This window comes from Lygodium microphyllum, chromosome 19 (genome assembly GCF_053477565.2).
Source record: "Lygodium microphyllum isolate KBCC chromosome 19, Lygodium_microphyllum_v1.1.10, whole genome shotgun sequence".
Lineage (NCBI taxonomy): Eukaryota > Viridiplantae > Streptophyta > Polypodiopsida > Schizaeales > Lygodiaceae > Lygodium > Lygodium microphyllum.
In genome coordinates this window covers 49368978-49441066 of record NC_141153.1, presented here as the reverse complement: position 1 = coordinate 49441066, position 72089 = coordinate 49368978, and the positions used below count along the sequence as shown (strand labels likewise).

The 72089-nt window shown below is 40.4% G+C and overlaps 1 protein-coding gene and 1 non-coding gene across 2 annotated transcripts; one reads left to right on the top strand and one right to left on the bottom strand.

Moving 5' to 3' along the window:
* Positions 1 to 46037: 46037 nt before the first annotated feature.
* Positions 46038 to 49077, top strand: RAD51 (RAS associated with diabetes protein 51). Its single transcript, XM_087700838.1, has 9 exons — positions 46038 to 46284; positions 46752 to 46896; positions 47004 to 47114; positions 47197 to 47288; positions 47393 to 47487; positions 47564 to 47677; positions 47757 to 47886; positions 48093 to 48214; positions 48464 to 49077. The coding sequence occupies exons 1-9, from the start codon at positions 46201 to 46203 to the stop codon at positions 48585 to 48587; spliced, it is 1017 nt and encodes a 338-aa protein (XP_087556964.1). The 5' UTR covers positions 46038 to 46200; the 3' UTR covers positions 48588 to 49077.
* A 2041-nt stretch (positions 49078 to 51118) lies between these two features.
* Positions 51119 to 51190, bottom strand: TRNAT-UGU (transfer RNA threonine (anticodon UGU)). Its single transcript has one exon. It is a non-coding gene; the product is annotated as a tRNA-Thr (tRNA).
* Positions 51191 to 72089: the final 20899 nt, after the last annotated feature.

The window sequence follows — 72089 nt, the reverse complement described above, 5'->3', positions numbered from 1 at the left end:
TGGATTCATCTTGCGGAGTTCTGTTACAATAATACTCATCACATGAGTATTGGTATGTCACCATTTGAGGCATTGTATGGATATAAAGTCCAAGTACCTTCAGCATTGTTTCATGGTGAAGTGAATCCTCTTGCTTGAGAAGAGTTGGAAAAGATGGAAACCTTAATGAAGCAATGCAAAGAAAACATCAAGAAGGCACAAGAGACAATGAAATTATATACGGATGATAAAAGAAGGCATGTGGATTTTGAAGAAGGAGAATGGGTATTTTTGAAAGTACCTAAGTCTCGTTATGCTTCTCTTAAGGGTGGACATAATAAGCTTGCTCATCATTATTATGGTCCATAATAAGCTTGCTCATCACTATTATAGTCCATATCAAATCACAAAGAAAGTTGGAGATCTTGCTTACCAACTTGATTTGCCTTCTTCTCATTCAAAAAAGAATCGGCCAAATACATCATAGATATTTCCCAACTTAAAGACAAAGTAGCTCAATTCTGTTCTAATGATCCAACCTTGTTTAAAGAAAAATATGCCTGGTTTTCTATTACACTCCCTATGAAGAATGATGTTGTTCCTACTAAAGTATCCCATCCAGGTATGAAGGCTAAAGACCTAGCATTATGCCAACAAGAAAGCCAAGAGCTACTACACAAAGATCTTATTGAACCTATGTCCCCTCCTTGGGCTTGTCATGCTTTCTATGTTAATAAGCATAGTGAACAAAAACAGGGCAAAAAGTAGCTTATCATCGATTACAAGCCCCTTAACAAGTATCTAGTTGGACATGACCATCCAATGCCCCTAAAAGACATCCTTTTTAAGAGACTTGGAGGTGCCCAAGTTTTTAGCGAGTTTAACCTAAAACCAAGCCTCTGGCAATGGCCAATAACCCCATAGGACCATTACAAGATTGCCTTTAGTGTTTCATATGGTCATTATCAATAGACATTCTTATCATTTGGAATCAAAATTGTCCCTATCAAGTTCCAGGAATGGATTGGTTCTACTTTTGCTGACTTACCTTTCGTCCTTGTGTACACTGATGACTTATTAGTCTTTTCTGACACCATGGAGCAATACATCAAGCACCTTCAACTCTTTCTTTCCAAAATTGAAGAAGCATGCATGGTTCTCTCCCCTTCCAAATTCACCCTCTTCACCCTTACCATTGATTTTTTAGACTTGCAAATTATTAATGGAAAAATTATGCCACAAGATCATGTTCTGAAAGCCTCAAAAGCATTTCCAAACACTGTCTTCTATAACTCAACTCAAACAATTCCTTGGTTGTTTAAATTGGATCAATGGATATGTGCCTTTACATGATTCAATATACTTTTCTTCTTTATCCTCTACTCTAGAAGGACAAATTCGACTGGGATGAACCTCAAAGCCTTGCTATGCAAGGGCTTAAACACCTTATCCAAGATCTACCTCCACTCTAACTACCTATTGACAAACCCTTAATTATCTATATGGATGCCAGTGATCTTGGATTGGCAAGTGCCCTTTGTGAACAACAAGATGATGATCATAAGAAACTTTTCCGATTTGCAAGTGGCACTTTTTCTAGCATTGAACATAATTATCTTTCATTCCATCGAGAAATTCTAGCGATCAAAAATTCCATCTAAAGCTTCCATGCTTCTGTTGAATTTGTATCCTTCACTATTAAAAGTGGCCTGAACCATGTTGCTAGCTATTTAAAAGTAAGTCCCTTCATCTGTCTCTTTGTAAATCCTATTCCAACAATCTATTTTGGTTATACTACGTCTTAATATAAACTTCATCTAGAGCATGTAGACTCATCAATTTATAGCTATCTGCTTCTTCTCTGTAACACATACTATCATAATTGAGTATTTAGGCATCATTTTGAGTTCTTCTATCAAGCATTGTATTAAGATTATTTAGTTATCTCTCCTTTTGAACAAGTATGCTAATCATTATCCATTTCTCTTTTACCAATCATAGCACTACTTCACTTGCTATCTACAATATTGATGCTTCTAATTTAGGACTATGCTTCATTACTGAACGTACTAATGATCTGTATTATAGCATGTTTATATTGTCCTTCCTTCATCATATATTTTGAGTAATCCATATGTCTAAGTTCGATCAAGTCTACCATCCAAGTTTGCTCAAGTCTACACACCTTGATATTAGTATTCGTAAGTCCGCTCAAGTCTACAGACCTTGATATTAGTGCATACTTCAGTGAATCTAATCAACTTGCTCCCTGAGTTGGTGAAGGGAGAGATGCATCCAATTTAGGACCTGCTACTCTGCAGTCCAGTCACACCATTGAGTGGGCAAAGGAATGGGGTAGCTTTTTAGTGAGAGTCACTATCAGAGAACTCTTGAGGCTAGAAATCTTGAACATTGACAATTCTAGTACTACCACTTGTGGGAGCGATGCCACATACTCATGAGAACATGTAGGCCTCAGAAAATTATGCTAGATAGGCAAAGTTGATTGTACCTGGAAGGCTTTCCGCTCCTTTCAAATGGATTTAGTTGTGGAAGGGGTGCCAATAACATATTTACCTTTTGCAATGTGGGAGTAGATTTAAATATATTGAGGTTGTTTTAGTTCCCACACCTATAAGGAAGATATATTCATTTGCCATTCCTGGGGAAGGTCAACATTTGCTAAGTTGATTATGGCAAGGAGATATCTCTAGATCTCATCGTCACTTTTCATAACAATTGTCTAGTCGTGGTCCTTCTCAGAGTTGTTCCCTTCAATTACTCGAGGAATGGCCATTGAGACTCGAACCAATGGACAACAATATGTGCAATCGATCGCTTCATATCTAGAATAGCGGTCTAATCATTGAGGGTTGGAATACCTAAAAGATAAGGATCATTCACAAAAATAAGAAAGTTTGAGCAAAACTCAAAGAAAATGGGACCATTGGAAATAGGAGACATAGCAACCCCAATAATCATATATTAGAGTTCTTTGTGTCTCGTATACAGAACTACTATAATACAAGACACAGGAAGGCCTTGGTGGAAAAGCAGGACAATGCCAATTGCAAGATATCCCAAATGGATGTAAGGAAAATCCTTTTTGGATTTTTAGATTTTATCATAAGGGAGACTAAGGAGAGAGATGAACTTGTCATCTTGGGAAGAGTCACTAATGGAGATATAACCATGGTCTTCAATAAAGACGATAGAAGCTCGAAATTTAAAAAGAGAGTGTTCCCCATAAGATATGTGTGTGTGTGTGTTTGTGTGTGTGTGTGTGTGTGTGTGTGTGTGTGTGTGTGTGTGTGTGTGTGTGTGTGTGTGTGTGTGTGTGTGTGTGTGTGTGTGTGTGTGTGTGTGTGTGTGTGTGTGTGTGTGTGTGTGTGTGTGTGTGTGTGTGTGTGTGTGTGTGTGTGTGTGTGTGTGTGTGTGTGTGTGTGTGTGTGTGTGTGTGTGTGTGTGTGTGTGTGTGTGTGTGTGTGTGTTATGGTTGCAGTCCTAGACACCCGCCATCATGTGTGTGTGTGTGTGTGTGTGTGTGTGTGTGTGTGTGTGTGTGTGTGTGTGTGTGTGTGTGTGTGTGTGTGTGTGTGTGTGTGTGTGTGTGTGTGTGTGTGTGTGTGTGTGTGTGTGTGTGTGTGTGTGTGTGTGTGTGTGTGTGTGTGTGTGTGTGTGTGTGTGTGTGTGTGTGTGTGTGTGTGTGTGTGTGTGTGTGTGTGTGTGTGTGTGTGTGTGTGTGTGTGTGTGTGTGTGTGTGTGTGTGTGTGTGTGTGTGTGTGTGTGTGTGTGTGTGTGTGTGTGTGTGCGCGCGCGTGTGTGTGTGTGTTATATGGTTGCAGTCCTAGACACCCGCCATCATGAACTTATGGATATGATTGTAGGTGATGATGTCTTGCCTCTCTCTAATGGCCCGATCTTTTTTAAATTATGCCCTAATTATGTAGTTTCTGTGGAAGATCCCTTAGACCTTCACACCTACTGCTTAGTTGACTTGATTTCATCTGTCCGGTTGCACTTGCCACTCACCACTGTCAGTCGATCTATCAGATGGACATCAAAAGTGTCTTTCTGAATAGTTATTTGGAGGTCTATGTGTGTATGAAGTAGCCTCCTAGCTTTTCTTCCGTAATCAAGGATTTGAAGGAAAGGCCTTGATTATGAAGGCTTGTACTTTCATTCAAGGATTCCAAAGAGAAGCTCTCACTCTGGACATGGGGGTGACTCGAAAGGACCGAAAGGCATGACTGGCTCCATCTTTCATAGCATCATCAAAGCTCTGAACATCACCATTGTTCTAGAAGGCTGTTTCACATGTGTCAAGGGGCTTTTCATCCTGTAAGATAAAGGAAAGATAAAAACTTGTCTAAATTACTTATGTTTTATATTTGCACTTCTAGCCTCCATATGAAAACCTACTCACCTCATCTAGCTATCCGATACACAATGGTTTTCCATTGTATGTCCCTTGCTATTCCTAGGGTTTCAGAAGGTGCCAATACTAATAAAGACAAAGGTCAGATGATCATCATGAAGGCTAATGAGAGTACTTGGTGATTCCTTCCTAAGTGCATCCATTTGTCCAACATCACTCTTCCACAAGAGTGGTAGTTAGACATCCAATCTCTACAGAAGAAAGAGCTTGTGCCACCCAAACGGATAAGAATTCATAATATCAAAGGGAAAACCTTGATGTTACCCCAAGATCTGCTGACTTTCTCTATTAAATATCGTACCTCCTGTGATGCAACGTCAACAATCACAATTGAAGGTTTCTCCTTCCAAGAGAGAAAATTCATTAAAGTTTATCTCTCAAGCTTATCCTCACTCTCAAGTATCTAATGGTATCTATCTTTACTGTAAGAAATTGATAGAAAAAACCTGTGTTAATATTTTCAACGTTGTAATTGAATTTGAATATGAAGGTCATGTCTATAAGGTTGGTCCTTACTTGCGTCCCACATGATAATGCTACTTGGTTTGCCCCGAGTTGCAAACTATGGATTGGACCCATTTGGCATTAACTAGCTTAATTGAAAAAATAGAAAAGTTGTATCAATTGTGTGAAGATTTATAGCATTTAATGTAGAAGCTAGAGAGGAAGCTTCCTGCCCAATAGTAAACTAATGTAGCTTCCCTAGCTACTAGTAATTTAGTTACTACTACAATAGTTGCTGCTATTGCTAACTTATGCAACCTCCTATTATTGATTGGACAACATTCTCTGAAAAGAGGTTACATAAAGGATGGTCACCAATGTTTAGTTTCCCTTCTAGAGGAACTCTTAATGTGCATATAGTTGTCCCACTTGATGCAAAAGGCAAAGCCCCGATTCAAGATTTAGATGAAATCAGTGAAGATGGTTTGGATTCTAGACTATTGGATATCCAAAGAATCTATGTGCCTCACATGTTTTCCCCTACAAATGATACTGATGAAACTATTGTCTATAAACCTAAGTCTACTAATGGTGCAAGTCCTTCTACTTCATTGCCTCCAGATTGCATTGGCAAAGCTACTCGAGTGCCTTTAGTGGATCCCTATGTTAGACCTACAAAACAAGAATTGGAAGAGTACATGGATATGATGTTTCTAGATTGGGAACCAACAGAATATCAAAATGCTTTTGATCATATTGATTATTTAGCACTCTGCATGGCCCAACAGAAAGAAGACACCCTGCTTCAAGCAATGCCCTTGAAGGTTGCTCCTAAACACTTTGACAAATATGATATCGGTGGGTATATGCAGAACAAGTATGATTCCCAAATGATGGGTGAATCTTTGGAATACACTGCCACATCTAATATCCCTGCTTGGTACATCTTAGATGCTAAGACCTATATCATCTCGTCTTTTGATGAGGATGGTGATAGTGTAATTGATTTGGTGGATGATCGGTTCATCCTTGTTAATCCTAATCATCATATTGATTTGACCCATGAATTCCTTAATGCTCATTCCTCTTAGGATACAAAATCATCCAAAAAACCTAACAAATTAGGTGTCCCTGAAAAAGTGGAAAGTTTTTCCATCTAGTCCATTGTTGGAAAGAATCCTAATGAAATAAAATTACTTATCTACATGACATATGCTAATGTTGGGGGACAAAAATTGCTAGAAAAGCCTACTACTAACCGTTTAGATGTTTTGAATGCACATGGCTTTGTTGGTGGCTTATGACAATGGTGGACTTCCATTCATCCTCAGATTAAGTTGGCCATTTCAACCTAACCCCATTAACTTGTTCTGTGAATTATTGCTAGGTGAATTAGTTGGTAATTAATTGGATGATATTGTCAAAGCAAGAGATGCATTTTTCAAAGTAAAGTTATATGATCCAAGATAGTACAAGGAGTATCTCATATACATAAAAGATCTATCATATGCATCTATGAAATAGCGTTTGGTATGTTGTTTTCATTAGCCAATCCCATTCTTCTACAAGTAGAATATGGGCAAAAAATGCAACAAGAGAAAAGAGACTTTAATAACAGTGTGGATTAAATTATCTAGACCATTGAGCAAACTATCAAGGAAGTATGCCATCAACAAAAATTGATCTCCCTATAATAAAGATTCCCTAGTGAAGTCTACAAAGGTGCTAGAAAATATTATAAAAATTTTGGATGTGACAAATGTAGCTATTCTCCTTGGAATTCTTCTAGGTCTCACTACGGCTAGTGGAAATCTAAAGCTTCTTCCCATTGTCATGGGCATCATCGGTCTCACGCAAATTTTCCTCTCACCAAGGTCACTACCAAAGACATAGGAATGACCACTATGGTTCCAATGGCAACCAACACAAATCCAAGTATGCCCAAAGGTCCTCTCACAAAAAATAGTTGAAATGCTATATTTGTGGTAGCTTCAATCATTTAGCCAACAAATGTCCCCAAAAGGGCAAGGACCAAGCTAAAAAAGATGACAAACCTAAGATGGTGAACCTTCATCATTACCTCTTTAAGGCATCCTCATTAGATTCTGCCTATTCTTCAGAGCCCTTTACCTCTGACTCCTATGACTTTGATGCAGCATTAGAGTATTCTTCATCCTTGGACAACTATTCTATTAATTCTCAAGCTACCACTACTGATTCTACAAGACAACACACTCTACAAATATCCATAGTTCTTGGGATGAAGAAGCTTCCACTGATGATGCATTCACAAATTATGCCAAAGATGAAGAAGAAGAATCCTTAACCCAGGTACGGTCTTTGAATGCCCATGCAATTCCTCCTAGTTTTTCCTAAAAAGGAAAAGAGAAATATTTTCCCTCTTAGTCATACACACATAAATCACATCATAAAGGAAACGAGAAAAGTAAACAAGAATATTCTAAAACAGAATCATCAAAGATTGAGTCCTCTCTGATGATTCGAAGACTATTTCTTTGAAACAAAAGAATAAAATCAAAGAGGAACTCTTCTCTAATCCTCATGGTTTTCCTCAACATGGTACTTTGAGTACATATACTCTAAAAAAGGTGAATATCTTCATACTTCACAAATTGGAACAAATGCAGAATCCAAGAATTATACAACAATTTGTGGATGATGTTTCAAAGACTACTACTAAAACATTTGATGAATTGAATGATATGGTCAAAGCCTTCCAAACTATGCAAATGGAGTTACATTCTCTCTACAGATGTTTTAAGAGATCCATCAGGTCCCAAAAGTATATTGCACAAGCCTCGCCGAAATTCTCGGAGATCTGTCTATATCTCTGTCGTTCCCTCCACTACTTGACTCTATTCCAAAACCAGTTAATCAAATTCGTGCTACTTCTTCTTAGCATAAACTCAACATTCTTGAAGGAGATGACCCTAAATTTCCCACCATTTGTGTCAAACTTAGATCTTCTTGTAAATTTCCTTTATTTTTAGATGCCTTGCTAGATATAGGTTCTAATCTCACTATTGCTTCTTATGAGTTGTTTGCCCCAAACTATATACAGGATAGTAATCCTATTATAGTAGAACTTTCTAGCAATAAAAGAATAACTCTCACCAAAATTGTAAAAGCCTTTCTATATCTAGGAGAAATCAAGCATCCTATTGAGATCCAAATCATGTGCCAGATGCACTATGATCTACTAATAGGTCTGATATTCTTCATCATCTCACTCCATATACTTTTTGGGATGATCATGTGGTATTTTCCTATCACAGACAGAAGACACATATCCCCCTACTGGAAAAGGTTGGCAGAAGTATCTACTCAATCTCCCACTTACCCATTCCAAAAAAGACGCAACAGACAGAACAATGGTTGCAATAGGAATTGTAGAACCACCAAGGAGACATAAATCAAATGGAATCTAAGCTTAAAGCTTATATGCAAGAGGATCCTCTCATATGTTCCAAGAAAAAAGACAGAAATTTGCTATTGCCTTGCCATTAAAGGAAAATGCCGTTTCCAACTAGTGTGGTGCATAAAAAGGGTATGAAAGAAAAATAATTAGTCTTATGTAAAGCAAAAATTTCTGAGCTTGTACATCAAAATCTTATTGAACCTACTACATCTTATTGGTCTTGCCAAGCTTTCTATGTCAATAAACACTCGGAGCAAAATCATGGCAAAAAGAGGTTGATGATCAACTATAAACCTCTCAATAAGTATCTCATTGGACATGGACATCATATTCCACTAAAAGATGTGTTAATTAAAAGCATCAGAAAGAAAGGAAAAGATCTTGGCAAATTTGACTTAAAATTTGGATTTTGGCAAGTACCCATTAAGGTTGAAGACGGACATAAAACACATTATGTGTGCCCCAAGGGCACTACCGATTGAATGTTCCTCTTTTGGGATAAAAAATGCCCCTACTTACTTCCAAGGATGGACTAACTTAGTGTTCTCTAAGTTTCTGTTTTGCTTAGTCTATATTGATGATATTTGGTCTTCTCTGAAATTATCCAAGAACACTTAAATCACTTGACACAATTAATGCTAGCAATCGAAGAAGCTGGGATGGTGTTATCCCTAACTAAATTTGTTTTGTTTGTCACACAAGTGGATTTTCTGGGTTTAAGACTTTATAATGATATGGTGGAATCACAAGATCGTGTGTTAAAAACTATTTAAAATTTTCCAACAAAATTACCAAATGTAAATATGTTGCAACAATTATTAGGGTGCGTAAATTGGATCAACTCTTCTACCCCGAATCTTGCTTTGTATACACAAGATCTATATCCTCTCCTTTAGAAAAATAGTTATTATGCTCAAGGTAACTCCTGGCTGCTCAAGGTGGATTCTCTGCTGTGTTTAAGAGCTTGTTTGAGTGGTACAAGTCATTGTGCAATTCGATCATTGTAATGGATGAAGAAAATCCAAGTGCTAAGTGGATTCTACCTCAAATCGGCACAGCCAATAGTTACACTGAAAATAACATCTTCATATTTAGAGCTTTAATACTCTTACTGAGGACCAAGGTTTTCTCGCTATTGGTGATACTCTTGCTCAAGACCAATATGTAAATTTACTTTCTTTGGTTATGCATAAAATAAAAAAGCAAAAAACTCAACAAAAATACCCATATCTCCATCTAGGCTATATTGCTATAGGCACCAACCCCCTCTTTTGTTGTGGTCTCAATGTAAGCTATATGACTACTATCCTAGACACCTAGCATCATGAACTTACGGGTATGATTATAGGTGTTATTGTCTCACCTCTCTCTAATGACCCGATTTTTTTGAATTATGCCCTAATTATGTAATTTCTATTAAAGATCCCTACTTGTAGTGGGAGCTCACACTCAACTGCCAAGACCCATGGACCGCTTATTGCTTCAAGCATTTCAAGCAAGCACAAATGGCTATCTCTCACCTAGCTGACACACCTTCAATCCTACAGGGGTGTAGTGAACTTATCTTCATGCTTGAATGAGTAGCCTCCTCCCACAAGCAAACCGGTAGCTCCACGATTCGAGATGTGAGCTCAAGCAAGCTCAAGCCTCCACCTCCAAGCTCCATCCTCCATAACCGTGCATAAGACAAGACAAGACAAGACAAGACAAGAAGAAGAAGAGAGGAGATGATGGAGAGCTTCTTCTCCAAGATCCTTCACCCTCACACACTCACTCCCTCACACTCCCTCTCTCAAGCACACACAAGCAAGCAAGAAGGAAAGAAGAAGAAGAGACCACGTTTGCCACACACCAAAGAATGAGCTCCTCATTCACTTTTTAGGTTTATATATAAGCCCTAAATCCCTTGGGCACCCATCCCCTTTTTTACATGATCAAGCATATTGCCAAGGTCCTCTTTTTCTATTCCCTTCTAGTTGCCTTATCCCTGCACGTATGTCCATTTAGACTTTACAACTTGCACATGGCACTCTTATAAAATGAATTACATTGCCCCCTGCGCTTTCCTTGCGAGAGCCCTCGGAGGCTCTCCTTCATCCTTGAGAGAGTACCTTGCTAGAATGTTCGATGCTTTCCTTCATCCTTGAGCACCTTGCTAGAATATTCAGTGCTTTCTTTCATCCTTGAAAGCACCTTGCTAGAATATTCGATGCTTTCCCACATTTTTTTCTGAGGCTGCCTTCTCCTCCACTTTTCTTGCCTGAGCAGAATGAGATTCTCCATTCACTTTTTGACTTGGGCTTCCTTGGTCTTCCTCTGCTTCTTTTTAGCTGCATGGTCCGTGTCCATGACATGTCTTGTAACATTATCCCCCTCCTAGACGAGTGTCAGTCCCATGGAACTTGCAGGTTTTTGAGCTGATAAAGATTCAGTGACTTGAAAGGCAATCGTGTGAGTCGATGATGATGGGGCTACCTGTAAAGAAAAGAAGGTGCATTGCCTAGTGGTCTATCTACCTTACTGTGTGATGCATTGTGCTCATGCTAGTGGAACTGGGAATCGGATCACATGTAGGCCTAGGTGTTATCCCACACTTGAGGACCTAGTTCTTGCCTAAGGGGTGTGTGATGAGTGTGGCTTAGGGAGACATGTCTAACCATAGGCGAAGGTGACCTCCCTAGGTATGTCCCACCCTTGATGTACCCTAAGCATGATGTGGGGAATCAAAATGCGCTAGGGGGTTAGGGACGGAGCTGGCCGACCAAAGCCACCGAACGTTCCTAACTTGAGGACCCCTAGGTGCAATGACTGTGGCCTACATGTAACAAGATCATTTGGTTGCTTCCCATATTATTTCCTTCCAGTGATCTCTTATTCTTTCTCTTTCCTTTTTTCTTTTCTTTGTCTTTTCTCTTCTTTTCTTTTCTTTCTCTTCTTCTCCTTCTTCTTCATTTTAAATGATGAAAATCTAGCATTCATCATCAGAGTAATGAGAGGGAGGGCACATGGATAGTCTTGCAGTAAGTCCTGTGGCTGACAGTCCTCATTGACTTGTTATTATTGTGGGAAAGCATGACCTATTTGACTATAGTGCCATAAACTATGTGAAGTCAAGCACAAGGAAAAGGGCAAGGGTTTGTCAGATCGATTCTAATGATGATTTCATACTTGCAGCTTTTTCTCTTGATCCTTCACATCTAACTAATGCTTTGTCAAGATATACTTAATGTCATTTGATAGATTTAGGAGCTTTCTTCCAAGTGACCCCTCACAGAGAGTGGTTTCACTCCTATCGTAGTATGACCAAATCTATATGTGTGGGTAATGACTTGGCATCAGAGATAGTTGGTATTAGTGATATCTAGCTGTAGTTTAGTTTAGGTTGCATGTTTACTCTTCTTGATGTACGTCATGTACAGATCGTGCTGCATCTCGATAAAGAGTAGGCCACCACAGTTGAGACTACAACACCTTGCAAGCCATTGTGTCTCCACTGAAGTGCCCTCCTATAATTCCGACATATGCTTCTGCAAGTGTATCATGCATCTCATGTTTGCACATGCATCTATGCATCAAGCCATCATGCCCTAACCTATAGAGTTGTCCTGTTATCAACTAATAGAGTTGTATTTTAAGGATGAGTCGCCTAAGTTGGGCCTTCTCAATGGGTCTTTCAAGTAGTCCGTGCTAAAGCACTCGGACTATGTCGTGTACCTAGTATGGCATCAAGTCAACTCTAAACAAGTCCCTTTCGCTAGACAAGTTAAATAGGTATGCATGTGGTAAGTTGTTTGTGATGCCCTATCCAGCGACTTCTCCTATGGGTATGTGAGACGTAAGGTCGGCCATGTAGTGTTGCTTCCCTTTGCATACAACCATAGAGAAGTCGAACTCTAGAAGCAGTAGTAACCATCGAGCAATGCATTCCGTAGTGTAGGGTTTGTTAACAAGATAAAGCAAGGCTTGATGGTCAACAAAGAAGACAAAAGGTATGGCCAAAAGGTAATGCTGAAATTTTCTTATAGCAAACACCATGGCTAACCCCTCCTCTCCATGGTGGAGTAGTTCATCTCAGTATTCGTGAGTTGTTTGCTAGCAAAGCTCACTGGATAGTCCAATTTGTGTTCACCCAGCTGGCACAACATAGCTCCCATGGTAGACTTCGAGGTGTCCATGTGAATGTGGAAGGTTATGGTCCAGTCAGGGGCTCGTAGGATTGGTGCCATGGTTAGTGCCTTCTTTAACTCTTCGTATATATGTTGCCATTCCTCAATCATTCAAATATCACCAGCAATTTGTATAGAGGCCTAGCCATTAATGCATAGTTTAACACAATTTGTCGATAGTATCCTATATGGCTAAGGAAACACTGAACTCCCTTGTAATCGATTGGTGGTGGAAGATCGAAGATAACCCTAACTTTTGAGAAGTCGATAGCAATGCCATTCTTTGACACCACGTGCCCTAGGATGCATCGGTGCTTTACCCATAACTGGCACTTCAAGGGGTTTAATGAGAGATGATACATCTTTCAAAGACTGCTCGAATCTGGCCTAGGTGTGCCTTCCAATTAGAGTAGACACATAAATCATCAACAAATACCTCTAACACTCACCTCAGCATATCTTTGAAAATGGCACACATGAGCCTTTGAAATGTGGCTTGTGCATTTGTCAAACCCAAAGGGCATGACTACATAGGCAAAGATACCCCACTCGGTAGCAAATGCAGTCTTATGCCTATCATCCGGATGCACTTGCACTTGATTGTATCCGGAGAAGTCATCCAGGAAACTATAGGCCTCTTTACCAGCCACCCTCTCGAGCATATGCTCAGTGTATGGCAGTGGATAATTGTCTCTCTTCGTGGCAATGTTGACTTTCTTGTAATTGACGCACACTCTGATTTTTCCATTCTTATTCATTACAATTACTATGGGTGATATCCCCTCTGTGTGCTCGATTTCATAAATGAATTTTACTCTCAATAGCTTATCAATTTCCTCCTTGACAGTGTGAGCGTGTTTAGGATTCATTGGATACGGTCGCTGCTTGACATCGGGTGTCATCAGGATGTTATAAGCCACTACACTTGGATCTACCCCCTTTAGCTCATCAAGGGACTAAGTGAATACATCTATGTACTCTTGTAAGAGAGCACAAGAGTTGCCTCCTCTTCCTTGGTTAAGTTGCCGGTCATAAAAACAAGTTGGGGTGTCTCCTCTTCCTCAACTAGATTGACCTCCTTAACTTTGGCGGGTCCTTCTATAGGCTCGCTCGCTTGCCCTCGTCTTTTGCCTCCTAGCAAGTCTACTACCCTCTTGCCTTTCTTAAATCTCATGAATCGTTTCAGCAGGTCTTGCAGCATCCTCATCTCCTCAGCTTGCCGCTCCCTAGGTTGTTTTCTCTTTTCCTCCTTCAACCTTCAGTGCCTTAGGTGGACTGGTAGGTCTTCTCTGGTGTGTTTGGTCTTAGGTGGTTAGGGTATCTCAGGATCACTATCCGAGCTTGATTTTGACTCAGAATCAAACTCTCTGTCTTTGCTAAAAGAGGGAGTCTCTCCTAAAGGTTGTAGCTTTGATGGCAATTCCGTTCTGTGAGTACTAGTGCGGCACTTGGTTGGGCAAGACCTGCTCCTTCATAATCAATCACTCCTATGTGCTCCAACCAGGTGCGATCACAACCCATTTGCGTGACTCCTTTCTCAATTCTGAAGATGCTCCTTTTCTACAATTTGGAGTCTGCCCATATTTGTTCAATCTCATGCCCCAAAGTGTCATACTCTATTGTGTCAATCTCTTCTTCACTCTTGTCATTGGAGGAACAATAGTCTTCATACTCATCATCAAAATTGTCTTCATCCAACTGCTTGTCATCTCCTAAGTGCAGCTCCTTGTCATCGGTGGCTAAGGCCTAATTGTACATCAAGTTTAGGTCGTGCACCTTGATCCATTGCCACTTGGGTTCATCCAAGAGATCCTTGAGCAATTTAAGATTTTTGGGGCTAGGTTACCAGCTAATTTGTCCATAACGTGCTCTAAGATCTCGTGGAGGATTCATTTGTTGTTCGAGACATGGAATGTGACTAAGGTGGGTCACCCATGCGAGCTCCTAGCCATCATGCAGATGGATACTGAGGGCATGTCTATGGGCTTACTGACTACCTTAGCAACTTGCTCGTATTCCTCGTTATCCAAGAATGGAAGATTGATTGTGGCTAGCACATGCATCCAATCTCACTCATCCTCGGGGCAAGGGATATACCTTAGTCAGTGGCCCATAAGATTTCCTGATCTAAGAATTGCCCTTGAGCATAGTTGAGATGGTGTCTAGGTCGACTCGTGTAATCTTCCAAGTATCCATCTCCACTCTTACTCCTTCTGTTCGATTGCCTAAGAAGATCAGACCGTTACCCCAGTCTTCTATGACTCATGCGTTGCACATCCAAGGTCAGCCTAGCAGGATATCGTAGTCCACTCCTTTCATGACTCTAAAGTCAATAGAGAACCGGACTCCTTTGATCTTCAATGTCCAGTTTTTCAGCACTTTGGATGGCTTCATTTTCGTTCCGTTAGCCAGCGTGTGCCATTGAACCTAGCGTCCTCGACGACAGGAGGGTTACCCCAAGCCTGGAGTGTTGCGTAGCTCAGTACACTTACTCCAGCCCCTGTGTCTACAATCCCTTTTCTCATGGTATCACCTAGAGCTAGGACCGACAAGACTGTGTGCATCTCTATACCCTCCCAAAAAGCATTAACGTACAAAGACTTGGGTACTGAGTGCAGCATCAAGCTCGGTATTTGCATTACTACATCTTGGTTTTCCAAGTCAGCGACGGGCAGCTTGCTCCATCAATTCCTCCAGCCATTGCTTTAGCTCCTGCCATAGCATCGGATGATACCTAAGCTCCTAGGCTCAGAATTATAGGGGTGGTCACTAGCATTGTGAGAAGATTGCTAGCCACTTGCTTGTCTCCTAATTCTACACTCCTTAGACAATGGCATTGACTAGTTTGTTGGCCCGTGGCATTCAAGCTCTGTCATGGCGCGGCACAATTTGAGGTGCAGACACATCTCTCAGTCGTGTGGGAGAGACTAGTGTGCTTACGCTAGAGAGAACGTCGATCTCATCCTCCAAGATGAGCTCAACATCGTTTAGGTGTTCCTGGGCTTCTCTCACCCACTTCTTTACCTTTTCTATGGCTTTGAGTTGGTGCTTCGGGTTGGGGTACTCCCCTACCTTAGCACTCCCTTTCTCAACAATTTTTGGAGAGATGTTTATTTCTCATCATCCATGACTTTCTTTCCAACAAGCAGTGTCATTGCACTTTTGGTTTTCAATGTGACCTTTGCTTCACTTTTCTTTTTGATTGAGGCTATAGCCAAGTCACTAGGCCCTAGCAATGATATGCCAGTCTACTTCATCTGCGCACAGGTCATAACATGCAATAGGATGGGCGTGGCCTTCCTCTCGAGTGTCTCATGTTAGAAATCAAGCTCACCGTCAGTGTGTCGTTATCTATGACCGACATCTATGACAGCTAGTGTGTACAGCTGTCTACATGTGACTACATTAAATAAGTCGGGTTAGTAGTCAGTTAGTGACCTGACTAGAGTTAGTCTGTCTAGTCTACATTTACACTAGGTCACTTTATCTTTGTAAGAGTGTGTGCTTTTCAATTTAGTGGGTGGAAAATGAAGGAATGAGCTTGAGAGCCTGAAGGCTCATGGATATGGTGTTTTTCTCTATCTCTCTCTCCTCTTTGAACATGGTATCAGAGCATTGCCAGGTTGAGCTCTCTAGAGCAGGAGGGAGTCAAGAAGACTTGAAGAAGCTGAAGAACAAGGTCTTTTGAAAACAAGAACAGGCTGCCATTACTCTGTCAAGGTATGCATTTGCTCATCTTGGACTCCATGCTTTATCACAGTGGATGAGGCCTTTATGGGAGCCTTGGTGGGCATTCTTGAGCATCTGCAAGTGGTCATTGAGCCTCATGATGAGGAGGACCAGCTGACAACAAGGCCTGGAATTCTGCGTGATCTGCGCCTGTTGATCTGGGTAGACAGCAGCCTGTCAATCTTCAGTGGGGCACCTGGACAAGATTCATAGAGCATGCATGCTCACTATTGAAGGTATCTGAAGTATACAAGAAGTAAATGCTTGTGTGGGAGCTCTGTTATGAGCTGGAGTAACAGACACAGACCTGTAATCAGTTCTGAACTACTATAAACATGAATGGACAGCATGCATTCAGTCATTACTGACATACAAGAGCCTTGTATTACACTCAGAAGGCATCTTTGGAGCACAAGAATGTGTCAAAGCATGTATACATTGGATCAAATGTCTTGGAGCTGAGATTTCTTGCTCAGAATACTCAGATCTAAAAATGACAGGCTGAAAATTGTCATACACAGCCAATGACAAGCATTCTGTATTACTGAAGCAATACAGGTCATCTTGGGGGTTCCATCATCTATATGAACTGACCTATATATGCTGAATGTATGGAGGATTGAAGCAAGCAATGAGCATCATTGAAAACTGAATTTTGAAGCTGAAGTAAATGCAGTTACACTGTCTTGGTCAATTACAAACAGCCCATGAAGTTTATGCCATTGGTCAATGAAGACAGGTTGTCTATGCCTACTCAGATGCTCATGTATTGAACTTGCCACTACAAAGTAAATGTATGACATGGTTGGAAGACATTTTGGAGCTGCTTGGAGCTCGGTATGCTGAATTTTGGTTGACTGCAACCTGCAACTAAATTTGTTGACACTTGTATGTGCTGGTTATGCACTGTTCTGTGCCTCTATGCTCATGTCTTGACTGCCAAATGTACTAGCAGCTACCTGGGAGATTTTGGAACATGTATGACATGATTACCACTTAGTTTTGGATTTGAAATTGCCACTGGTTACTCATAGTTTATAGTTTTCAGATTGCATGTATGTACCTTGGCAATGAGGTTATAAAAGCTTAAGCTGAAGCAAACACATAGCTTATGGTATTGACAGTTATATCTACAGTTGAGACCACTTGTTGGTGGGTTGCTTTGGGGTGTCAGTGGGCTGAAATACCCTGGTCTTTTTTCTGCAATTTAGTGCAGAAAACTGTCATAAACTGTTACGGACTGAACTTAGTCAGTCATACTTATTGGTCTGCAGGGAGTCAGGCACTTGATAGACAGTCTATTGCATCATGGCTAATGCACATGGGACTAACAATATCACTCAGATAGTTGGAGAGAAGTTGGATAATAAGAACTTTGCATTATGGAAATTCAGAATGAAAAACTTTCTGGTTGGCAGAGGTTATTGAAATCTATGTATAGGAGATGAAGTTGCTCCTGAGTTCCCTGCACACAATCTAACAAATGAACAGAAAAGAGCCTACAGGCTATGGAATGAAAGAGCATGCAAGGTGCTGCATTGGTTTTCTTTATGTATATCTGATGCTATGGTAATACAAATCACTGGATGTGAGACTCCGAAGGATGCTTGGGACATACTGATGAAAATTTATGGAACCATGACACATGCAAGGAAGATCCATTTGAAACAGCAGCTCAACAACATGTCTAGGAATGGCTAGAGCATCCAGGCGTATACCACGGAGATTAAGACCATAGTTGATCAACTTGCTACTATTGGTTCAAGTGTATCAGAAGATGATATGATTGCTGTTGCTTTGAATGGCTTAGGCAAAGAGTACAAAGCTTTTAACACTTCCATTTCTGTCAGAGAAGAGCCCCCTATCTGGGAAGAGCTAGTTGCCTTGTTGCTGCATGAGGAAGTCAAACTTGGTTTGAATACAGGTTCCAGTGCATCTCAGAGTAGAGACACTGTGTTATACTCTAGCCAGCGTGGCAGAGGATCTAGAGGTCGTGGTTCATTTCGAGGTCGTTGTGACACTCGTAATGCTTATGGACAGCAACAACAGTAGAGTAATTGGCATGGTGCAAATACACAAGGCCAGCATAGATCTGGTGGGTTTAGAGGTAGGAGGAGATCACCCCGAGGTAGAGGTGGTGGATCTGGTTCATGGCAGTCAGTCCAACAGGGACAAGGACTGCCATTATTGTGGCCGGTATGGGCATATTGCAAAGGATTGTTACAAAAAGCAAGGAGATATGAAGGCAAAGGGCAGACAGTATGGGCACTATGCATCTTCCAGTGGTGCTCATGATGAGCCAGTTGATAGACTCTTTGCCATGCAGCATGTATCTAAAAATGCATCGAGACATGATAGAGATGATAGATGGTACATTGACTTTGGAGCGTCAAATCACATGACACCGCATGGAGAGTGGTTTGATGAGATGGTTGCAGGTACACATGGTCATGTATGTACTGGGGATGACACCCAACATGATATAAAGCATAAAGGGATTGTTCCTCTTATGATGCCTGATGGCAAGAAGAAAGGCCTGCATGATGTATTACATGTACCGACCATAACAAAAAATCTGTTGTCTGTGGGCCAAATGGCAGAACAGAATTTGCAAGTGAGGTTCAACAAAGATGGGTGTTTCATTGAGGAGTATGGAAATGGTTACAAGTTAATTGCCAAGGGCAAAAGGGATGGCAGGATGTTTACATTGGATGCGACCATTCCGGGACTCAAGGCAGCCATGTTTGCTCATGATGAGAGTGCTATTCAGGATGTAGAGATTTGGCACAAGCGGATTGGACATGTCAATGTACAAAAGCTGAAATCTATGCAGCAGAAAGAAGTAGTACTTGGATTACCTAAATTCAAGTATAATGATTTTGGTCATGTATGCCCTGCATGTCAGTTTGGGAAGCAGGCACGGTTTCCTTTCATAAGACATGTAAAAAACAGCACTAGGCCTTTACAGTTGGTGCATTCTGATGTCTGGGGTCCTTCACATAATGGTTCTTTTGGCGGTGCATGGTATTATGTCTCATTTATTGATGATTTCAGCAGGTACACTTGGCTTTATATTTTGAAGCATAAGGATGATGTGTTTGATGCATTCAAAGACTTCAAGCAACATGCTGAAAATGAATTGGGCTGTTACATATCATGCTTGAGATCAAATGGAGGAGGTGAATATGTCTCAAACTACTTTGACAGGTATCTAGCTAAACATGGGATCAGAAGACAGCCCAGATGCAGTTATACACCACAGCAAAACGGTGTTGCAGAGAGGAAAAACAGGGTTTTGATGGAGTCAGCTAGAGCTATGCTGAATGAAAAATGTCTGCCAAATGGTTATTGGGCTGAAGCAGTGGTGACTGCTGTCTATGTGCTGAATCGAACCCCTACAGCAGGAATTCATGATGTCACTCCGTATGAACGGTTGTATGGTCATAAACCTGACATTTCACACTTGAAGATATTTGGCAGCATTGCATATGTGCATATACCGGATGAGAAGAGGAAGAAATTGGATCCTAAGGCAGTGAAAAGTGTGTTTATTGGATATGCATAGGAACGGAAAGCTTATAAGTGTTACGTACCTTCTACGCATGAGACACTCATAAGCAGAGATGTGGTATTTGATGAGTTAGCATCCTGGTATGGGAATCCTGTTGTAGTGCCTACTGATGGCTCACCTAGTATGAGTCATGCTGAAAATACTCCTGCAGAGAGTACTTCCATGAGTGGTCAGACAGGTGATGTATCATCTACAGTGAGTCCTTGGACAGGACGATTACGGAGTCGCACTACTGCATCCACTGACACGGATATGTCAGTGAGGGGGAGAACAGATAAGGGAAAAGAAAAGGTTTTTGAAGATGTAACAGGTCCACTCACTGCAGGTTATGATTCATCTAGCAGTGACAGCTTAGACAGTGAATTGGGGATTCCGTCTGTTATGACGCCAGGTGCTAGGCAGAGCCGTTATGTGCCGCCTCATGAGAGGCAAGCTCATAGTGAGCCACAGCTCAGGAGATCAGAGAGGGTCAAACAACCTGTTGACAGGTATACTTACACTGGATATTCAGCCCGTCATTATGCTTATATGACGAAAGTAATAGATTTTAGAGAACCAAGTAAGTTTGATGAGGCAGTTGCAGATGAGAATTGGCGTGCTGCTATGGATGAGGAATATTCAGCTTTGGCTGAAAATGGTACATGGGATTTGGTACAGCTGCCTGAGGGCAAAACACCTATTGGATGCAAGTGGGTGTATAAAGTAAAATGTAAATCAGATGGATCATTGGAAAGATATAAGGCCAGGCTGGTTGCAAAAGGGTATGCGCAGCAGTATGGTCTTGACTATGAGGAGACTTTCAGCCCTGTAGCAAAGATGGCTACAGTTAGAACTATGATTGCTTTGGCAGTAGCTAGAGACTGGAAACTATGGCAGATGGATGTAAAGAATGCATTTCTCAATGGAGAATTACAGGAAGAGGTTTATATGGAACATCCTGAAGGCTATGTACATCCAGAATTTCCAGCACATGTATGTCGGCTAAAAAATGCATTATATGGGCTGAAACAGGCACCCACAGCATGGAATGCTCACATCAGCAGTTATTTATAGCAACATGGTTTCCGATTGGGAGATGCTGATCATAGTCTGTTTGTGAAGAAGACAGATAGTGGCTATGTTTTCCTAGTTGTCTATGTTGATGACTTAATCATTACAGGAGATGATGAAAATGGGATTGCAGAAATAAAGACATGTTTACAGGCTGAGTTTAAGGTCAAGGATCTTGGAGAGCTGAAATATTTTTTGGGGATTGAGGTTGTCTCTACACCTCAAGGCATATGGCTGCTACAGAAGCAGTATGCTCATGACATGTTACAGAAATATGGTATGGCTGATTGCAAGCCTATGGATACACCTTTGGAGCAGAATGTCAAGCTGCAGATTGATGTTGGGACAGAGATTGAGAATGTTACTATGTACAAACAGATGGTAGGCAGCTTGATCTATCTCACGATCACTAGACCTGACTTGAGTTATGCTGTGGGGCTGATCAGTCAGTTCATGCAGAAGCCTCACAAACCACACTTGGATGCAGTCAAAAGAATTCTGAGATATGTAAAGAGTACCACAGATCATGGGCTGTTTTATGCATATGGAAACCCCTTGACTTGATGGGGTACACTGATGCTGACTGGGCTGGTTGCACGTATGACAGGAGGTCAACCAGCGGCTATGCATTTGGATTGGGTAGTAGCATGATCAGTTGACAGAGTAAGAAACAGCCTACAGTTGCATTATCTAGTACGGAAGCAGAGTATCATGGTGCGGCCTTAGCGGCCTGTGAAGCTAAGTGGTTACAGAAGTTGCTGAATGACTTGGGAGTACACTTGGACAGCAAAGTCAAGCTGTACTATGACAATTTGAGCAGTGTTATGTTAGCAAGCAATCCTGTTTATCATGCAAGATCAAAACACATTGAGGTTCACTACCATTTCATCAGGGAAATGGTTTTAGTAGATCAGATTGACTTGGAGCATGTGAAGACTGAAGACCAGGTAGCAGACATCTTTACCAAATCACTTGGTAAAGATAAGTTCATTCACTTTAGACAGCTACTTGGAGTGATGCAGATGATTTAAGTTTTGTTTTTGAGCTTGAGGGGGAGTGTTAGAAATCAAGCTCACCGTCAGTGTGTCGTTATCTATGACCGACATCTATGACAGCTAGTGTGTACAGCTGTCTACATGTGACTACATTAAATAAGTCGGGTTAGTAGTCAGTTGGTGACCTGACTAGAGTTAGTCTGTCTAGTCTACATTTACACTAGGTCACTTTATCTTTGTAAGAGTGTGTGCTTTTCAGTTTAGTGTGTGGAAAATGAAGGAATGAGCTTGAGAGCCTGAAGGCTCATGGATATGGTGTTTTTCCCTGTCTCTCTCTCTCTCCTCTTTGAACATCTCGATGCCAAACAACCCCAATGGAACTGATGGTATCATTTCCGAACTAGAGGGTGGTCTCCGCCTAGGCCAATCGGCAAAAAGGTGAGTGATTCCACACTCAACACAACTGAGATCTCGATTGGCTTGCTCCCTCTTAGGGCAATGCAAAGAGATGTATCCTGGATGACCACAAGTCCAACAAGAAATTGGCTCTTGGGTCCGCTTCCCTCCTAAGCCTCTGCCTCTCCCTCTTCCTAATGCCATCACCGGCACTAATCAATAGTCCATGGAAACTAGATTTCCCTCTTCGTCATACGAGATGTAGGGGTTCACGTAAGGCTTCTTATCATTCGGTTCCTCCATGTAGTGGACTGGAGCATCACTCAATGGAGGGTTTACGTAAGGTCCAGGGGCCTAGGTATGCTTGTGGGATTGATCTAGGGATGGCTGTCTTTATATCGTTAGGTGTCGGAAGGGCCAATGAGGCTCCTCTCCCAAAGAAATTTAGAGGCCTATTCCCTAGATAAGGCTAGTTGTAAGCTGTGAGTATGGGAGTCCTGCAGTAGTCTGCAATGCATGGCATTGTGGCCAAACGTACCGTAGTTGGTGGGACCTAGGGTCTTGATACTCAGTTGGAAGGTAGTTTCTGCCACAATACATGCATTGGACATGTGGGCACCTGAGTCTTCTCATTATCTCTTGCAGTCTGGCTGGCTCCATTTTCATATCTGTCAGCTCCTAGCTTGGGTCGGCGCCCTTCCCTTTGTCTTGGGTGCTTGGGCCTAATCATTCACTAGAAGTTGTCTCCCTTTCTAGGGTTCTTGAGTCGGCTTCGTCTCAATTTGAGCTTCTTGAGCTTCTCTCCTTAAGCTGGTCATCCACTCGTATAGCCTCTTCAAAGACCCTAGCTAGTGTGTCTCTCTGCAATCTTGAGTTGCCTGCGAAGGCCTTGTAGAGTTTCTCACTGTGTATTCCATTGGTGAACACCGCTCTCTCGGTGGATTGCTTGTTAGTGGGGATTCTCTTATAGAGACTCTGCATGTGAGTAATGTAGTCCCTGATGTCCTCTTTCTCCTTGTCCTTGATATTCATCAACTGCATTATAAGATTATTCGAGTATTCGACCTCCAAGAATCTCTTAATGATTGAAGAGACTCTTGAGGTCATTGAAATTGTTGCGCTCTGTAGTGTCTAAGCTTATATACCATGTCTTACCCTTATCGCCCTAAGCATAAGCTGAAAGCTTGTGAGCTCTAAGCAAGGTCTGTGAGGCCATTAGCCTCGCAGACTTGCTCGAACTACTCTACAAAACTATACAGGTCGTTGCTCGGCTGGTACTTGTCTAGTTGTTTCGCCAACTGCGAGGATTCTCGACTAGCTCTTGGAGCCTTGGATAACTCCCAATCCTACAAGCAACAATGTCACTAGTGCTGTTGCGCTTTGTTCTACTGATGTGTTGTCTATTAGTCACTCTATGAGAAGCTTGCTTAGGATTAAATCTACCTCTAGCGCTCTTTCCCTCTCTGCATTTGGTCCTGTATGGTTTTTATTTGCTAGGGCTAGCACACTCTGGACTTCTCACATTTCTATTTGCTAGGGCTAGCATGAGTTAGACTTCTCACATTTCTATTTGCTAGGGTTAGCATACGCTGGACTTCTCACATTTCTATGTCTTGCCAAAATCTCCTAGTCTACTATTGTTGGTTGTATGCCGCTATGCTCTGTAAAGCTTTCTGCGTGCTAGTATAGCATAAGTAAGGAATTTCACTTTGTTATCTAGTTTCTTATGGCACTCAATTACTATTTAATTCTCCTTTGCACCTTTCCTCGGCCATTTCTGTGAGAGATGTCTTAATCAATTGAGGTTTTAAGTGCACTGAAGGTTTAGGTCGGGATGATTACTTCTTAACAAGAGTTGGATTGAAGTGGGAGCTCACGCTCGACTACCAATACCCATGGATCGCTTATTGTTTCAAGTGTTTCAAGTGAGCTCTAATGGCTATCTCTCACCTAGCTGATGCGCTTCCGATCCTACAAGTGTAGTGAGCTTAGCTTGATGCCCGAATGAGTAGCCTCCTCCCTTAAGTACTCCGGTAGCTCCATGATCCGTGATGTGAGCTCAAGCAACCTCAACCCTCTACCTTCAAGCTCCATCCACCATAGCCACACATGCAAGAGAAGAGAAGAGAAGAGAAGAGAAGAGAAGAGAAGAGAAGAAGAGAGGAGAAGATGGAGAGCTTCTCCACCATGGTCCCTCACCCTCACACACTCACTCCCTCACACTCTCACTCTCTCACAAGCAAGAGAAGAGAAGAGAAGAGAAGAGAAGAAGAGAGGAGAAGATGGAGAGCTTCTCCACCATGGTCCCTCACCCTCACACACTCACTCCCTTACACACTCTCTCAAGTAGCACAAGCAAGAGGAAGAGAAGAACATAAGAAGAGAGCTACTTTTGCCACACACCAATAATGAGCTTCTTATTCACTTTTTGAGTTTATATACAAGCCCTAAATCCTTTGGGTACCCATCCCCTTTTTTACATGATCGAGCATCTTGCCAAGGTCCTCTTTTCCTATTCCCTTCTATTTACCTTATCCCTTCACCTATGCCTATCTAGATTTTATAATATGCACAGGAGGGAGCCTGGCGCTCTCTTACAATATTTTAGGGGCATCTTTCATTTAAAAATGTGCCTTCCATCTTTTGCATTTTTCTGAGGTTTCCTTTACGTCTTTTGCCTTTTCTCCTTCTTGTTGACTTCATTGGGTCCGCATTTCAAAACTTTCTTGGATTTATTTTTGCTTTTCTTTTTTCTTGTCTTACATTGGGGTTAACATTACCCCCCTCTTAGTCGAGTGCCAGTCCCAATGGCACTTGCGGGTCTTTGTTGATGAGGGCTTGGTGAGTTGAAGGGTGGTTGTATGGATCGATGATGGGGCCTTGTGGGGATTGCTCATGGAAGAGAAGCTTATGGAATGATTGAGGTGGTAGAGGCTGAGGGTATGTCCGGGGCATCTGAGGTCGGTGGTTGGTCACCTTCGTCTTTACCTAAAAGGAAAAGAAAAGTGGGTTGCCTAGGGGGTGTGTCTACCTTACCATTCAGTGTAATGTGCTCATATTGGTGGAACTGGAAGTTGGGTCACAAGCAAGCCTGGGTATTGTCCCACACTTAAAGTCCCAGTTCATGCATAAGGGAGGTGTAATGGGTGAAGTTAGGGAGACAAATTTAACCATAGGTGAGTGTGACCTCCCTAGGTATGTCCTACCCTTGATGTGCCCTAAGCATGAAGTGGGAAATCAAAAAGGGGCTAGGGGGTTAGGGACGGAGTTGGCCGACCGAGGCCACCGAACACACTTAACTTGAGGACCCCTAGGTGTAGTGACTGTGGTACTCATAAGTGATTTTCTTACTTTCTCTTGTGATTTTCTTCTTTGTCATCATGGTCATGAGAAGAAGTTGGGGGCTTAAGGGACTTGCTAAGGAAGCCGTTTCCCTACATATATCCTTTTAGGTTCATTCTAACATGGAGAGGAGTTGTGGATAAAAATGGATGGTTGCACCTAGTGAAGCAGCTGTCGTTCATGTCCTCTAAGAGGGCCATGAAAAAGGACGATAAGAGGGCAACTCACATCATTAACCTAGCCATGGCACAACTATCTATGCTAGCATTAAGATCAAAAAATAGGGGCGGGAGGTAATATTCTTATGGTGTAGGATCCTGTTTAAGTAGTACCCTAAGTAATCTAAGATAGTTACAAGTAGTGATAAAGGAGGGATTTGGGCAAGAAGTGAACTCATTAAGAAAATGGGCAATTGAGTCCCATAAGTTGTTGTTGAAGAAGGTCATGGTGTCCTCCAGCTTGATCACATTTACATTGTATATTTTCAGGAAATTATGTTTGTCGTGGATGTCAGGGTTGAAGTCTACCCCTACCCTTCTCGAATATGGTATGAATGTGGGGTTGTTTCTCTCAAAGGGTAGTATGTTGCAAAACGACATCCATGCATCCATGTTGCCATCCCAAATTCTTCTCCTCCACTTTGGTTGGGACTCATAGCCCTTCACTATCCTAGGCACCTCCATGACTTTGTTTTCCCAGTAATCAGGTACTTCCATTCCCCACTGTGTTTGATTCTTCTTCCTCTCTTATTGTCAAGCCTTTCTCCCACACTTATCACCTCCTCCAGCACTATGGTTGATAGTACTCTACATAGTGTAGAGGGGAATTTGAAAGTGAAGTCGAAAGGTTGGCAGTCGTTCTTTTTCTGTTCCCACACTATGAGCTCCACATTTCAATTCATTGGAAAACAATCTTCTCGTGGTGGAATGGGCGCTTCTGGGGCTACTACTAGTTGGGATTTTAATCTTCTCCTTGCATGCTCCAACATCCTCATTCTCCTATTCTTGATTTTTGCTTTTCTCTTAGCAGTGGTGTCCACCTCTTGCTACGTTTCTGGTCGTGGAGAGGGAGGTTGCAGGACAAGCTCCTCGTCTGGTTGCCCCATTTCAAATTCTAGTCCTACTTTTGGAAGTGGCCTCTGCATTTCATATTCTCTTTTGGGCTCTTGTGGTTCTCCTTCCTTGAAGCCTAGCAGGTCCACATCTTGAACTATTAGCCCTGCCCTTAGCAAATAATTTCTTTGATCTTATTGGCTTAGGTAGTCCCTTCTTCTTGCAATTGAGCATATAGCCCATGCCTTATGGCTCTATGGGCGATCTCCAGCTTTGTCTTTGGTGTCTCAATGGCCTCCTCCTCTTCTGATTGTGTGACATCCAAGGTAGTGTTGAGGAAGGCATGTTGTTGGGCTTCCAATCTTGTCTATGTGGCCTTTGCCTTGCTTTCTGCTAACACTCTGTTCCCTTCTACAAGGGCCAGACGACTCGCCGGGTCTTTTACTCTCCTTTTACTCTTCATCGCCCATTCTTTGGCTCTCTATTTCATTTCCTCTGAGCTTTCATTCTGTCTTTGAGCTAAGACCACTATCATTGGTTCTTGCTCTCTCTACTTTTCGGTTATTTTCTCCTTCTCCTTCTCCAAGCATTCAATATCTCTCTCTAATCTCCCTTGCTCTTCCATCTCCATCATCAACCTACCTGTCATTTCATCTATCTATCTTTGATGATCTTCTCCTTTGCTTCTTCTACTATGAGCTGATCCATGGCTTCTTGGATTTTGTCCATCTATCTTGTCATCTCTTCATTTTACACAATGAGGAGTTTGTACTGTCTTTGTAGGCCGATCAGTTCTTGATGCTCTTCCTCAAGCCTTTCTCACTAGTTATCTTCTTCTCCTTCTTTCGCTTTGAGCTCTGCCTTTAGCTCACTTATCTCTTTTTGATATCTAGCCACTTGGTGAGTTCTCTTGAGTTGGTAGGCTGCTAGTGTCTCCTTCTTAGCCTCCAACTGAGCTACTACTATCCTCTTATCCTCCTTTGCTTTCTCTACTTGTGAGAGAAGCTCTTTGATGTATTCATCGTAGCCTATGGAAGGCGGCATGGTGGTGGGGATGGAAGTGGCAGAGGCCTATATCTTTTTCCTTTTGGGATCTTGTCTCAACTCGGCATTTGCCACCGCTGGTCTCTTAGTTCCAATCATCATTGGGGTTCCTGCACTTACATCCAAGGCTATCTCCTATGCTGTGTCCACTAGGAACTACACCCAGGCCATGAGGTTGCTGGCATCTACCTTAGGTGTAGTGGTTTGGGTAGTTGTGGTAGTAGCTAGGGTAGTCGGCACGAGAGTGGGTGAGATTGGATGAAGTAATCCCTTGTCCTTACCTTTTGTCATCATTGGGGGTGGTATAATATCTGGCACTTGGGCACTAGTTCCTGGGCCTTCTCCTCTAAAAGGGCTCATGGCAGCCAAATCCTCCTACATGGAGCACTACTCTATCGACATGTGGATGGCCCTAGCCATGTGTTCATCTTCTTTCCTCCTAAGATCTTCAGCCTCTTCATCTACCTTTCCTTTTCTCTCCTCTTTGGCTCTCTTGGACTCCTCTTCTATCTTCTCCATTTCATCTTTTTCCTTCCTCCTTCTTTCTTCTTCAGTCTTCTTTGACTCTTTTTGTGCCTTCAGCAAGTCAGCTTTTTCTTTCTTCCTTCTCTCTTCTTTAGCCTGCTTTTGGGGATTCTTATTCTTCTGCTTCTTAGCCCCTCCTTGGCTAGACCGTGTCTCCTACTCTCCTTCCTCACTCACAATTCTCTTGCTAGATTGTTCCTGCTCATGGAAAGGTGACATGTTGGGTGTCTCTCTAACTTGTTCTTTGCCTTACACCTCTCCTAGTGCCTCTTAGATGATGGCTGTCAATACCCCACCAAATCTTATGGTTGAGGCCTTGGAGGATGACTTCTTTCTTGCCTTGGAGGTCGTGGACTCTCCATCTATTGGTCTTCCACGTGTGGCCAATGCTTTTGCTAAGGTTTCAATCGTTTTTCGCGTGAAGCCATTCAAGTTCACTTCGTCTAGGGACTTGGTTACAATGCTTTCTAGCATTGGTACGTTGATCCTGCTTATTAGTGTGTTGTACCTTTGACTGGAGAACAAGGCATGCACCATCTTCGCTTGCAATTGGACTTTCGGATCTGGGATATTGGTGCAGCTAATGCCATCATTGGTGTGGACCAAAATCTTGTCCATTCCCAGCATGTTATACACATCCCTTTTGGGCCATCTTTCGACTTTGTTGGCTAGGCCCAACCCTCTCTCCACCAACTCAGGGCTCAGCTCAACCTCCACTTGGCAAGTTTCCTCTCCTTGCCGCACAGTTACAATGCCATGGTTCCTATTAAAGGTTCAAAATAATTCCCACACTTGTCGTAGTCCACTGCTTGCACAACTTTTTCCACATACTTTTGCAAATTGCATTGTTTCACAATCTGTTTCACGGCTTGTTTTTCCATGGCTACATCTTCCAAGTTCAGGGCATGCCTGAACTTGAATTGGTTGAAGGCCCTTGTCTACCGATAGTTTATACTTTGCTTGTTTCTTTTTTGAGAACTGAAGTTTGATGCTTTTCTCTTAACTTGCCATTGTGGGTCCTCATCATAATACCACAGCTCACCATTAATTTTCTTAAGATAATTCCTTGTAGGAAGATGAGTCTTTATCTCCCTTCCTCCTTCCTTCTTTATCTCCCCCCTCTTTCCTCCCTCCCCATCTCTTTGTTTCTCCCTCTCTTTATTTCTCTCTCCCTCCCTCTCTCCCCCTTCTCTCCTCCTCTTTCCCCCTTCTCTCCCTCCCTCTCTCCCCCTTTTCTCTTAACTTGCCATTGTGGGTCCTCATCATAATACCACAGCTCACCATTAATTTTCTTAAGATAATTCCTTGTAGGAAGATGAGTCTTTATCTCCCTTCCTCCTTCCTTCTTTATCTCCCCCCTCTTTTCTCCCTCCCCATCTCTTTGTTTCTCCCTCTCTTTATTTCTCTCTCCCTCCCTCTCTCCCCCTTCTCTCCTCCTCTTTGTTTTCCTCCTTCACCTTCTCTTTCTCTTATTCCCTCTCTTTATTGTTCATGAAGCCCCTCTCTCTCCCTTTTTCTTTTTCTTTTTCTTTCTCTCTTTCTCTCCCTCCCCTCTTCTCTTTATTTCTCTCTCTCCCTCTCTCCCTCTCTCTCTCTTTCTTTCAATGCATCTCTCCACAAACAAAAATAAAGAGAGAAAATGAGAAAATAGAAAAACAAAGGAATGAGAGGCAATGTCTCTCTCTCTCTCTCTCTCTCTCTCTCTCTCTCTCTCTCTCTCTCTCTATCTTTTCCTCTCTCTCAATGCACCTCTCTCTCTCTCTCTATTTCCCTCTCCCTCTCTATTTTTCTCTCCATTCTTTCCTATTTCTCTCTCTCTCCCTCCCTCTACTTTTCTCTTTGCTCTTTATCTATTTCTCTCCCTTCCTCTCTATTTCTTTCTCCTTCATTTCTATATCTCTCTCTTTTCTCTCTCCTCTCCTTCTCTCCCTTTATCTCTCTCCCCCTCTCTCATTCTCTCTTTGTTTCTCTAATTCTCTCTCTCTCTCTCTCTCTATTTTTCTCTTTTCCATCATCTCTCTATTTGCCTCTCTCTCCATCTCTCTTCTTTTTACTGTTCTCTCTCCCTTTTCATTCCTTCTCTCTCTCTCTCTCTCGACCCTTTATTTCTCTCCCCACCCCTTTCTCTCTTTCCATCTCTTTGTTTCTCTCCCTCATCCTCCTCTCTCCCTCCCCCCATCTCTCTATTTATCTTTTCCTTCCTCTCTCTCTATTTCTCTCTCCCCCTCTTTCTCTTGGTTTCCCTCCTTAACTATCTATTTCTCTCCTTCCCTCTCTCTATTTTTCATGAAGCCCCCCTCTCTCTTTTTCTTTCTCTCACTCTTTCTCTTTTCCTCTCCCTCCCTTCTTCTCTCTATTTTTCTCTTTCCCTCCCTCTCTTCCTCTCTTTCAATGCATCTCTCCACAAACAGAAATAAAGATAAAAAAGAAGAAAATATAAAAACAAAGAAAGGAGAGGCAATGTCTCCATGTGTAGAAGAGGGAGTTGAAGCTCAACCGCAAAGATCCATGGACTGCTTATTCCTTCAAGCATTTCAAGTGAGCACCTATGGCTATCTCTTACCTAGCTGACACGCCTTCGATCCTGTTGAGGTGTAGTAAGCTTACCTTGATGCCCAAATGAGCTGGCTCCTCCCTCAAGCACTTCGTTAGCTCCACAATTCGTGATGCAAGCTCAAGCATCCTCAAGCCTCCACCTCCAAGCTCCATCCTCTATAGTAGCCATGTGCGAGATGAGAGAAGGGAATAGAAGAATAAGAGAGAAGATGATGGAGAGTTTCACTTCCAAGATTCCTCACCCTCACACACTCACTCCCTCACTCCCTCACGCTCCCTCTCTCAAGCACACACAAACAAGCAAAGAGAAGAGCAGAAGAGGAGAAGATGAGTCCACTTTTGCTACACACCAAAGAATGAGCTCTTCATTCATTTTTAGACTTTATATACAAAACCCTAAATCCCCTTTAGGTGGCCATCCCCTTACCCCCTTTTTACATGGCCGCCTACGCCATCTTTCCCATTGTCCTCCTATCTTCCTAGCTTCCTTTCTATCCCTGAATCCCTTTTAGGTGGCCATCCCCTTATCCCCTTGTTACAGGTCTAGGCCCTCTTTCTCATTGTCCTCCTATCTTCCTCGCTTCCTTTCTACCGCCCATCTACCCTTACAATTTGCATAGGAGGGAGTCTTTTTTGGCGCTCTTTTACAAAAAGTTTTAGGGGCACCTTGCATTTAAGAATGCACTTCTGCCTTGACTTAGCTTTTGAGGCAGCCCTTGCACTTTTGACTGTTTCCCTTCTTGCTTCTTTCGTTGTGTCCGATTTCCTCCTAGACCACCTCTTTTAGGTATCGATTTGCGCTTTTCCACTTTTTTTGCTGTCTTCTTATGCTGAGGTTAATATTACTCCCCTCCTAGTTTAGTGCTAGTCCCATGGCACTGATGGGGGTAGTAGTTGGAAGGTGGGATGGGTGTAGCCAGATGGCTTTTTTGAGTTTGTATACAAGTCCTTGCGGGGGATGGTGTTGGATTGGATTGGCCCTTGAAATTGAAGATGTAGTTGGGGTGGGTCCCTCCCTAACACTGACCTTGAGTGGATCTGTCCCTTGAAATTGAATATCATGTTGGATGGATCCTCCTCTCGCCCTCCAAGGTTGCAATGACACGAGCGAAATATGGCTTTTCCCTATTCCCTTCAAGTTGCCTTATCCCTTCACCTATGTCTGAGTTCACCACTTGCACATGAGAAAACTTGTATTCCTCATAAAATGAATTACATTGCGCCTCGTGCTTTCCTTATGAGAGCCTTTGGAAGTTCTCCCTCATCCTTGAATATCCGGTGCATTCCTTAATCCTTGAGAACACCTTACTAGAATATTTGGTGCTCTCCTTAATCCTTGAGATTACCTTGCTAGAATATCTAGTGCTCTCCATCATTCTTCTAAGTTTGCCTTCTCTTCCACTGTTCCTGCCTGAGCAGAATGAGCTTCTTCGTTCACTTTTTGATGGGGGCTTCCTTGGTTCTCCTCTACGTCGTGTGGGCTGCATGGTGATATATCGTGTAACATTACCCCCCTCCTAGGCATTTGCAAGTTCCATGACATTGGAAGTTTTGAGTTGATGAAGATTTGGTGATTGAAAAGGGCGGTCATGCGAGTCGATGATGATGGGGTTTTGTGGGGATTGGTTTTGGGGGGAGGTTGATTAACTGATTGAGATGGTGGGGGCCAAGAATGTATTTCATGGATGATGGGGCCTCCAAAGTTGACAGGTTGCAGCTTTTGTTTGTGCCCGAAAACAAAAGAAGGTGCACTACCTAGGGGTGTGTCTACCTTATCGTGTGGTGCATTGTGCTCATACTAGTGGAATTGGGAGTTGGGTTGAAAGGCTAGGTGTTGTCCCACACTTGAGGACTAGTTTGTGTAGGAAAGCCTCTAACTCCTTCCTAAGCATGTCTTTGAAGATGGTACACATGAGTCTCTGGAAAGTAGCTGGTTCATTAGTCAACCCAAAGGGCATTACTATGTAGGCAAAGACACCCCAGTCTGTGGCGGCACCTGATTGTATCCCGAGAAGCTGTCCAAGAAACTATAGGCTTCTTTACTAGCCACTCTTTTGAGCATATGCTCAGTGTATGTCAATGGATAATTTTCTCTCTTCGTAGCAGCGTTTACCTTCTTGTAGTTGACGCATACTCTTATTTTTTCGTTCTTTTTAGCACGATCACTATGGGTGAGACTAGACTATGTGCTCAATCTCATAAATGAATCTTGCTCTCAATAGCTTGTCAATCTCCTCTTTCACTATGTGAGTATGCTTAGGATTCATTGAATACAGTCGCTGCTTTTTGACCGGCACTGCATCGAGTATCATGGGTATGTTGTGAGTCACTAAAGTTGGATCTACCCCTTTTAGCTCATTGAGGGACCAAGGGAACATGTCGATATACTCTCGCAAGAGAATAATGAGACTTGCTTCCTCTTCCTCAGTCGTCATTAACTATGAAGACATGTTGGGGTGTCTCCCCTTCCTTGGCCAAATTGACCTCCTTGACCATGGCAAGCCCTTCTATTGGTTCACTGGCTTGCCCTTGGCATTTGGCTTCTACAAAGATCACCAGCCTATCGCCTTTTTTGAACTTTGTGAATCGCCTTGGCAGGACTTGTGGCTTCCTTTTCTCTCATCAGCATGTGGTTCCTTGGGCCGCTTCCTCCTTTTCTCCTTCAGCTAGGTGAATGGGTAGGTCCCCTTTGGTGCGTCTAGTCCTAGGAGGTTGAAGCATTTCACGATCACTATCTGAGCTTACTTTTGACTCAGAATCAAACTCTCCATCTTTGCTAGAAGAGGGAGTCTCTCCTTGTGGTCGCAGTTCAGAGGGTGAATCCAACCTGAACAATGGTGCGGCATTTGGTTGGATTAGGCATGCTTGCTCGTAATCCATTGCTCCTATGTGTTTTAGCCGTGTGCAGTTGCAATCCATGTTTATGACTCCTTTCTCAATCCTAAAAACATTCTTTTTGCTTGGTTTGGAGTCTGCTCGCATATGTTCTACCAATCGTCCCTCAATGTTATATTCTATGGTATCCATCTCTCCTTTGCTCTGATCATTAAGGGAACAATAGTCCTCATATTCATTGTTAGAGATATCTTCATCTGACTGCTCATCATCTCCTAAGTCTTGATATGGCTTCTCCATTTCATTAGTGACGAAGGCCCAATTGTATCTCACGTTTAAGTCATGCACTTTGGTCCATCGCCACTTAGGTTCATTCAAGAGATCTTGGAGAGGTTTAAGGTTAGTGATTGGGTTTCTTGCTAGCTTGTTTGTCAATTGCTCTAGGACCTCAAGGAGTTCTCGCTTATTACTAGGAATATGGAATTGGATAGGGTTTGGTCGTTTGTTTGAGCTTTTAGCCATCATGCAGATTGGCACTAAAGGTTCGTCTCTAGGATTATCGATTGCCTTAGCAATCTGTTCGTACTCTTCCTTGTCTGAGAATAGCAGATCAATAGTGGCTAGCACGTGCATCCAATCTCGCTCATCTTCTAGACAAGGGATATACTTAGTCAATAGCCCATAAGATTTTTTGATCTGGGCATCACCCTTTAGCATGGCTGAGATGGCATCTAGGTCGACTGATGTTGTCTTCCAAGTGTCCATCTCTACCCTCACTAGCTTTGTTCTATTGCCTAAGAAGATCAGAATATTACCCCAGTCCTCTATGACTCGTGCATTGTGCATCCTGGGCTGGCCTAGTAGGATGTCATAGTCCACCCTCTTCATGACTATAAAGTCAACGAAGAATTGGACTCCTACAATCTTCGCATGCCAATTCTTTAGCACTCTGAATGGCCTTACCTTCATTCCATTAGCTAGCATGACATTAAACCTAGCATTCTCAAGAGGCGAGTTACCCTAAGCTTGGAGCACTACGTGGCTAAGCACACTAACTCCTCCCCTCGTGTCTACAATTTCCTTTCTTGTGGTATCTCTGAGAGCTAAGACTGGTAAGATGACATGCATTTTCATGCCTTCCCAAAAAGAATTGATGTGCAAGGATTTGGACATTGAGTGCAATGTGAAGCTCAATATTTACCTCTTTGCATCATGTTCGTGCAAGCTAGCAATAGCTTGCTCCATTGAACCTTCAACCCATTGTTTGAGCTCTTGCCACAACATCGGATGCTGCAAAAGCAGGTCTCCTAGGCTTAGTGTCACTGGTGTGCTCACTAGTGTGGTGAGGAAGTTGCTAGCTGCTTGCTTTCTCCAAATCTTGTGTTTCCAAGTTAATGGCCCTGATTGATTCACTGGCTTGTAGCATTCGAGCTTTGCTGAGTGGCATTGCTTGTGGTGCAGTCATGTCTCTCGATTTTGGTCATAGTGGTGAGACTAGCATGCTCACGCTTTGAGAGATCATCAATCTCATCTTCCAATATGGGCATAACGTCTTTTAGGTGTTCTTGGGCATATTTTACCCTCTCCTTCACTTTTTTGATGGCTTTGAGTTGGTGCTTTGGGTTGGGGTACTTGCCAACCTTTGCACTTCAAGTGTACTTCCCTTCTTAGCCGTCTTTGGAGTCAACGTTTTTGTCTCTACGTGTTTTACCTTTTTTCTAGCAGGCAGCATTGTGGCACTCTCCGTTTTTAATGTGACCTTTGCATCTGGTTTTTTTTCCTTTGCTACGACTCTTTTTACCAATTGAGGTTGGGTCTATATTGCTAGGCCCGTGCAATGATATGTCGGCATGGTTCGTCTATGCGCGGGTCATGACATGCAATGGGATAGGTGTGGCCTACTTGTTGAGTGTCTTGACACCAAATAATCCCAACGGGAATGATGTCACAATTGCCAAACTAGAAGGTGGTTTTCGTCTTGGGAAATCAGTAAAGAGATGAGTGAGTCCACACTCTGCACACCTAATATCTTCCTTGTCGCGGTTGGCCCGGGGGCAATGCGAGGAGATATGTCCTCGATGACCACAAGTCCAACACAAGATGGGATCTTGGGTCTGCCCTCCTATGCCTCTACCTCTACCTCTACCTCTACCTTATGCCATCATCGGTATTGGTATGTAATCCATGAGGATCGGATTACTCTCTTTGTCATATGAGACATAAGGGTTCACGTATGGTTCCTTGTCATTTAGCTCCTTCACATAGTGGACTCGAGCATGGGTGGGTTATATAGGGTCCAGGTGGTCTGGGTATTCCAGTGGGATTTATCTCCATCCTAGGAATGGCTGGTTTAGCGTCATTGGGTGCCAAGAGACCCAATGGGACTCCTCTCTCAAAGAAGTTTGGTAGCCTATTCTTGAGGTAAGGTTGATTGTAAGATTGCGAATATAGAAGTCTCCTTGGTAGTTGGTAATGCATGGTGTCGTGGCCAAACCTATCGCAATTTGCACAAGGTTGGGACCTAGGGTCATGACACTAGGCTAGCAGGTGGTTCTCGCCACAATACACACATTGAACGTGAAGACATGTTGGCCTTCTCATCATCTCTTGTAGTTTGGCTAGCTCCATCTTCATCTTCGCCAGATCCTAACTTGGATCTACACCCTTTCCCTTATCATGAGTACTCGGACCTGATTGGCGTTGAAGTTCTTTCTTCGGAGTTTCTAGGGTTAGTCTCTTCTTAGTCTGAGCTCCTAGAGCTTCTCTCCTTGAGCTGGTCATCCACTCTAATGGCCTCTTCAAAGACCTTGGTTAGCATGTCTCGCTGCAAGCTTGAGTTGCCTGCCAAGGCCTTGTAGAGTTCTTTACCTCGTATCCCATTGATGAAGATTGTAGACACCACTTTCTCCATAGGTTGTTCAGTCATTGGGATTCTCTTAAAGAGACTCCTCACATGGGTCACATAATCCCTGATGTCTTCTTTTTCTCTTTGTTTCACATTCATGAGTCGCACGATCAGGTTGTCTGGGTACCCAGCCTCTGAGAATCTCTTAATGAAGAGAATCTTGAGGTCATTGAAGTCATTGCTCTTTGCAGCATCTAGGCTCGTGTACCAAGTCCTTCCCTTGTTGCCTAAGCATAGGCCAAAGTTCTTTCCTCCTCAATGTCCATTATGACAGTCTGCCATGGTGGTCCAGCTTGGTTTGTGCATCATATTCATCTGCCATCCACTGGATTTTGATTGGGAAATCCCCCAGGTCGAGCTCATCATTTTCGTGGTTTACACTGGGTTCTACCATATCTATGATCTCCTGTTCCACTAAATTGTCGATGAGGTTGATCAAGTTGAGCAGCGTCGCACTCCCAATGGTGTTACTCTGTTTGTCACTTGGTCCTACCAATTGGGGTTGCTTGATCACCCATCTAGGTTTAGGGTCATCTCCTATTAGTGGGTTTGTTCTATTCATCAAGTTTGAGTGTGTTCCTTTTCATTTATAGACAATCCTCAATTTACGCTCACTGTGTGTGTGTGTGTGGTGCTCTTTTTTGTGCACTGTGCGAAATCAGGCTTTCAATTTTTCCAAGTGTGCTTCAAGTGTTGAAAAAAATGTGAATGCAAACACAAGATAATGAATGCAGCTTTTGCACTCCGGTCTAAGTTCTTGGCTGAATAGGGCTTTATACTCAGTCTCACTGCCCGCTCTCTCTAGTCTCTAAGGTCTATGCTATGCACTTCGCTTGATCAAGGTCAAATGGGGATCTAAGGGTCAATTTACGGCTCTCAAAAGGGCCAAAAGCTGGCGTGACTGTCAATGGTTGTGTCTAGCTGTCTGGCTGTGATTTCTAAGGTCAACTATGCTTGTAAGGCTTTTGGATCCTTCTCTAGCTGCGGAAGGTATTCTGCTTCACCCAAGATACGCTAAATTTGTCAGTTTCTCCTGTCAAGTTTTTTTTGTCTGATTTTGCAATGTGTGATCCCTAGAATCGGACGTATGATTTTCAAGTGTCTGAACTCCGTTCGTTTGATTTAAACTACTTCGATTGTCCTGCCTCTGATTTAGACTGGTCCGACTCTAGTGTGTCCAAGTGGCTGATAGCCGAGTGTCCAAGTCCGATTTTGGAGGTGTCCAACGTCTAATTGTCCGAATTGGGCAGGGTAAACATCCGATCAGATGAGTAACGGGTGGTCCGAATTTTGGAATCGGTCATGTAGCATCCAATCAGACAAGTAGAGGAAGTTTGAACGTCTGATTGGACAGAATCGAACCCTGTGGACCGTGTTCGATTTCGGTGGCACACAAACAATGATGACAAAAAATCAACTTGTGGTGACAATTTTGGTCACACCAACATGCAAGGAGCTCCAAAATACAAGAATGGATACATAGGGAGGGTTCTATATACCTGATATGCACAAAAAACTCATGTGGAAACCGATTGATTTGCCCAAAGTTCAAGGTCTCTCTCTCTCTCTCTCTCTCAATCTCTCTCTCTCACTACCGAGGGTGCAAATGAGCTTCCCCCTTGCCGGGCAATAAACCCTTGTACCATTTTACCATTGTTTGTGCCCTGTTTGGGCCTGTTTTACAATAGAAACCCTAAGTTGATTCGCTTCAATTTATTGATCCTATCCTACTTTAAATAGAACAAAAATCAAAAGCCAGATATTGAAATGATTTTTCCTACTTGTCTACTCATCAAAAACCCAAAATACTTACTCGTTTTGAAGATTTAAAACCCCAAATCTCCTACCTATATCAAGCACTGGGTTCAGGGATGCAACCCTACTTCGATGCTCGATTTGAGGCATGTAAGTGCTCAAGCTTGAATCTGTTGGTCCTAGCAATGGAACCAAAATGTAATGGGAGCTCATGTTCAACTGCCAAGACCCACAGACTGCTTATTGCTTCAAGTATTTCAAGCGAGCACAAATGGTTATCGCTCACCTAGCTGATGCACCTTCGATCCTACGGGGGTGTAGTGAGCTTACCTTCATGCCCAAATGAGTAGCCTACTCCCACAAGCAAACCAGTAGCTTCACAATTCGAGATGCTAGCTCAAGCAACCTCAAGCCTCCACCTCCAAGCTCCATCCTCCATAGCCATGCACAAGAGAAGAGAAGACAAGCACACACAAGCAGGCAAGAAGGAGAGAATAAAAGAAGAAGAAGGGACTATTTTTTTCACACACCAAAGAATGAGCTCCTCATTCACTTTTTAGGTTTATATACAAGCCCTAAATCCCTTGGGCACCTGTCCCCTTTTTTACATGACCGGACATCTTGTCAAGGTCCTCTTTCCCTATTCCCTTCTAGTTGCCTTATCCCTTCACCTATGTCTATTTAGACTTTACAACAAGAGGGAGCCTGGAGCTCTTATAAAATGAATTACATTGCACCCTGCGCTTTGCAAGAGCCCTTGGAGGCTCTCCTTCATCCTTGAGAGAGCATCTTGCTAGAATATTCAGTGCTTTCGCACATTTTTTCTGAGCTCGCCTTCTCCTCTACTTTTCTTGCTTGGGTAGAATGAGCTTCTCCATTCACTTTTTGACTCGGGCTTCCTTGGTCTTCCTCTACTTCTTTTTGGCCGCATGGTCCGTATCCATGACATGTCTTGTAACACTGCTTGTCTGAATTATTTCTATTGCATATTCACACTTCTAGCCTCCATATGAAAACCTCTGCACCTCATCTAGCTATCCGATATACAATGGTTTTCCATTGTATGTCCCTTGCTATTCCCAAGGTTTTAGAAGGTGCCAATACTGATAAAGACAAAGGTCTCACAAGATCTAGATCCTCTCCTTTAGAATCTTCCACCACCACATCTTCCAACGGGCCATCCCCTAGTCACGTATACTAATGCCTCTGATGTCAGTTGTTTGGGGTGCTGTCCTGCGTGAAGATATTTCGCAGCAACCACACACTACATACACCAAACTTTCTACCAAACCAAGATTTATCACTATACTTCAGGCATCTTTACTCCGACACAAAAGAATTACCCCTCCTATCAAAGGGAGATCCTTAGCATCATCAAGGCAATCAAAGTGTTCAATATTTTTGTGGAATTTGTCCCTTTGACAATGTGGACCGATTTATAGCATGTGCTGGTCTACCTCACCAAGAAAGCTCCTAAAAAAATCGGGAATAAAAGATTGCTACGATGGCCTTTGTTCTTTGGTGAGCGTGACATCTTTTTTGAGCATGTACCAGAAAAAGACAATATTCTTGCAGACCTACTCTCCTGCACTCATGAGACCAAATCGCATTGTGATGTGTATTTTTCCTCTGTAGCCACTCGCATGTACCAATATTCAAATGCTCTATCATCCCATTATATACAAAGATTCTCACCCCACTTTGATAGTGCATTGCTGACTCAATCCGCATTTTGGACCTTTTGTAAACTTTATAAATACCTCTTGTAACATAAGATGAGGTAGAGGCAATACAACTTTCATTTCTGTTTCTCGTCGGCATTCCTTGCTTCACTTTGTCTTGCTCTTCCACTCTGTGTCTCTTTGCTCTATGCACTCCTCTGATGTACGCACTCTGTGTCTATGGTATCAGAGCATTGTTCTTGTGTAAGCCATCGTAATAGGTTATTAGTGACGTGAGGTTGAATACTTTGAAGCCGTGCTATGCCATGGTGCCTTGGTGTGGTGTGAGATGTGTAGGCTATGTGAAAGAGTTCATAAATCCTCTACAAAGTTAGGTAATTCCTATGGCTGCTTAAGGTGGATTCTCTATTGTGTTCAAGAGCTTGTTTGAGTGGTACAAGTCGCTATGCAATTCGACCATCATAATGGATGAAGAAAATCCAAGTCTTAAGTCGATTCTACCTCAAATTGGCACTGCCAATATTTACAATGAAAATAGCATCTTTAGATTTAAAGCTTCAACACTCTTGCTAAGGACCAAGGTATTCTCACCTCATTGTTGGTGATAATCTTGCTCAAGACCACCAACATGTAAATTTAGTTTCTTTAGTTATGTATAAAATACAAAAGCAAAAAACCCAACAAAAATACCCATATCTCCATCTAGGCTATATTGCTATAGGCACCAACCCCCTCTTTTGTCATGGCCTCAATGTAAGCTATATGGCTATTGTCATACCATCATGAACTTACGGGTATGATTATAGGTGTTGTTATCTCACCTCTCTCTAATGGCCCGATATTTTTGAATTACACCCTAATTATGTAATTTCTATTGAAGATCCCTACTTGTCTGAATTACTTCTATTGCATATTCACACTTTTGGCCTCCACATGAAAACCTCTACACCTCATCTATCTATCCAATACACAATGGTTTTCCATTGTATGTCCCTTGCTATTCCCAGGGTTTCAGAAGGTGCCAATACTAATAAAGACAAAGGTCAGATGTGATGAAGGCTAATGAGAGTACTCGGTGCTCCCTTCCTAAGTGCATCCATTTGTCTGACATCACTCTTCCACAAGAGTGGCAGTTAGACATCCAGTCTCTACAGAAGAGAGAGCATTGCGCCACCAAAGCGGATAACAATTTGTAATATCAAAGGGGAAACCTTGATGTTACCCCAAGATTTGCTGACTTCTGCTACTGAAGCTATCATACCTCTTGTGATGCAACGTCAACAATCGCAATTGAAGGTTTCTCCTTCCAAGAGAGAAAATTCCTTAAAGTTTATCTCTCAAGCTTGTCCTCGCTCTCAAGTATCTAATGGTATCTATCTTCACACGTAAGAAATTGATAGAAAAAACCTGTGTTAATATTTTCAACGTTGTAATTGAATTTGAATATGAAGGTCATGTCTATAAGGTTGCTCCTTAGTTGCGTCCACAAGATAATGTTACTTGGTTTGCCGAGTTGCAAACTATGGACTAGACCCATTTGGCATTAACTGGCTTAACCGAAAAAGTAGACAAGTTGTATCAATTATGTGAAGAATTATAGCATTTAATGCAAAAGCTAGAGAGGAAGCTTCCTGCCCAATAACAAGCTAATGTAGCTTCCCTAACTACTAGTAGTTTAGTTACTACTACGACAGCTGTTGCTATTGCTAACTTATGCAACCTCCTATTATTGATTGGACAACATTCTCTGAAAAGAGGTTACATAAAGGATGGTCACCAATGTTTAGTTTTCATTCTAGAGGAACTCTTAATGTGCATATAGTTGTCCCACCCGATGCAAAAGGGAAAAGCCCCGATTCCAGATTTAGATGAAATCACTGAAGGTAACCGGATTCTATATTATTGGATATCCAAAGAATCTATATGCCTCGCATGTTTTCCCCTACAAATGATACATATGAAACTATTATCTATAAACTTAAGTCTACTGATGGTGCTAGTCCTTCTACCTCATTGCCTCCAGATTGCCTTGGCAAAGCTACTCGAGTGCCTTTAGTGGATCCCTATGTTAGACTTGCAAAATAGGAATTGGAAGAGTACATGGATATGATGTTTCTAGATTGGGAACCAACAGAATATCAATATGCTTTTGATCATATTGATTATTTAGCACTCTACATGGCCCAACAGAAAGAAGACACCTTGCTTTGAGCAATGCCCTTGAATATTGCTCTTGAACACTCAGACAAATATGATATTGGCGGGTATGTGCAGAACAAGTATGATTCCCAAATGATGGATGAATATTTGGAATACACTCCCACATCTAATATCCTTGCTTGGTACATCTTAGATGCTAGTATTAGCTCATAACCACTTGATCTATAGCATCTCATCTTTTGATGAGGATGGTGATAGTGTAATTGATTTGGTGGATGATCAGTTCATCCATGTTAATCCTAATCATCATATTGATTTTGACCATGAATTCCTTAATGCTCATTCCTCTTAGGATATAGAATCATCCAAAAATTTGACAAATTAGGTGTCCATGAAAATGTGGGAAGTTTTCCCATCTAATCCATTGTTGGAAAGAATCCTAATGAAATAAAATTACTTATCTACATGATATATGCTTATGTTGGATAGAAATTGCTAGAAGAGCCTACTGCTAACCGTTTAGATGTTTTGAATGCCATGACACATGGCTTTGTTGTTGGTGGCTTACGACAATGGTGGACTTCCATTCATCCTCATATTAAGTTGGCCATTGCCAACAACAACCTAACCTTGTTACCTTGTTTTGTGAATTATTGCCGGGTGAATTAGTTGGTAATAAATTGGATGATATTGTCAGAGCAAGAGAAGCATTTTTCAAAGCAAAGTTATGTGATCTAAGACAATACAAGGAGTATCTCATATATATAAGAGATTTATCATATGAAGGGATGGGTGCCCATGATGCATCTATGAAATAGCATTTGGTATGTTCTTTTCATGAGCCAATCCCATTCTTTTGCAAGGAAAAAAGGCAACAAGAAAAAAGAGACTTTAATGATAGTGTGGGTTAAATGATCCAGACTATTGAACAAACTTTCAAGGAAGTATGCCATCAATAGAAATTGATCTCCCTACAACAAAGATTCCCTAGTGAAGATTGCAAGCATGCTAGAAAATATTATAAAGATTTTGGATGTGAGAAATGCAGTTGTTCTCCTTGGAATTCTTCTAGGTCTTACTGTAGCTAGTGGAAATTTAAAGCTTCTTCCTGTTGTCATAGACATTGTCGATCACACAGATATTTGCCTCACCAAGATCACTACCAAAGACAAAAGAATGACCGCTATGGTTCCAATGGCAACATACACAAATCCAGGTATGCCCAAAGGCCTTTTCACGAAAAACAACTAAAATGCTATATTTGTGGTAGCTCCAATCATTTAGCCAACAAATGTCCCCAAAAGGGCATGGACCAAGCTAAAAAAGATGACAAACCTAAGATGGCGAACCTTCATCATTACCTCTTCAAGGCATCCTCATTAGATTTTGCCTATTCTTCAGAATCTCCTACTAAGTTGTTTACCTCTGACTCCTATGACTTTGACTCAGCAAAGTTTTCTTCATCTTTGGACGACTATTCTATTGATTCTCAATCTGCCACTACTCATTCTGCCTCTAAGACAACAGACTCTACAAATAGCCAGAGTTGTTGGGATGAAGAAGCTTCCACTAATGATGCATTCACAGATGATGACAAAGATGAAGAAGAAGATTCCTTAACTTAGGTACAATCTTTGAATGCCCATGCCATTCCTCTTGGTTTTTCCTCAAAAGGAAAAGAGAAATGTTTTCCCTCTACTTTATGCACACATAAATCACATCATAAGGGACACACACACACACACACACACACACACACACACACACACACACACACACACACACACACACACACAACCAACTAACTAACTTTTGTATTATGTTTGATTAAACTCAAACATTTATATATATAGCATGTTACATTTGTATATTATCGAATATTTAAATTTCATTTGTGTATATATATAACTTTTTTACTACATTCAATTGAACTCAAACATCAATATTATGTTTGGCTTTATACTGATAAGACATGTATATTATTCTTTTCAGAGTGACAGCACCTAGTGAGAGTTGAGGCTCACCCGCACTAGCCTCATTTTATACTCTCCTCTCTCAATCGCTTTGCCTTGCACTCTATCTATGGGACAAACGTGATGTACAACCTTCCTACACATGCCGATGGAGTTGCATACGATGGGTAAGGGATACCACACCATGGGCTTGCACATGTGATGGCTGGACACATACATGATGGGCAGGCGTGTGGTTGTGGATGTTCAAAGGAAGGGTGCGCGGTGGGGGGGGGATATTTATATTTTTTCTTTCGTGCGGGGAGGAGGGGAAATTTATATTGTTTAAAACAAATTGTGCCTGACAATGTGTCGCAAAAGGCGGAGCCGGGGGGTGCACAAAAAAAAAAACCATGCTTCATGATGCATCGCAAAAAGGAAGGGGGGGTATACGTTAGCAAAATATATTTAAAAAAATCATGCAAAAGCACTTTGCACCATGTGGCAACATGAATGCCCAATGTAGGAGGGGCTTTGCATTAATAAATAGAAAAGAAGAAAAGATGATTGAGTGATTATTACTATCACCATCTTACTACTATATTATTTCGGTTGTAGGTTTGGGAAGCCCCGAATATTTAGAGGGCTTCCCAAACCTACCCCCTTTTTAAAATTAAAACCCCCTCCTCTATCTCTCTCTCACGTGTGTAATCTCTCCCTTTCTCTTTTCCCTCCTCTTTTTAATAAATATTTTAAAAGTTTTTTAATATAAACTTTTTTTGACATAGTTTTTCACAGTTTGAGAGGGAAATAGAAGAAGAAGAAGAAAAATAAGAGAGAGAGAGAGAGAGAGAGATATATATATATATATATATATATATATATATATATATATATAAAATTTGAGAGAGAGAGAGAGAGAGAAAGAGAGAGAGAGAGAGAGAGGGGGAGAGGGAGAGAAGAGGAGAGAAGCGGGGAGAAAAGAAAAGGAGAGAGAGCGCGAAATTTTTTTTAGAGAGAGAGAGAAAACCGGGAAGAAAAAAAGGAAAGAGAGAGGAAGAAATAGAAGAAGAAGAGAGAGGAAAAGAGAGAGAAAGAGGGGAAAAGGAGGAAAGAGAAAAATAGAGAGCAGAAAAAATATATAGAGAGAAAAGAGCGAGAGTGAAAGAGAAAGAGAGAGAAAAAGAAAAACGAGAGAGAGAGATATATATATATATATATATATATAAAGAAAAGAAAAGAAAGAAAAGGAGAGAGAGAGGAAACATAGAGAGAATTATAGAGAGAGATAAATATTAAATTTAAAAGAGAGAAAAAAGAGGAGAGAGAGAGAGAGAGAGAGAGAGAGAATATAAAATTTAAAAGAGAGAGGGAGAGAAGAAAAAAAGAAAAAAGAGAAGAAAGGGGAGGAGAAGAAAATGGAGAAAGAGAGAGAAGAAGAAGAGAGAGAGAGAGAGAGAGAGAGAGAGAGAGAGAGTGTGTGTGTGTGTGAATAATAAAGAGACGAAAGATAAAATTTAAAAAAGAGAAAGAGAGAGAGAGAGAGAGAAAAAGAGAAGAAAAGTAGAGAGAGAGAAGAAGAAGAAGAAGAGAGAATATGAATAGAGAGAGGAAATATAAAATTTTAAAAAGAGAGAAAATAAAATAAAATAAAAGAGAATAAAGAGAGAGAGAATAAGAAGGAAAATAAGAAAAAAGAGGAGTGGAAGAGAGAAAAGGGAGGAAGAGAGAGAAAAAAGTGAGGAGAGAGAAGAGAGAAAAAAAGAGGGAGAGAAAGAGAACCAGGAGAGGATTTGGGGGGAGAGAGAGAGAGAGAGAGAGAGGAGAAAAAAGAAGAAAAAGAGAGAGGAAAAAGAGAAAAGAGAAAGAAAAGAAATGGATTGTTAAGTTGCCTAACGCTTCGTTATTTGCGAAATTACCACGAAATGACTATCATTCGTGCTCGCTCGAAACGCTAGTTTGGATTAAGGGAATTTAAGTGCACACTTAAAACGAAGGCCTACAAGATTTTTAAAAATACGAGTACGCGCCCTTTGCCCAAGGCAGCTTCCTTGAGAAGGCGTCTCGGGCACCTCCATCGCCACACCACCTGTGCCCCTTCTGTGCACTTCCATTGTCCTCCGTTTGGTGCCCTTTCTGTGTGCGTGCGCCTGTGCTCCTGCGCCTGTGTGCCTGTGTGCTAGTGATGGAGCAACAGGAGCTTTACGCAGGCCAAGAGCAAGGCGAAGAAGAGCTGCAGCACGGGCCCTTCCTTGTCGAGCAACTTCAGGTGAGGTTCCATGTCCCTTCTGGTCTCAACGAAGACCTAGAGCTTCTCTTCTCTCTTTCTCTCTCTCTCTCTCTCTCTCTCTCTCTCTCTCTCTTTGTCTCTGTCTCTGTCTCTATCTGTGTCTCTCTGTTTCTGTCTCTGTCTCTTTTGTTCCATAGAGACCCTCTCACATAAGAAGTTTTTTACATTTTCCCCATGCGGGAATAGGGACTTTGTCCTGATTTTCCTTTTAGTATTCAACATCGGGAGCTTCTTTCTGCTCGGGAGGGACCCCATACCTAGCTTTCAGGGTTGCTGTCCCTTTTCTGTTCATCCTCTTTATTAGAGTCCCTTACATTCTTTTAGCTTCCGGTTGCTATTGAACTGCCATTTTCTGTCTCAGGGATATTTCTTGGGCTCCTTAGATTAACAACTTAGACATTTGTACTCTCATTAAGGATAATAGGATGTGCTCTCTGCAATGCTAGGCTTGTGGGATTGCTGCAGCGGATACAAAGAAGCTCAAGGATGCAGGTCTCTGCACAGTTGAGGCCGTTGCATACTCACCCAAGAAGGATTTGGTTCAAATCAAAGGGCTCAGTGAGGCCAAAGTGGAGAAGATTATAGAGGCTGGTAAGTTCCAAGTGTGGTGATGCCTTGTTGCAAATGCCATGCCCCTCTGTACAGATTCATTTGGAAGTTGATTTCAGAATTGGGATTAATTTCAAATTCATTATCAGCTTCAAAGCTTGTTCCCATGGGCTTCACTAGTGCTAGCCAATTGCATGCCCAACGTTCTGAGATCATACAAATAAGCTCTGGGTCCAAGGAGCTGGACAAGATTCTTGAAGGTATGCAGTTTGCTTGGATCTTTTGCTCGGGATTTAGCTGGCCCGGACATTTGACCCAAACACTTTTCTGCTCCTGTTACAGGGGGGGTTGAAACAGGATCAATTACTGAGATTTATGGTGAATTCCGCACTGGGAAAACTCAGTTATGTCACACTCTGTGTGTTACTTGCCAGGTTAGATGTTTACCTTTGCAGATTTTCTTGTGTTCAAAATTTGTTGGTGTTTTTCAGTCAAAGGTACTGGTCCTTTAGGTGATATTTGTCCCTGTTGATGTCAGTTACCTCTAGATCAAGGGGGTGGTGAAGGCAAGGCTCTTTACATTGATGCTGAAGGAACATTCAGACCTCAGCGGTTGTTGCAAATTGCAGAAAGGTAGCACCTTCTGTATGTGTAGCTGCTGAAAGCCCAGAGGGTGACCTCTTCTCTAATGTTTGGTGATTTTATCCAGATTTGGGCTCAATGGTGCGGATGTTCTTGAGAATGTTGCATATGCAAGGGCTTACAACACCGATCATCAGTCTAGGCTTTTGCTGGAAGCAGCATCAATGATGGCCGATACAAGGTGATACTGCTGCTGTAGGCTTTGCAGATAGAATTTTGCTGCATGTGTAACAGTCTTTGATCATCTGTTTCGAAAACAGGTTTGCTTTAATGATCATAGACAGTGCAACCTCTTTATACCGGACAGACTTTGTTGGGCGTGGAGAGCTGTCTGCTAGACAAATGCACCTAGCAAAATTTCTCAGGAGTTTACAGAAAATGGCTGATGAGGTGACCCATTACATTCCTCTATATCATGACTTTGAACAACTTCGTTTGTAGTCCTTTTCATATCTAGCACATCTTGTGGAAGAGGATTGCTGTTGTTTGATGGCTGTCTCTTTCTGGGTCTTGGATTGATAGGTCTGGGTTGCCCAACTTCTCATGGGTTGGCTTTGTGCATGTAGAACTGATAACCTGGATTGTGGTTTTAACAGTTTGGTGTTGCTGTGGTAGTAACCAACCAAGTGGTGGCACAAGTGGATGGGTCAGCCATTTTTGCAGGTCCTCAAGTGAAGCCTATTGGAGGGAACATCATAGCTCATGCATCCACCACAAGGTCGTGTTATACAGTTCATGGTCATCAAAAGGCTTGATTATATTTTTCATTATGTGGATTTCTGCACACATATCTCATGCACTCTATGGTTGCTGACATAGTAAAGGTTCCATGCTCTTCATTAGAATTGCTTGTGGTTCTGATAATTCTCTGAGGAACATTTGAAAAAAGTAGCCACTTGATGCCCAGCTTACACAAAGCGTTTCACATAGGAAGCTTACACAGCTAATTTTTGGTGCGATTTTGCAGGTTAGCTCTTCGCAAGGGGCGGGGTGAAGAACGTATTTGCAAGGTTGTCAGTTCGCCATGCCTGCCTGAGCAAGAAGCAAGATTTCAGATTACCACAGAAGGTGTTATTGATGTGAAAGACTGAGGGCCTCTTATTTTGTTCATACTTCCTCTGTACATGATTGTGCAAAACAAACTATTTTGATCCTTCATTTGCCGAGAGACTATGCAATGTGCTATTTTCATACAAGCAACTTGCTTGTGGACAATTTTGGAAGAGTTAGTAGAGGCTCACCTCACCCTTGGAAACCTCTATCCATTGTCTATATTGGATAGGGCAGCAAGCGATATGGCAGCAAGCCTGCAGAATGCGTTGTTCATTGCTGATTTCAGCTGTATTTCTTCAAGTAAGGCAGCAATCCTGTGGAATACAGTGTTCATTGTCAATTTCAGTTGTTCCCCTTGTATAAGGCAAGCCTTACTGTTCATTGTCAATTTTCAGCATAAACACACTGGAAATTTGTTGTGCAAAAGTTCTATTTTCTTGCATCTTTACTCTACTGTAGATTCAGTCTCTTGGGATTTGATCCATGCCTTTGATCTGCAAGTGGAACTCAAGAGGTGGTGTCCAGTGTCGCCAATGTACTCCCAGTTAAAAGTGTTGGCTATTTATTGTACAGTCAATAGGTTGAGATTTGATCCATGACACTTGATTCATTTTGTTTTGTTTTGTTAGTCGCCTATGCACAACCAGGTTGTGCAGATACTATCATAGTGCCACACCCTTAAGCCCCTGGTTCTACAAGGTGAAGCTGGTGTTTTGAACTGCTGCGACTGTAGAGTTAGGTGCTGGAAAAGGGAGAGGTGTTGGCAGCCACATTGTAAATTTTGCCTTGTTAGCATTGCCCCTTGTGTTGCATGATCTGTTTGTGAGGAGGATGGAGGTCGATTTCTTAGATACTAGACATCCATTTTCACTGTTGGCAAGTCTGTTGATTTCACCTTGCTGAAACCAGAGTTGGTTGTATAGGGAGTAATATGCTTCAATGCCACCATTCAAACTTAATAATGTACACAGGTGGTGGATAACACACTTATTTCAGTGTGGATGATGGGTTCAAAGACTGCCTCACTTCTATCCTTTTACTTGAGTGTGTCGTGGCAGGAAGTGGGGTTTCATGTATGGATATGACTTGGTCATTGCCGATAATTGATCATTCTAACATGCATTTTCTCTTTCCATTTGCCAGTTTGTTGTTTCTCTGTATTTTATCCTAAAGAAATATGAGAATTATAATCACGATTCATGTTCTCATTTCTCTTGGATGGTTCTCTGAAAAATAAAAGAGGAAGGAGAAGTAAAAGAGAACCGTATTGACAATCAATTAGTGGATGTCAATTCATGTTTTCATTTCCAAATATGAGAAATAGAGAGGAAAACAACAGGCAAATGAGAACATGAAGTGTGACTATAATGCTCATACTTCTCCCAATAAAATACAGAGAACCATATTGACAATAGATTAGTGCAATGTCAAGGTTCTTCAATCTTTTGATCAACTAATGGGAGATCAAAATGTAGGTGGCTTCTGTTATGTGATGGTTTTCATGTTAAGTTCTACCTAGATTGATGGACTCCCCTAGCAGTTCAGTTGCATGTCAAAGTGGCTAGTAAATGTGCATTTCAATATCATATCCTTATTTAGGAGGCCTAGGCTGCTGGTTTATCATGCAAACTAAGCAAGGCTAGGGTATTAGGATAGGTCCAAAATTATGAAATTGCCAGTCAATCAGCCTTCACAGTACTGTCACTCTCTAGCAATACTTGAAAATATGCATTTGGCTTGTCTTCAAAAAGGCTGTCCAAGCCAAGAGCCTCAAGGGTCCAAGTGGTAGTGAAATGGTGTCTTGGGCCAAGGTCATGGGTTCCATTCTCGCGGGCAGTGGTGCAGCACCTTGTATGATGTATAAAGTTGATTATGGCTCCACTTGGTTGGTCACCATGATGGACATTGTAATGAGACCACTTGTGAAAATGTGCGGCCAAGGGTTTGGGCACCCCTTAACTGCAAGTATCGATGTAAGCCCTGATATTTGATTAATACAAAAATCATTTTGCATCTCAAAAAGCTGTCCAAGTGAAAATGCCTGCTGTTATATCTAGGGGACTCCACACTCTTGTTGATGAGTTGGTGGAAATTGAGGCTATCCTATGTATGGATATCGAATTGTCCCAAAGGTGATGGCACTTGGATTAATACTCAGGAGGTGATGGGTGCAAGTCTTGTTGGGTGCATCTACCACACGGTGTTATGCAAGGATATTGAAATGATGGTTGAAACTTGGACTAATAGTCAGGAGGCAATGTGTATAAGTCCTGTAGGGAGTATCACCGGGTCAGGTACCTATATTCACATGGTACATAGCAACAATGTTAATGTGGCTCATCACTAATATTTGGAGGGCTTGTGGCTAGTGTGTCTTTGGAAATAATATTTGCTTCGACAAGAATACTGTGTATTTGGGAGGGCTTGTGGGTCATGTCTCTTTGGAAAGACAAATTGCTCTGCAATTAGAGCATCTTTTGTATAATGTTGCACACTGTGGGTGTTTGGTTGGGATGAAAAACCACAAAAGTCTGAATCAATTTCAATAAGTCGAACTAGCAAGCAGAAAAGCTCCTAGTGAGGTTTGAACTCACGACCTTTCGCTTACAAGGCGACTGCACTACCACTGTGCTATAGAAGCGAATTCACAAAATGCTTATTTCAAATTATCTTGAGATATGCAACGCTAAATACAAGGTTAACCTTTTCATCCCAATCTTGCTAAGTTGTAAGAACGAGCTTCAACATCTCCTTAAGGCTTACATTGATTCATGTGAACATTTTATCAAGGATTTAGGTGACAAGGGTATCATTGAAAGAACTTACCAAGAAGGGAGTAGGGGTCAAGTCCAAAGGCTTAGTGAAAATGAGTTGGTTGGCAAAGGGAGTAGGGGTTAGTTCCAAAGGCGTAGCGAAAGTGAATTGGTCATGGGCCAAAGTGACTCTAAATGGCATCTAAAAGGTTCAATCCCATCATGCTTTTATTGTATATGCCAATTGAAACAAAGCTCCTTGGCTCATTTTGAGCATAATGACAAATCACACCTTGAAATGCATAATAAAGTTATAAATAGGAATGTAATGAAATCAAGTACATAGACTCTACAATCCAATAATTATTTTAGAAAAACTTATATATATATATATATATATATATATATATATATATATATATATATATATATATATATATATATATATATATATATATATATATATATATATATATATATATATATATAGACACTTTAGAATTTTCACCATTATGGTATGGTATTGAATTGATTACTACAGATTTATTGCATGACCTTGTAGTATGTGTTTAGGTGTGAGTTGTGGGCATATACTTGTGTTTGAGTATAGATAATGGTTTTAGAGAATATATTTTATTTACATGTATGTGTATATCTAGGCTTGAAATTGTTATTACTATATATTTATACATGCATTCATGTAAGTATGCACAAATGTGTGGGTGTATATGCATGTTCTTAAAGAGCTAATAAGGTGTGAAAGAAAAAGGTATTAAGATATGTTTGGATGAATGTTAGAGTTTGTTAGTGGGCATGAAGGGGCATATTTATTAATAAACTTAGTAAAGGAGAGCAAAGAGTATCAATTTCAGTACATATGTATGATAATACAACAATTCATTTTTCCATTGGGCAACTATAGAAGGTCTTTTTAGTCTACTTCATTGACCAACTCCAAAGGCACCATGTTTTTGCCCTTATGAATCAAACTCTCATAATATAAGCACATATAAAAGAGTTTCCTAGGTTTTTGGTCTACGGATCGGAAGCTCAACTAACGCGTTAGACACTCCGCCTGGGGAATACGGTCACAAGACTGAAACTCAAAGGAATTGACGGGGTTTAGTACCAAGTGTCCATTTGAAACCGCCGAATGGACTAAAAGTAATATGAAACTTATCATGGGAAACATGAATGAAGAGGGATCGATAAATAAAAGATAAATATTTCCTATATGGATGGGAATCAATGGAATAATGGCACAAGCTTTCGCACCTTAGCGTTAGTAGAGACCCAAAGAGTTGCCTTCGCTACTTCGGCATTCCTTCGTGTATCTCCTAGATTCTATCCCTATGGTGTGCAATATTGTAATTTGCAAATTACTTTGTGATTCATACTTGTTCCCTTTTTACATGTCTTTCTCAACTTCCCATCCTCTCCAAGCAAATTTGTCATTAGGAATTCTCTAGATTCTTACATACAAACTTTATAAGTGTACTTTGGGGTTCTTTGCATCCATAGAAGTTTACAAACACATAAAGGGGAATTGAGAGGCCAAATGATCTTGATCTATTTGAAACTTCAATACTTATGTATATATCATGTAGTTTTTTCACTTTGAAATTGTATTAACAATTTGGTATGGGTCTCTTTTTTCTAAGCATGTGTGGTTTATGGATATATGCGATCTTTACATAAGATGTATCAATATGAAGGATTTTAAAGATATATCTTACTAGCCCAACCCTAGTGGAAATCCTTAAAGTAAGCCCAATAATTTTAGATGGCCCTAAGAAGGTCATGAAGCCTAGTAAGCTTTTTCATGACATTGCTACCTTTGTGTATATAATAAATATTACATTTATAAATTGATCCTCTAAGTATAAAATATAGTAGCATGACTATTCAAGATGCGGTTCACACCTTTATCTAAGTAATAAACACTACTCAAAAGCTCAAACAAAATAAGATACTGTCACGACTTCATCAATGCACATTAATTTCAATTAAGCACCTATCAAAATGAGTTATGCAACTCAAAGGATTATTGAGTCAAAAAATAAATTATGTTGATATTTGTGCAATATTGGTTGTTAATGATTTTTTTTTTCAAGGAACTTGTATTAAAGTTGCAACAAAGAAACATGTTTGTTAAATACAATGTGGTACTTATTAAGTAGCTAAAACGAACTGTGTGAATGTGTGGAAATTGGGAAGATGAGATCAAGCCAAAAGTTGGATTTGCTATTTTCCCTCAGTATAATTTTCCTATAATATCTCCTATTACCAAAGCATCAAAGTATCCCCTTTCAAGGCATTATATGGACATGAGTTTCTATCTCCTATGAACTCTTTTAACTCCACCATCATGTGAAATTCTCTAAGTCAGGCTAGAAGATCTAGAAGAATAGACAGTGCCCATTGTTGAGACATTAAGGCTACTCGAGATCTCCTCTATGCCAACCTAAGAAGAGTTCTCTACTACTTGGGAAGCATAAGAAGTTAAGCCCTTAACATTGCAGGCCTACAAGATTCTCAATATTTAGGGACCCATGCTTATGCACTAAAAATCTTTAGTATTTTTTAAGACTAAATTTTGGGTCCTCTAAGAAGTGCAATGTCATATTTTGTTATTAAGAATTGGGCCATAGTAAAATTCTCACGAATGAGCAACAAACTTATTGGACATTAAATGTTTCTAAGCCACTTCTTAAGGAACTCTTGTTGATATATCATATGATAAGGTTTAGATGTGAAGAGAGAGATGCAAAAAAAAAGACTCAAAAGGTTTGTAATGGTAAGTTTTTAAACTAAGATTAGAATATCCAACATAACTTGGACATATAAACTAGAAATTTGTCACACTTTCAAAACTTAGATTATATTATTTGAGAGGCATCCTACAAAGTAGTAGTGTCCAAAAGAGGAAAAATATGGTTATGGGGTTTGGGGATTTTTGAGTTGGCATTCAAATACAAAGCTACTCGACACTTTTTATAAACCATCCTAAATTTTTGATATCAAGATAGAGGATTATCATCATTACATTGTTGTAGAAAATGCTTATGCTTATTGACTAGCTCTTGCCTTAGTAAAAAAATTGCATTTAATTTTTCTATGTGAACAAAGCTTGGGCATTCCTTTCAAATGTTTTCTATTGGTGCATAGTATGTTTGTAAGTTACGTGTTTAGCTTTGGATTTCATGTACTCCCAATAGGTAGAGAGAGTGTTTTGGTTTTTAAGACAATGTATCCAACTACCTCTTAGTTATGAGATAAAGGATTTTGTGAAACCATGATGGAGATCTTAGAAACCATGAATGATCTATATTTCTTTGACATCCTAAGCAGATGGTTTAGAGGTATTCCATGGAGGTTTAAGAGAATGCAATGGGTAAAGGAGCTAAAGCTAGTGAACCTATTTCCCTTTGATGGCCTTCGTACTAGCATGACCATAATAATCAAAGGAGAGACCATGCTGATGCATCATTGGGTTTATGATCAAGTATTGTATTAGAATTTTGGTAACAATCTTATAACAATATCTCTCTTATATCTTCTTGTGTCGTAGATCATTTGTGTAATCCATTGTGATTTTTCTTTAGTTGATTAAGTTTTCTTTTTATGCATACCTATAACCTTTTCCATAGAGTGATAACTTATAAATGGAAATTCAACAGAAGAAGTTGCTTCTCAAGTAGCTATTGTCACCCTCCTTTAATGGGGAAGGATCCAAAGTGGAGAAAGATGCCAAGGTTTGGATAGAGGCCACAGATGATTGTTTTCTATTGCAAATATCATTATCACAAATAAATCTAGGTTTGTGTGAAGCTTTAGTAGAAGCAACACTATAAGGACAATTAGGTAACATAAGCCTCTCAAACATAGAAAGTTATTAAGGAGGCAATGAATGAGTTTTATCTCCTATTGGTGATGCGAAGCTTTAGTGGGAGCAACACTATAAGCATAATTGGGTAATAGAAGCCTCCCAAGCTTAGAAAGTTATTGAAGCAATGAAGGAGTGTTTATTCCTACTATTATCACCAATTTATAAAGATGAATGATTTCTTCAGCTTGAAGTAGTACAAGATGATGTTGGATCAATATTACTCCCAATCTATAACCTTGTGGAATACTAACTAGCTAGGACTATTGAGAAACAAGTTGCCTGATTTGGAGGCAATGCTTCCTACTTCCCTTCAAGAACTCATGAGGGCTAAGCTTCTTGATAAGGAGACAAGCACTAGTTTGGCTTAGAAAATGGGAATCTTGATGTTATGTTAAATATTAGTATTTTGAGAAGCCACAATATGAGAAATAAGACAATGCTACAAGCAAGGAGAGATCCCTTGACTCACATGTGTACTCTAGAATTGTCAACAAGGATAAACCAACCTTTTTTGATTGTAATGAACTAGGCACTATAGAAATGAGCTAGGCACTATAGAAGTGAATATCATAAGCTTAGACCAAGTTCCTAGCCTACTTGTTTCAATTGTGCTAACTAACAATGTGGCTTCATCCAAGCATCCACCCTTATCAAGGTAAGCCACTCTAGGTCCTTGTTGATAGTGAAGGTGCACATTCCTTTAATTCACATGATTGCATGAGAAAACTTCTATTATATCACATGCCAGCCAAGACCATGATAGTAGAATTAGCCACCAAAGCAGAGAAACCAAGTCTCAAGATAAGGTAGAAAACCTTCATTTTGAATTAGGAATAGAGCTGGCACATTGTGACTTCAGTCCTTCCAATAGGGATGTATGATGGGATATTAGGAATGGATTTCTTAGCCGCCAATGATGCAAGGATTTGATGCACACAAGGAGACTTTATCTCCCTAAATTAGGATGGACATGAAGATTGTGTGTAAGGCAAGACAAGCTAGTCCAAAATCTACCTTGTGAAGGCCAAACATCTTTTGAAAGGAGCATGGAAGGGCCAACACATCTTCCTGTTCAAGCTTAATAAAAATCATCAAATGGAGACTAAGCATCTCCATGGCATTAGGAATGCTTTAGATTGAGCTAATTCTATGAGCTCAATAAACCTCTAAAATACCTTATAAGATGGACTTATAGGAGGATTTTGAACTTAGGGCCCCACATTAGAGGCCTCATTGATAAGGGATTCATCCAACCCAATAGTTCTCCTTAGAGAGAACTATTCTATTTCAAAAAAAAGGATGGTACCCTACACCTTTATATTGACTACTCATCAAGAATAAGTTACCCTAAATAGGTTACATGGTGGCAAGGTGTTTTCAAATATTGATGAGATTTTGCCACCACAAGATTAGGGTTGAGAAAGAGGACATTCCAAATATATCCTTTAATCCTTGCTATGGCTAGTATGAGCTTTGCATTATGTCCTTCTTCTTAACCAATGCACCAGTAACACTCAAATGATTGATGGAATATTCCTTTGGACCATAATTGGATGAATTTGTGCTCATATTCTTTGACAACATCTTGATTTACTCCAAATTGGAGGAACAAAATATTCATAAAGCCCTTTGGTTACTCTATGCCCATGAAATATTTTACAAAAAGAAAGCGAGTTCATAAGGCACTTTGGTTACTTTGTGCCCATGAAATATTTTACAAAAAAAGAAAGCACATTTCTTTACATTTTAGATAAAGTATCTTGGGTTCGTTGCTTCCAAGGATTGTAATTCTATAGAACCCAAGAATATTAAGGAAGTTCATGTCCCTAAGACTTGTATTAGCTTGGTACAAAATCTTTATCCAAGGCCATGCTCTTGTAAGAGTAGCACCCTTGATCAAATCCTCATGAAGGATTATGAGATAATTTGGACACTAGTGCAACATGCTAGCTTCGATTTGCACAAACATGCAACTCCTCAATCTCTTAGATTTCATTACAAAATTTGAAGTGGTTTTTGATGCAATTAAGCTCACACTTGGTGTGGTGTCCTATTCATAAATGGAAAACATGTAGCCTAAGCCTCTAATAAACTAAAGACCTATGAGTCCATTTATGCTACTCATGATTTAGAGCTCTAGCCATAGTACAATAAAGTTATGGAGACATTATCTTCTAGTTCGTAAGTTTTGACTTGAGGTAGATGACAATAACCTAAAATGGGTCATCACATAGCCTAGCCTTATGAGGCAAAGGACATGGATAGAGGTTCTCCAAGTGCATGAATTTGACTTCAAGTACTACCCAAGAAAGCATAAAGTGATTGCTATGAACTTAGTCATAAGGCCTTCATCAATGCAATATCTATTGTACAATAGCTCTATATGTTCTTAGTAAAGTATGGTACACCTCATGACAATTCACACCAAGAGATATTATCCATTCTCCATTTGTCAAACCCTTTCCAAAAGATAAGCTCAAGTTTAAGGATTATTTCCTTCATGATGGGTTTCTTTAATATAATAAAAAATCCATTCCCAAAGGACCAATCCAAAGAAGCTCATTCTACACAAGCCACATGATAGCCCAATAGTGAGCCATGTAGGTTACGTCAAGACCTTGAGCATGGCGAGGAAGAATTATCATAGACCAAGGTTAAAGAAAGGTGTAATCCATCATATCAAATAATTCCTATCATGTTAGTCGGCCAAGGTTGAAAGGATCAAAATGCCAAGTAAGCTCCATCCCCTAGACATTTTAGAATAGAATGCATTTAGGACAAAGCAACGTCCATATGTCATAGTATCTAGACATTTGTGTATGTTAGATAGAGATATTTTATTTAAGCTTGTGGTGCACCCTTTAGTATGTGTATTGACCACATTTATTACATCTTGCTTATCTATCTCCTTTGTATGAAATATATAATCTTCCTACTAACTTCTACCATATCCATTCACATCCTAGTTTAGCCAAGTTTTCTTGCATAACAATGCACTAGCATCTCTTAGCGTATTATAAGCTTAGGGTGTGACACCCACCTCAGTTATTCCTTGCATCTTATCATTACTTTAGTTTTAGGTTCCCAAGATTATTTCTAGGTTAGTCTTGAGTGCTTATTAGACCAAATTTTTCATAATCAATGAGCTTGCTAAAGCGATACTCGAGCTTACAAGGTGTCACTTCCAAAACATTCTCAAGAAGGATATCGACATCAAGAATATAATCTTGAATGCTTCATTGAAAGTGTCAACAATATATCAAGTTGAAAGAGTCTCAACAAGCAACAATGAGTCATTGTCTATAAGAGGTGCTTCAAAGAGAAGATTAAGAACTCAAATCGACATCAAGAATATCATCTTGAATGCTTCATTGAAAGTGTCAACAATATATCAAGCTGAAAGAGTCTCAACAAGCAACAATGAGTCATTGTCTATAAGAGGTGCTTCAAAGAGAAGATTAAGAGCTCAAAAGCAAGCCTAGTTCATAGAGATGTCTACATCAACAAGGTGATAATTTAGAACTTAGGAAAAATAAGCAATACCATAGTGTCTATCTCATTTGCATTCACACTCCTTATTTCAAAGAAAGTGTGAGATAAATAAAAGAAGCTTTCTTGCCTTTGAGGAAATAAGTACATCAATAGTAAAGGTCAAGCTTGCAAGTGCAAGTCAAGAAAGTACTTTTGATTCTCGTTATCTTGAGTTTTTGCAAAAGACAACAGGTGTCTAATTACTTGGGGTTGACAAGGTTATTTTGAATGTTGAAAAGTGGATGGGGTCTTGAAACCACTTCAGATTCCTTGATTGGCCATCCACTACCAAAGAAGAAGAGGAACAATACAAACATCTCTATCCTTGGTCCTATTATCATCATTCCTTCATTATCTTCCATTGCTCCATCAATTCCATTAATCTCTTTGCCTATATTCCTATTACTTCCACTTAAGCATCCCCTTCACAATAATTAGTATCTCTATCTCCTACATCAACTCTCATCCTTTAACCCCATAGTTATCACCTTTTTCATATAATCTCCATACAACATACTGCATGGTTACTTCACCTCTTCTTGTTGCTACACCTCTTTGCAAGGTCATTTCACATCCCTGTCTTAGCTCCACCACAATTCATCATGGATGTTGCATGTAGTTGCTTTACACATCCTTGCCCAGATACATTTTGTATTGCTATGTGTGCCAACATGCCTACCGATGTGGGGTACAATTGTAGGATGTAGTGTTGAGATATCGAGCTCCAATCGTGATATGCCAGGGTGACCGTTGTGCATTTATGTCACCGACGTGTCAGTTGTAGATGCGGTTGGTACACCGCCCATGAATAATAGCTACATGACAACTATCCTTATCTACTCTAGTTCGTGGCTCAGCTAGTATGCCACCTTAGTTAGTTGAGTTTGGTTTGAGACCCATATATAGGGTTCTTCTATTTCTTTGTATGAGAGTTCTTTTGGCTTACACAACTAAGAAGAGGAAAACTGTTTTCAGCCTCCACACTTGTGTGTATTCCCCCATTGTGCAAGCAAGAAAGCTACAAGTGAGACTCCTTCCTTCTCTCCCACAATCTTGACATGGTATCAGAGCCTTGTTCGTGGTAAGGAGCTCAAGAAAGCAAGCCAAGCTCGCGGTGTTCTGGTAAGAGGAGCAGTGTTGCTTTCATTTTTTCTGTTTTAGGAGCAGATCTCTGCAGGCAGCACAACCGAAAATTGCAAGAGTGCATTGTCTCAGGTTGAGACGCCCTTCGTGGTGAAGCAAGAGGGCAGTATATGCTTTCATTGGGAGTTACAGAATCATCCTTGTTGCCTATTGATGCAAAATCGTCACTAGGAAGTGACTGTGTGGTCAAATACCACTTTCGTCAGTTTTGCAGATTTGCCTTTGTGAGGCTGAAGCTGTGTTCTTTGCAGTGACATAATTTTTTGCAGTGTTCTGTAATGGCGTCTGATTCTCTCTCACAGATTGTCACTGAAAAGCTTGACAAGAACAACTTCCAAGCATGGAAGTTTAGAATGACGAATTTCCTTATGGAAAAAGGATATTGGGAATTTGTTGCAAGAAATGAAGAAGAACCAGTTCTTCCTGATGTTCCCAATCAACAGCAAATGCAGGCATTTAAAGCATGGCATGAGAGAGCCACGAAAGTTATGTATTGGCTGTCTATCAGCATTTCAGACTCTATGATTGTGCATATTCAGGATGCAAGTACGCCAAAGGAGGCATGGGATACTTTGTCAAAAATGTATAGCACAAATACGCAAGCCAGGAAAATGCAGCTCAAGCAAGAGTTGCATAATGTGCAAAGAGAAAATATGAGCATCAATGACTACCACATGAAGGTGAAGAAGATCACAGATGCACTTGCTTCCATTGGGCCACCAGTGGAAGATGATGATTTAGTTTCAGTGACCTTGAATGGTCTAGGAAAGGATTATGCACAGTTCCGAATATCCATTTCCGTCCGTGAAAGATTTCCTGATTTTGAGGAGTTGATTGCTCTTCTAATTTCTGAGGAGCAGAGAAATGGTGGTGCATCTTCTTCAGGAGGAACTTCAAAAGAAGCTGTCTTCTACTAAAATGCTGAAAGAGGTAGAGGTAGAGGTAGAGGTAGAGGAGGCCGATCTGGAGGCCGTGGTAGAAATCAGAATATGCAGCAAACTCAAGAAAACTAGTCCTATGGAGGAGGACATGGTAACTCTAGAGGCAGGGGGAGCCAAAGAGGTCGTGGTGGATGGCGAAGAGGCCAAAATGCAAACAGCAATGTTGAATGCTACTAATGTGGTAAAATGGATCATATGGCTAAAGACTGCTATAAATAGCAGAATGACATCATGAATGGAAAATTGCAACAAGGAAATTATGCATCTTCTAGTAGACAGGGTGATGATAGAAATGAGCATTTGTTTATGGTGCATCACATGAACAATTCTGTGACAAGTGTAGAAGAAAGCAACGATGTGTGGTATGTTGACTCAGGTGCATCAAACCACATGACAGGTCATGCAGAATGGATGGAGGATGCAAGGAAAATGGAAAAATCAGGATTTGTGGAGACTGGTGATGATACTGCACATCCTATTGTGCAGATTGGAAAAATTCCTTTGTCTATGCAGGATGGGAAAAAGAAATACATGTCCGATGTATTTCATGTCCCGAATATCACCAAGAATCTGGTTTCTGTTGGTCAAATGGTTGAGCAGGGCTTGCAGGTCAGATTTAATCCTCATGGATGCTTTATTGAGGATATGAAAAATAAAGGTCGCTTGATAGCAAAAGGAAAGAAGAAGGACAGAATGTTTACGTTGGATGCAGACATGTCTGAATTGAGTGCAGCAATGTTTGCACATGGGACCGGTGTAGTTGCAGATATTGATATCTGGCATAAACGCATTGGTCATGTTAATGTACAGCGACTTAAATCAATGCAGACCCAAAATATTGTTGCAGGATTGCCTAAATTCAAGGTTGCAGAAATGCATAAGGTATGTGAAGCCTGTCAATTTGGAAAACAGGCAAGGAAACCATTTCCTAGACATGTTCAAGAAAGTAAGAAGCCATTGGAATTAATCCACTCTGATGTGTGGACTACTAAAGCTGCATCTCTTGGAGGCTGTCATTATTTTGTCACTTTTATTGATGACTATAGCAGAAAAGTTTGGATGTATTTTATGAAAAAGAAAAGTGAAGTTTTTGGGCATTTCAAAACTCTTAAAGCTATGGTTGAAAAAGAAACAGGTCTGCAAATAAAATGCCTAAGGTCAGATGGAGGGGGAGAGTACCTCTCAAATGAGTTTGCAAGGTTCCTGCAAGAGCATGACATAAAGCAGCAATATTCATGCAGTCATACCCCACAGCAAAATGGAATTGCAGAAAGGAAAAACATGCATATTGGAGAGGTATCTCGTGCCATGCTCAACGAAAAAGACTTGCCAGATTTTTACTGGGCTGAGGCAGTTGCTACAGCAGTCTACATAATGAACATAACTCCCACTGCAGCAATACATGGGATGACTCCAGAGGAGAGGTATACTGGTAGGAAACCAGATATTTCTCATTTGAAAATTTTTGGTTGCATTGTCTATGTTCATGTGCCAGATGAGTTGAGATCCAAGTTGGATCCAAAAGCTGAGAAGTGCATCTTTATTGGTTACTCTCTACAGCAGAAAGGGTATAGATGCTATAACCCTTCTACTCGTAAGTTTAAAGTGAGCAGAGATGTTTTTTTTGATGAGATGAGTAGCTGGTATAAACCAATAAATGTGATTGATGATGTAGATGCACAAAGTGGTAATGCTGCACAGAATTCACAGCAGCAGTCACAAAATATTAGTGGACCTGGAGCGTCCTCTAGCAGTGGTTCACATTCTTTGCCATGGACAGGCAGATTGAGATCAGGAGAATCTTCTCAAAGCAATGTAGATAGTGGTATGCAGGTATCACGAAAAGGAAAAGAGAAGGTAGATCAGCCCATGTTTGATGTGAATGCAGGTTACTCTTATGTGGATGGTGAATCCAGTGGCTCAGAACAGAGCATTGATGATGAGTTGGGTATTCCTTCTATTGTTACACCTGGAGTAAGGAAGACCAGGGATGTTTTGAGAGCACCTGGGAGTGAACCTACTTTGCGCAGGTCTACCAGAGCTAGGTATCCTGTGGATAGGCTGAAATATGATGGATTTACAGCCATTCACTATGCCTATATGGTCAAAGTGATACAGGAACTAGAACCCACTTCTTTTGAGCAAGCCATGGGAAAAGAAAAATGGGAGAAAGCCATGGATGAAGAAATGGATGCCTTGGAAGCAAATGTTACATGGGAATTGGTACCTTTGCCTAAAGGTAAGAATGCAATTGGCTGTAAGTGGGTTTATAAGGTGAAGCACAATGCAGATGGTTCTGTGAATAGATACAAGGCAAGATTAGTAGTCAAGGGGTATGCACAAACATATGGCATTGACTATGAAGAAACATTCAGTCCGGTTGCAAGGATGGCAACCGTGAGAGCAGTCACTGCTATGGCTGCATCAAAGGAATGGTCTTTATATCAGATGGATGTAAAGAATGCCTTCTTGCATGGTGATTTGCAAGAAGAGGTCTATATGGAGCAGCCACCAGGTTATGTGTATGCTGTTCATCCTGAGTTTGTTTGCAGGTTGAAGAAAGCATTGTATGGCTTGAAGCAAGCACCTAGAGGATGGTCTGACAAGATAGGACAATATCTTGTCACTATTGGCTTTCAGATTTCCAAGGCAGACTTCTCACTTTATGTGAGAAAAACAGAGAAATGTATTATGCTACTTGTCATTTATGTTGATGATTTGATTATGACAGATGACAGTGATGAATATATCCTTCATGTGAAAATGCTATTGAAGCAGAAGTTTGAGATGAAGGATTTGGGAGAGTTGCGTTATTTCTTGGGCATTGAGGTGATTAGATCACCAAGTGGGATACAGCTCTTGCAGAGGCAGTACGGATTGGACATGCTGTCCAAATATGGGATGACAGGCTGTAAGCCTATTTCAGTTCCTTTGGAGCAGAATGTGAAGCTGAGCGCAGGTACAGGTGAGCTTTTAGAAGACCCTACTATGTACAGACGCATAGTAGGAAGCTTGATTTATATGACTATTACCAGGCCAGATTTGAGCTATGCTGTTGGACTGGTAAGTCAGTTTATGCAGGCTCCAAGGAAACCGCATTTGGATGTGGCTAGACGCATACTCAGGTATGTGAAGTCCACATTGCAGTATGGACTACTTTATGAGACTGGGGTTCAGATACAGTTGCATGGATACACTAATGCTGATTGGGCTAGTAGTATTTCTGATAGACGATCTACCAGTGGATACATCATTGTTTATATGGTAGGCAGACATGCAATACACATAAAAAGTTTGGTATGACACATATGGGTGGGCCTTTGGATCTTGTCCATTCGAATGTATGTGGTCCCATGCCTTGCAAGTCGTTAGGTGGCACAAAATATTTCGTTACCTTTATTGGTGACTATACATAGTATAAGATCTGGGCATAGCCTATTAAGCAGAAATCAGAAGTCTTGGCTACATTTCAACAATGGCTTGCCTTGGTTGAGAACTAGTCTGGGTATCGATTGAAATGTCTAAGGTCAGAATATGGGGATGAATATGTCTCTAAAGCTTTTGAGCAGTTTTGTGATGAGAGGGATATTAAGCATCAAATAGGCACTCTAAGTCAATTGAATGGCTAGGATGTAAATGCCAAGATATATTTATTAATAGCTTCTTATATGTGCTAGTCTAGTCATCTATGTTTCACTTTTTATATGTACTAGATTGGTCATTATTGTCTCACATTTGCCAACTAGAAAATACTTAAAAATGCTAAATCTATACCATGATAAAAAATATGAGACAATACATATGGTACATTTCAAAATCTTTGAGAAAACTATCAACCAAGAAAGTTGTTTTGAGCCTTATAAGAATATATCCATCTCAAAATTATTTTTCTTGAAAATTATAACTACATAACTAACTAAATCTTAAAAGAGTAAACTTATGCTTCAATATTTCATCTAATGATATTTCATTGAAAAATCCTAACATGATCAAAGTGAAACTAAAAAATTCAAGTTACCTATAAAAATTCAAATAACTATAGTCCCACTTTAAAAAATCTTACTTTGCAAAAAAGATAGCAGCATCATTTTCAAATAAAACGTACAAAATAAAGAGTTTATCTTCTAGTATCTCAAGGCTTTCAGAAGGATTATATTTATAGATCTTCAAGTAAAATGAGTTACAAGGCATGTGATCCTAAGTCTGGGAAATGTAGCTTTCTTGGTTATGGGGATGCAGGTGAGATAGACTATCACCTATGGGATCCGTAGGCTTAGAAGGCATTAGGGGAGTTTTGAGGTCTCGAAAATGCCTTTTAGGATGTGGAGAGAGAGTGCTCTAGACCAATAAGAGCAAAGCCTCTATAACGGAACTTCTATTTAAAAAAAAATAAAAAATCATTTTACAAAAATATATAAATATAATAATATTACGAATTTGTATTTTTATTATCTATTTTTAGTATCTTATATTCGTGATTATGACATCTTTTGCATTAATGGCATAGAGTCTCGGCTACTTTTATTTAATGATGTTTCTAGATTAATGATAATGACTGATGTAATCGAAATTCAAATTAGTGAAAAGCATGGCCCTCAATTTTTTCCCTTCTTTCTTTTATTCCTCTATTGTTTTTCCCTCCGTTATGGTAGCCTAGTCCTCTCTCTCTCTCTCTCTCTCTCTCTCTCTCTCTCTCTCTCTCTCTCTCTTTGTGCATGTCTCTCTCTCTTCTACCATGGATACAGAAATTCGACCTTCAATAAGGCGTCCAAGCTCCCAAATCACATCCATATCAGTGTTTAACTCATTCCAAATTGATGGAAGATGGATTCCTACTATCATTAGCAAAGGTAGTTGGATCACCATGCAACAAGCAAAACGTGGAAAAAGGCAAAGACATGAGAGCTCGTTTATCTCTGCTTGGAAGGGCAGAATCCGAGATTTTAAGCTTGGAGCAAATAAGAATAGCATCAAAGAGGTACTAGTGCAACATGTGTTCATGCATAGAGAGCTGTGTTTGAAACCTGGATCTTCAAAGCTTCCAATGCATAGACCAAATTGTAAGAATTTGATTCTTAAAGTTTTTCCTTTCTTAAACATGGTTTAGGTTTTTCCATTATAATATTTGTTTGTCTTGTAGATGTTTATCCCTCTAATCTTGAGAAATGGCAACCAGTGGAGTCTATTATTGATGTTATTGATGTTATACATGGTTCAATTGGAGAAGAAATGTATAGAGGCAGAAAGAAGACAGAGCTTGCAGAGAATGGAATATTCTTTTATGACCATTCTTATGTTATTCCTATGTGGCGTTGCCAATGGGGATCAATAAACCTCCTTCCTTTGCCAGATTTTTTAAGCTTTGAGTGGCCTTTGCCAAGTCCAGCTACTAGTGAGGGCTATAGATGTAAGATATTTTCTGAGATCCAAAAAGCACTAAAATCTAATATCTCAAGTAGGCTAAGAAAAGTTACTTTGTTTATGCCTATTAATATATTTATTGATTTCTTGGAGATAAGAATAACAAAAACCATGCTTTCAGTGAAGAGACTAACATATGATCATATCATACAATTTGTTGATGAAGGATGGGATACAAGGACAGAAGGAAAAATTATATGTAAGATAGATCAAGACTCTATAGCTTGTAAATATATGATTGCTACTCAAAATTTTATCCTTAGCTTTTACTATAGTCGATGGCATTTTGTTGGTAGTAGTCTAGTTTCTTTAGACCAGAATCTTAATGATTTCAGCAAATATCCTATAGTGGATCTTGATATTTGGTTCAATGAGGATATTATTGCAATCTTAAAGATCAGAAAATCATGTACGCTACATCAAGTGAGGATGGATTTACAAAATGAAGTGAACTACCATGCTCCTTTGTATTCCAACTTGACAAGAAACGAGTAAGTTTTCACATCATATTATATCTACTTAGATGTATATCAAGATCTCACTTCCTAACTAACAAACATTTGTAATTTATTTTTTGTAGATATCGAAAGGGAGAGAAAATAATATACACTGCAAGGACATTCAAGAAAATATATCTTTACTATCAATATAAAATATATGTACAAATTTTGTAGCAGATGTCTATCTGCCATCTCTATGAGATATACAAGGGCTGAAGGGCAAATTTCTATATATGAAGGCTTACAAGGCGATATGGCAAAGCTATTTCTTTTTTGGAGAACTATCCTTTCTAGGAGTCCTTTTGCCTTTCTTTGATGTCTTGGGTATAGAAGGTGTGGGTAAAGGTGTTGAAGTTGTGGCTTCGCCTTTCGTGGTTATAGGCACCGCATCTCCTTCATGGTGCAAATCCCCACCAATCTCTGTTGTTGGTTGTATACAATTGACCATTATATACTTCAAGAGCTTTGCTCTGACGTACCAAACATGCTGAGATGCATAGCAATCCTTCGAAAACTATCACACATTTATAGAAAAAAGAGTTTTAGTTCATTATTGTTCTTACAATAGACTATATTTTTATCATCAATGGACTATTTGCAATTAATATGTATCTTAAAGTTTAGCATCTTTCATATTACCTTTACATGTTTATCATCATTAAGATAAACAAAGTTAACCATTCTTCTAGCATTTGCAACCACCCTCCAGCCCCACAAGAATGGCTATCATCCTGATGGGGACACTGGAACCACCAACACAAAGTAAAACTATAAAGAGGATGGATGGTAGTTCATAGAATAAACTTATGTTTCAATTATTTTAATCAATAACTTACCGCAACTTGTCTATATTGCATTGTTGCAAGCAAATCAGACGGCATAGGGGGTCTTTTCTCTAGCTCTTCAATTAATCTTTTGGCACCTCTATATATAAAATATATTGAAATTTAGAGTACTTACAAAAAAAATAAAATGAAATATCAAGGAGCCCTTGGATAATATAACTTACAATTTAGCATTTCCATGGCTTCCTTTCATAGAGTTGATTAAAAAACATTGCTTTTGCACAAGGTCTATTGCAATCAAGCTCCAATGAGAACTAAAAGCAATCATATCTCAACAAATTAGTAGGGTAAAATTTCAAAAACTCTAATAGAATATTGAATCACTTACTTTTCATTATATGGAATTATAAGGAGCTCCAAAGTATCAAAGTCAATCAGATTGAACCAGTGCTCAACAAAACTTGTATCAAGCTCATTCCTCATAAAGAATGAGATAGATGGATCAAGAACCTCAATTTTTTGTTGCATATCCAAAGGAAACTCATGCATTATACACTTAGAAAAGGTATAGAAATAGTGAGTATAAACAAGAAAAATCTTATTGTTAAAAAAAATCAAAAAGTATAAGTAATTATGGGTGGATATAACTTAGGCCAACAAGAATAATACTGTCATTTACTTCTCTTCTTTTATCCTTAAGAATCTGAACACGTGCAGCATCAAAGGAGATAACCTCAGTTCTTTTGCCTAAGTCACCAGGTAAGAAACAAAACACACTGAATCCTTTTGGATTAGCTGCTTCAAGAAGGGTGGCCATCTCATTTTCAAAGGACTCTAGTTGTTCTGCTTCCCTTTCTTCAGCCCTTTGCCTCCTATACTCTCTCCATTTATTTGCCTGTTCCTCTTTAGCTTTCTCCTCTTTTTCATGTTGCCTTGTATCCCTCTCATGGGTGACATCCTCAACCCTGAGACCAGAATCATCTTTCTTTCTCCTAGCTGGGGGCACATTAAGGATATTAAATGTCTTCACATCAGTGAGGGGAATTGGCTCAAGGACCTTTGAAAATCTATGTCTTAGCCTCCTAAGAATTACCATGTCCTTGTCCATGAGTGTGAGCCTATGAGCATGAGCAGCACAAATATAGGCATCTTGAACTCAACTAAAAAATCCTTTGTGGCTTCTTGTATACAATTAAGGGCTGTTCTTGTTCATCTGAAACTATCCAAACTATATTTGTCACAAATCACCCTGACAAGCCTCTGAAAAGACAACTTTGGAATTGCATTGTCAAGAGCCTTTATTGCCTTCCTAATCTCCCTTAGGCACCTGACATTTTGAGAAAACTTTCTCTTTGGCTTTGACTTTCTAGAGAGCTTCTGAGGCTTTGAAGATTGATGAATCTTTGATGTTAAGCCTCTAGGATCAATCTTCTCCTTCCTTGCTGCTGCCTTAGTCCTAGCCATCTGCCAAAAAAAGACATGTTACTTCTTCTCTAGTATGTCCAGCGAAACGCGAGTTTCACACAAGAGGTATCCGTGCTGCATGTCGTTTTCGCGTTTCAGCTGACTTTTTCTCCAGCGTGTCCAGTAAAACGCGAGTGTCAGGCAAGGCGCCTCCTTGCAGCTGGTTCTTTTCGCGTTTCACCGGACTTCTTATCCATTGTGTCCAGTGAAACACGAATTTCAGACAGCAGGCCTCCTTGAAGCATGTTCTTTTTTGCGTTTCACTAGACAACTCATAAATAGCAAAGTAATCGACAAAACGAAGAAAAAAAAATCTTTGATCTAAGGAATGCTTTTAAAATTACCTAAAATATCAGAATTAAGGAAAAAGTTTGAAGGATTGCCTTAAATCTCCACAACATTAAGGAATGCTCACACTATGGAAAAAATTATTTTGTAGTGCTGATAAGCTCATAATAATATAAAAGATTAAGGAAAAGTATAAAAAAATGCATTAAATGGAGCTTGTTATTGAAAAGGAGGATGCAGAAAACCATACCTTCTTTGGAGCTTTGCTGGGAAAAATCCCTTTAGAACCAAATTTGTCAATAGGTCTGGTGAAACGCGAATATGTTCTTCACAACCACAGCTTGATCACGAGAATGTGCTCGAAGGTTTCCTTTATTGGGAAAGTGGTGAAATGCGTAGAGATTGGAAGGAACACCAAAGGCGAAGGCGGAGTAGGGAATGTTTTCTGCTTGCTGGAAATGCGGTGAAAGGCGAAGGCAGTGAATTTGCACTGGACTCAACATTCCTTCTTGCATGCGTGTCCTCCAGAGGCACAGACAACCAAGAGGGGTAGGGATCTATTCGTAGCATATTCAACTAAACAAGTAATTTTTTCATCGATGGTACAAGCATTACTTGGCGAAGTGTTAAGTAACACACGTGTGACGTATTCTCGAAAAAAGGGAGTGCACACGTCTTCTAAGGAATTTGATACGGTGTATTAAGTGAGACATGTGTGCATGTATTCTGAGGTATTTCGTGCGTGCAAAAATATTGGAAATTTTGTCTAAATTTATGGTCGCGTTTATTTTTCCATCATTACACAAACTTTTTCGTTGGAACTATCACCACATGCTTAACAGTCAATATTAAAGCTTTTCGAAGCCATTTCTCTGATATTGTCTTCCTTTCTCCCGAAATTTCGTCTCGACTTCCCTTCAAGGTCCTTGCTTCCTGTATGAAGAGCAGTTCAATAATCTTTGATAGGTAACCAATTTTTTTTATTACAAGTATTTTAACAAAATCAATTTGATTAATATAGAAAGAATTTTTAATAACACTTGAAAAATTACAGATGTTATGTGCTTTGTATCTTTTGAAAGGAGCATAGCTTTTCCAGAAAGGATTTTATCATAAATTTCTGTGTTTCAATAGAATTAATTCATAGTTCATGTTTCTCTTCTTGTTTTGCATCTTTTGACCAGTGAAATGCGAAATAATGTCTCTGTTAGTGGTATTTTGCTAAGTATCGCGTTTCACCGGTGAGATATTGAAATAACTTTCGTGTTCAAGTAGTGTCCGGTGAAACGCGATTTCTTCACCAGCATTTGCCTTGAACATCTTTTTTTCGCGTTTCACCGGTCAACTAAAAAAATTTCTCCTTTTTTTATTTTTTGTCTTGAAAAATGCAATTTTGGGGCCTTTTCCATGGTTCCATCTTGTTTTATTGGATATTGTTGCCATTCTGCTTTGTTTTTAGGGATAAATCTTTTGCTTGTCAAGATGACAAAGAGGAAGCTATCTTTGGAGGGAATGGATGAGGAGGAGCTAATGGAGACTTCTGATGATAGGCTCTTTGATTTCTTACACACCACTGGAAATTCTTCCAAGTTTAGCTATATCAGGGAAATTTTCAATGTTCCTTTTGATTTGAAGGAGTTATTGGAGGATCTTGAAGATAAACTTAAGGAGTACAGATGTTTTTATGATAGACATGTGCAAGGTTTGGAAGTCAATGGATTTGTTCATTATAGTGATGTCATGGGAGCCACCAGTACATCCAGGTCAACTTTGCTAGGCAGGTTCAACCTCATTGATGAGGAATTCAGAAAGAGAGAAACATGTTGCCCTTTCCACATGTATCAACACCAATGCCTTCTGATCCACAAGGATGTTGGATTTATTGTGTATCTTCAGTACGTGGAAAATTCTTCTCCAGATATAGACCAACAGGGAAAGCTAGACGATATTGCAAGTATGGATAAGGAGGTCGAAGAGAAGGAGGAGATGTTCCAAGAAGATGTTGAGAATCAACTTGTCCAAGGTTTTGATGTAGGTTTGTTCAAGAGTGACAATATCACAATGGTGGAAGAAAAGGAGATCGAGCCAAGTGCACAGGTTGATGAAGAAGGTCCTCTTGCATGTGTTCCAACATTTCCCACTTATCTTATCAACAAGAAGAGATATGTGTTGCTAAATGATATTCAACATCTTTTTGATCTTAGAGAAGATTATTGCTTAGCAATCCTTGCAGGTTGGGGCAAAAATGACATGAATTTTATAGGTTATGAACAAGAACCACTAGCAAGTCTTGATGTTGAGGGAGAGAATTTCTAAGACAGCTCTATAGCCTTACATACATGTATTAATCAGATCATAGAATACGAAAAGGGGGGGCTACCTACAGAAGAAGAGTTCTTGCAGGTCCAGAAGAAACTTCATATTGATGATGTAGGGTATGAAGAGAGATTGAAGTCTCCATCAGATGAGAAGCCCAAGAGTTCAATAAATCTTTATGATGATAGTCTTCTTAAAGAAGATGAACACCCTAAGGTATGAAATATAATTCAAAGTTACCCATTGAGTTTATGTTAGACTTTATTATGCATTATAGATAAATATCTTATATCTTGTACTGTTGTGGTTTGTTGTGTAGATTGAGATTGAAGATCTGGACAACTTTCTTGGAAGGGCCGAGGGCTCTAGGCCAATGAAGCTTGGAAAAAATCAAATCCTTGGCCATTATATTGGAAACTTAAACAATCAAACAATTGTAATATATCATAGTAGATTGTCAAGCTCTCCAAGTCTACCAATGATGGCTTTGAGAGCTATCTCAAAGGTAA

What these genes read in the sequence shown, in the direction of transcription:
- RAD51 (XM_087700838.1), top strand. Translation starts at nt 46,201, where the DNA reads ATGGAGCAACAGGAGCTTTACGCAGGCCAAGAGCAAGGCGAAGAAGAG. An exon ending in TCCTTGTCGAGCAACTTCAG is followed by an intron (nt 46,285 to 46,751) that starts GTGAGGTTCCAT and finishes CTGCAATGCTAG; the next exon opens with GCTTGTGGGATTGCTGCAGC. An exon ending in TCAATGATGGCCGATACAAG is followed by an intron (nt 47,678 to 47,756) that starts GTGATACTGCTG and finishes TTTCGAAAACAG; the next exon opens with GTTTGCTTTAATGATCATAG.